Consider the following 72,089-nt stretch of genomic DNA (forward strand, 5'->3'; position numbering starts at 1 on the left):
TCAAGGGATTTTGAGATTCTTGAGAGGAGGTACTACGGGTTCTATACCCTATACGTCCATTGTGACGAATTTGGGCATGGAAGTTGATGTTCATTAGCCCGCACATGAGCAGCTACAACTTCCCAGTGCTCTTATTGATAGTTCTACACTGTTGAGTATGTAGGAGTGGTATGGAGGGAAGCTCGATCCTAAGGGGCTTGGTTATTTATATGATCATCTGCCAGGTGGTGTGCCAGCAGATCAGACTTTTGCGGAAGGTTCTTCGCAGGCCCGTCGAGCAGCTTGGAGAGCTCAGTTAGGAGAGGAGGCTGGTTTGTCACAGCAGCAGCAGCAGAGGATGGAGCTAGTTTGAGTTCGACGCAGTATAGGCGTCTAGCGAGGAGGATGGATGCGATGCACGACATCCATAGTCGGTTTGCACATGATCTCACCCAGGCACTTGGGACAGCATTTAGAGCCATCGGTGTTGACATCTAGTGGCCAGTATTTGGTGAGGACTCTGTGTATCCGCCTCCAGACACGCCTGATACTCCACCCGTTGAGGGTGATGCTTCTGATTCGGAGTAGGTATGCCTGATTCCTTACTATTACCTTCATTGAGGACAATGAATATTTTAAGTTTGGGGGTAGTGGTTGAAGGAATATATTTTGTGTGAGTCGCATATAGTTGCATATTCATGATAGTTTAGTGCATATAGTTGCATATTTTGCCATGTAGTAGTTTTTTTATTTTTGGTAGTTTTTATGTTAGTTTGTCATATAGTTCATGCATTTGCATTATAAAATGATCCCTTAGATGATTTTTCCGATTAATTTATGATATTGATGTTAGTGTAGTGATGTCGTATTTAGTGATGTTAAGTCTTATCGAATTGATTTGCATGCTAGAGACATCTGTATTTCACTAAGTCTTATAGGTTTCTAGAGTACTAGATCATGGTCATGGTTTGTTTGTTTGTCGAGGTTTAATCGCTTGTTTATATTTAGAATTTAGGATGTTCTCCTAATAATAAATTCGCATGGATGTTTAAAAAAAAGTGGAGAAAATTGGATTTCATTGCTAGTTATGTGGCTAGGTGTCAAATGGCTAGTAGCCGGCTCATATTTATATGAGTAGTCATATTCATGATAGTTTAGTGCATATAGTTGCATATTTTTCCATGTAGTAGTTTTTTTATTTTTGGTAGTTTTTATGTTAGTTTATCATATAGTTCATGCATTTGCATTATAACATGATCCCTTAGATGATTTTTCCGATTAATTTGTGATATTGATGCTAGTGTAGTGATGTCGTATTTAGTGATGTTAAGTCTTATCGAATTGATTTGCATGCTAGAACCATCTGTATTTTACTAAGTCTTATAGGTTGCTAGAGTGCTAGATCATGGTCAAGGTTTGTTTGTTTGTCGAGGTTTAATCGCTTGTTTATAATTAGAATTTAGGATATTCACTTAATAATAAATTAGCATGGATATTTAAAAAAAAATGGAGAAAATTGGATTTCATTGCTAGTTGTGTGGCTATGTGTCAAATGGCTAGTAGCCTGCTCATATTTATATGAGTAGTCTAGGGTTGAGCGAGATGGAGCGAAACGCACTCGTTCAGAAATTTGAAAAAAAAGGAAAAAAAAAGATTAAGAGAAAAAAAAAGAGTGTTATGTATAATTGATCACGAGTGGGCTCTTTAGTACTCGAGTTATTAAGTTCTTAGGGGATTTTGTGCCTAGTGACCTAAGGCTTTTATAGTCTGGGATCCGCTAACCTAACGCTCGCTACATCGGTACTATTGTATAAGTCTTTTGTGGACCTCACTCATTGCACGGTCAAATAAGCATATTTGTGTTGTCTTGTTGTGAATAAAAGCGTGAATCCATTTAAAACTCTGATATAAGAATTGAATTGTTATAAGTTATTTTGAGTTTAGCTTTTATTCTATTTATAAACTTGCGATTGCTTTGATAAGTAGTGAGTCATGATTGTTGATCTAGTTGCGAAAGTATATCTGTAAGCAGTTGCACACACGCACGTCTTTGGTTTGTAGATTGATTTGTGAGGTTTAGTTGATCTTTATGCAAATAACTGAATTTACTGAGGTGTTGCTTGTTGATTGGTTTAGTTATTCTATGGGGATCGTTGCATTCATTTAGTTGCATTCATGCATTTTTATTTCTTGTTCTTTAAGTCTGTTTATGCTTGAGGACAAGCATCGATTCAAGTTTGGGGGTATGTTGAGCGGCATTTATGACACTTTATTACGCTCCGTAAAGCTTTAAATTGGTGTATTTGTACTCAAGTTATTGGTGTTTTAATGTGTTTTAATGTGTTTTCTAGTGTTTTTGCATTTTCAGGCATTCTCCAGGTAATCAGGTGAATTAGCATTATTTTGGTGCTAATTTGGTGTGAGGAAGGTGTTGGAATAAAGCTAGTGGAAGACCAACTCAAATCAAGAAGGAAAAAGAATAAGTCAAAGTTTTGAACAGTGAGCCAGCGCTCCCGCGCTGTCAAAGCGTGCGCCCACGCTGATCAAGCGCACGGCCGCGCCATGTCGGGATAGCAGAATCCTGTTTCTATTTGGCTTTTGAGAGAAAGACTTCTACTTTGCATGGGGCTGCTATATGAACAATTTAAAGCTCGTTTTTCATAACATATCAAGCCAGAGACATATCAGAGCTAAGGAGAAGACGGCAAGAGACCTATAGAACAATTCAACACAGGCGAAAATTACTAGTTTATTCTTGTGAATCTTTGTTTTGAGTTGTAATCTTGGATGCTCGTTTCTTATTTTTTTGAACCTATACTCTTGTGTTAACCTTGTTTTATTATTCGTTATAAGGACTACATTTATTATACCATGCTTTCATCGGAACCCACATTGATGATGAGTCCAATTATGGGCTAATCGTTATCGTGGGGTTCTAGCAGATTTATTTATGGATTTCTTTAGTTGATTTGTTTCAATGCCTTAGTGTGTGGTGATTGTATGATAACCTAGTATTGGTTGTGCTTATTCTTCTTATGAGTGTCGCGAACTTATAAGATAGTGTGTTAATCTTTTATGAAGCGAAAGTGAATTTAAGGGTTTAGAACTTGTCATGCTAGCATAGGTCATGTATTTGTTATGCATGATTCGGGGGATTAAAAAGTAACACATAGTTTTTTACTTATATAGGATTATACTTAACATATCATTACAACTATTATACAATACTCATAACGTATGCATCACCGAATGCTTTTAATATGAATGCTTGTAACACGCATAATTAAACAATCATAATTTCAGGTTTATCTTATTGTTCCATAGCGCATTGCATGTAACTGGATGAGACCACAGGGTTAAAATCTACTAGGAACAATCATAAAATCATCCACGGTTATGATCATATGGGCCAATGAAACATTAAACTTTGCCATTCCTTTAGCCTTGTCTGGGTATAATATCTCTAACTGCTCGAGATGCTTCTCCATTTGCTGTTTTCCAGTCCCCTGAGTAATGCCATAAAAAACCACCAGTAAAGAACAATATAGCTAATACGGTTCAGCTCAAATACTTCAAAATATACTAAAACCCATACTCGAGTGCCACTAGCCATTAACTCTTTTAGCTGGGGAATACTTGTTGAGGAGTAGTCTACCCAATTTGTTAAACCACTGCTCATGTGATAAAGCAGCTTTAACTCAGTCAAGTACTTAACTATATGCATATGTACATGAATAAAAAGAAGTGTGTATGCTGGTATGCATGATAAACAATATTATACATACCTGCATCTTTGCCACACATGATCAAGTTTTGTCACATTAGTATGCAGAGCCTTCTGAACATCAGGCCGATTTAAATAAGCGTCTACATAATAGTCGATGCATGGGTCAGTCGCATACTGCATAAATACAGATTATGTTAGTCTTTATTACAGAACCTAATTCTTTACTTCTTTAAGCACAAGAACTGAATTCATGTTATAAGTTCTAAATACAGGAGTTGAAAGGAAGTTGGACATTATGTTACCGAAACTCTCTTTGGTCTTGAAGTAAGATTACGATTGGTGCAAACTGGAGCATAGATATTGTAGATATCCATATGTTGATTCAAGGTCGATGTAGCTGTTATTGTTGCGTTATAACACTTCAAATCTGAAGTAGCATTCAGAGAGAAGCAATATTTGTGAATTTCATTCAAACTTTGATTAGAAATGACGATCATGTATATGCAGGGCCTGCAATAGGAAACTTGTGTGACCCAATGTTGAGTGGCATTTATGACACTTTATTATACTCCATAAAGCTTTAAATTGGTGTATTTGTACTCAAGTTATTGGTATTTTAATATATTTTCTAGTGTTTTTGCATTTTCAGGCATTCTCCGGGTAATCAGGTGAATTAACATTGTTTTGGTGCTAATTTGGTGTCAGGAAGGTGTTGGAATAAAGCTAGTGGAAGACCAGCTCAAATCAAGAAGGAAAATGAAGAAGTCAAAGTTTTGAAGAGTGAGCCAGCGCGCCCGCGCTGTCAAAGCGCGCGCCCGCGCCGTGTCGGGATAGCACAATCTTGTTTCCACTTGGCTTTTGAGAGAAAGACTTCTACTTTGTATGGGGCTGCTATATAAACAATTTTAAGCTCATTTTTCATAACATATCAAGCCAGAGACATATCAGAGCTAAGGAGAAGACGACAAGAGATCTATAGCATAATTCAACAAAGGCTAAAATTACTAGTTTATTCTTGTGAATCTTTGTTTTGAGTTGTAATCTTGGATGCTCGTTTCTTGTTTTGTTGAACCTATACTCTTGTGTTAACCTTGTTTTATAATTCATTTTAAGGACTGCGTTTATTATACCATGCTTTCATCGGAACCCACGTTGATGATGAGTCCGATTATGGGCTAATCGTTATCGTGGGGTTCTAGCGGATTTATTTATGGATTTCTTTAGTTGATTTGTTTCGATGCCTTAGTGTGTGGTGATTGTATGATAACCTAGTATTGGTTGTGCTTATTCGTCTTATGAGTGTCGCGAACTTATAAGATAGTGTGTTAATCTTTAATGAAGCAAAAGTGAATTTAAGGGTTTAGAACTTGCCATACTAGCATAGGTTCATGTATTTGTTATGCATGATTCATGGGTAATTTTAACCGTCTTACTTGCCCTATGTAATCAAGAAAGATAACTTGTGCTTAAACCGTTATGTTGTCAAATTCTATAGACATATAGGGTCTCAATATAATTGGTGTCTATTCAGTTTCTATCTCTTTTATAGATATCTGGCAGTATGGTATTCGTGCAATGAAAGTTGGCGTTTATCAGTTTCCTGTTATCTGATTAGTGTCATCACCATTACATGCTAAGGTTAAGAATGAAAAGGCTATTGAATGAAGTACTTAATGAAGTTAGAATCCCATGTTTGTCATATATATTAATTCAATCATTCTTATTTTCTTAGTTAAAATTGTTAGTTTAATTCTTAGTATAAACAACCTCAAATTGTTATCTGTCTTAGCATTGAATAATAACTATACATTATTGCTTAGGTACATAAATTATAAAGTTAACCTAAACCAGTCCATGTGGGAACGAATCTGATTTATATCTTATACTACTTGCGAACGCGTATACTTGCGTGTAATTTTAGCGCGTGTTTAGCAACTAACACCCAAGCATCTTTATATTGGTCATAACGTGGGGATACTGTTATGACGCGATGCCCATTAGCCTAGGGAAGGGACAGAGAGAACAGTTGGTTATTTTATAGATATTGATTGATAATATAAACGAATCAAAGGATAATAATGGAGAGAGAGAGAGAGAGTAGCCACTAATAACCTAGAGAACCCGCCTGTGACCAGCTCCATCATAGTAGATGTAAGTGATTTGAAGAAGTTCATCTAAAAATCATGAGAAAACTCAGAGTTGAAGAGAAAGAGACATGTCTGGAAAAAAAACTAGTTTCTACAGTGGGATCTTTGCCAAAACCCCTGTGTCCAAAGTTTTTTAGTTCTTTATTTTCTGCAGGGACTTGATATTAATTGGTTTGTTAGCACAGGATGAGATAATACTAACAAATGATACAAGTAAACGTCACATAACAAGCCTCTTCTATAATAAATAAAAGCCTAGGTATTATTTTCAGTCTTCATTCATTTTTTGAGATACCAATTAGTTAATTATCACATACTAAAGATTAACAAAATTTTAGTTGATGGGAGGTCCCAACCAAGCAATGTCTGATACATAAACTTCTCCCCTTAAGTTTAAGTATCCAAATGTTGATTGTGATCTATATCAAGCCCTACTGGGATATAGAGTGACACTCTTAGCACTTCCAAAAAATCTAGCTACAAAATTCAACCTCGTATATTTCTGAAATCTGAATAAAGAAGTCAAGCAATGTCTGATACAGAAACTTATCCCCTTAAGTTTAAGCATCCAAATGTTGATTGTGATCTATATCAAGCACTACTGAAATGTATAGTGACCTTCTTACCACTTCCAAAAAATCTAGCTACAAAACTCAACCACATATATTTCTAAAATCTGAATCAGAAAAAATTAATAGTATACGAACATATTAAAGGAGTTAAACTAGAGAACTAGTAATATCAAATGTAATGACTGAAACTTTCAGTTAATATAATACACTTACCGTTTTCCCCGTGTTCTTCTTCACATCCATTCTCAAGATCATCAGAAAAAGATAATCAAGGATTTGCCCTTATTTTTTGCTTTTTCAATTTCTGCATTTGAAGCTCTTCCTCCCTGCATTTAAGTAAAAGAAAATATATAATAAATATAAATCAGAAGAACTATGTGAAACGTCACAAATTATCACATTTCACCAAAAAAATACTCACTCTTGTTGAATCTTTTGAAGTTGTTCCTTTTCTTCTTCTTCAATTTTGATACGGATATTAACTCTCTACATAGAATTAAATAATTGTCAGCAAGAAATTATTTACTAAAATTCAAGAATTAAATCAATAACTAACTAGCAATAGAGATATACCTTCTCAACATACTGCTCTCTGGTAACCAGGCCCACTGTTTCCTTCTTAAATGCAGTCTCAAGAATCTGATGAATCGATAAACCAAAGTTGTAAGTTACAAAACAATTAAATATACATGTACTAAGAACAAACAAGTACATCATTAAAATTCTACTAGTTCCATCTAAGTCACTCACTCTGTATAAATATGTATATAGATGTCCATTGATTATGAAGTACAAAAGGATCAGACAAGGTAATTTGCAGTACTTTTTGTTACTTGAACTATCTTAACCGGTGATTTATGATTTGTTTATAAAATTTGTCCGCCAAAATAGTTTGCAACAAAACATGACCTTAAGTATACATAACCCCCGATCCTCATACACAGGAGGATCACATATAAATTTGTTCATATAAATTTGCAATATATACAATTTGTTTCATAATTAAACACAGAAAACCCAACTTATATATACACATGCATCTATTAAAGTAATAAAATATACACATGCATGTACAATTTTAGTGAAATATTACCTAATCGAGCAAACCCAACTTCAAGATTAACAAAACTCCTAAAACTGACCTGTAAACAAACTTCTTTAAAGCCCGTAAGGGTTGGCTCAGTTGGTTAAAGAGAGGAAAATTATCCTCTTGGTCACAGGTTCGAATCCCACGGGAGGAGAATTTATGATTATGCCTCGTGAGCCAGAGTCTGTCGCTTAAATGCGATTTACCTTGGTTCACGTGGTTTGCAGGCTATTACATGAGCCCATAGGGTTTACCCAGTGCGCACCCGAAGGGTAGCGGCTGCGGGTTACCTACGATAAAAAAAACTCGATTAAAATCAAAACATAATATTTGAAATTAAATTCATAAGAAACATATTTTTCTCACACTAATCGAGTAGTCCAGACTTCTTTCAAGGCTCTTCAGCACCAATCGAGCTCGATTTATGAATTAATAGAATTTAATTAATATAAACAGGTTTGTACAGAATAGGGGTTTTAGGTTAGAGAGAGTGAGTGAGAAGAGAGATGGTGAGAGATGAGAGAGAAGAAAGAAGAGAGACGATACAGTGAGAGAGAAGAGAGAATGAGAGAGAGAGAGAGAATGAGAGAGGGGAGAAACAGTTTTGGTTAAGGGGGGGAAAAGTGAGAATAACATTTTGGCTAGGGGATTTTTTGGTGTATTAACGGGGGAAATAAAGAAGCGGGCCTTTTTTATTTTTTTTAAAAATGATTATAGATATCGGTTGGTTAAGATACTGATATCTTACAACACCTTTAATATCGGTTTTGAAGCGACCGATGTTAGAACTGCGTTTAACATCGCTGACATTTCTAACCGATGATAAAGGATTGATGTCGTAGCCACTATTTCTAGTAGTGATTTGACTTAATCTTAATATGTATAAAATTCTTTTCATCTAAAAATCAAGCACCAACAATTATCATATTATTATTTTCATGAATTTCTTTACCCTTAAATTATTTTCTTAAACTTTATTTGTAAAGAGTTAGTTACTTTATCTTTTTAAACTCATTCTTTAATCGAAGTTACCATGTTATACAGTTCTTCTGAAATTTCTCCCATATTATTATTTCATAACCTTAATTTTCAAGTAAAAAATTAATTGGTTCTTTTCTCTTAAACTTTCTTGTTAACTTGAATTACTAGTTTATAAATTTACTAAAATTTCCCTATCATTTTAATATCACATAAAACTTTTTTTAAAGTCAAAATTAACATTTTATTTGTTATGGATAAAAAACTAAGATTATTATTTGCTGTATTTATTGCTAAGGTTCGGGAGCTCAAGGCCTTTAATGGCTGCTCTCGTGTTTCGTAGCTTAACTCTGCCTTTACGAGATGCCTACGTATATCTGTGAATTAGAGAATCAAGCCAAAAAATGTAGTTCTAATTTATGGGGTGAGACCCATTATATAGATGTTGGTGGTCTTAGAATTGGACTTGGTATAGGAGACTTGGTGATCAAGTCTCTGAATTAGAATGGACTTTGGAGTCCTAAATAGTAGGAAACTGATTCCTTATCCTTCTAGGTCCCTTAGAGGCTAATCTGCAAGGATTTATGTCCTCATTGGGACTCTTTTCAATAGCTGATTTTTCCCTTATTAATTAATTATGAAATTAATTAATATTCAGGGTTTTTGGGCCTTCTTTGTTCCATCAGGCCTAATCTGGTCCATCAAGCCTGATCAATGTGTTAACCTTTTTTGGTCTGAATGTCATACATCTTCTTATTGGGCCTAGCAGCCCAAATCATGTATAATTACTGTAATATTTAATTACATAATTAGGATTTATTTATCCCTATCATTTGCCCCCCAACTTTAGGGAAACCGTATAAGATTTCGTAAAAGTTAAGTTCGTTCATTCCCTTTCAGGGCATCGTTTTGCGTAAAGTGTGGAGCGACCTACACGTTTACAACGATTTACCTTGTACGCGGCTTCAGGGTCGTTTAAAAACTTCCCTTTCTGTTTTCTTGTATTCTCCCTATTTTTAGGAATTTTCTGGTATTTTTCAGGAATTTTCCCTTTTTCCGATATTTTTCCAAATTTTCTGGAATTTTTCACAAATATTTCTCAAATTTTCAGCCCTTTTTCGACCATGATCCTAGTCGAAATTTCGACCTAGATCCTAGTCGAATTTTGGGCCAACTTTCCAATCCTGGTCGAAGGATTTCGACTAGGATCCACGACCTGGATTTCGACCAGGATCCTAGTCGAACCTTCGACCTGGATTTTGGTCGAAAACTTATGTCTTTATTTGCTTCCTGGTCGTTAGGTTTCAACTAGGATTCACAACCTGGGTTTCGACCAGAATCCTAGTCGATTCTTTGACCTGGATTTTAATCGAAAACTTGTGTCTTTCTTTGCTTCCTGGTCGTTAGGTTTAGACTAGGATTCATGACCTGGGTTTCGACCAGGATCCTAGTCGATTCTTCGACCTGGATTTTAGTCAAAAACTTGTGTCTTTCTTTGCTTCTTGGTCGTTAGGTTTCGACTAGGATTCACGACCTGGGTTTCAACCAAGATCCTAGTCGATTCTTCGACCTGGATTTTAGTTTAGGTTTCTACACTTATTCTTGAAAAATATTGTGCTTGATTCAGGAATTCGACCTCAATCCTGGTCTGGCCTTCGACCTCAATTCTGTTATATTATACCCGTAATTTTCGGGTGTCTTTTCGAAAGAATTCGAACAGAATTCACGACCTGGAATTCGACCTCAATCATGGTCTATTACACTTGTAATTTTCGCGTGTCTGTTCGAACCTGGAATTCGACCTCAATCCTGGTCTTATTGGGCCTCCTTCTCATTTAATTTGGATTGGGCTTTGTTTGGGCCTTTTCTTTTTTTAGGGCTTTGATTTGGGCCTGTATCTTTCTAAATCCTAATTGGATTTGGGCCTTCTATTTTTCCAAATCTTAATTGGATTTGGGCCTTCTATTTTTCCAAATCTTAATTGGATTTGGGCCTTCTATTTTTCCAAATCTTAATTGGATTTGGGCCTCCTATTGGGCCTCTTTCATATTAATCTGGGCTTTAATATATTAAAACACCTTCTTTAGAATTCTCGGGAATTTTTATTTATTTTCTTTGGAATTCCTTGGAATATTCTGGAACGTTCCATTTCTGGGCTTTCTTCTTTGGGCCTTTATCTTTACCGGGCTTTTTGTCCCTTCAACTTCACTTTTTCTCTTATATAAAGGAGTGAGTAGAGTCTATTGCTCCTCACTTTCTCATTTCCAAATTCTCCTTATTTTTCTTCTGTTAAGAATCTCAGAGAAATAACGGTAGGTCGGAGTATTTTGAGCCCCAAAGCCTTTTTTAGGAGCATTACTTCAGGTAACACTTCTCCCTTTTTGTTCTTGTGCTTGTTTTTGCATAGTTTGCGTTTAAAATTGTCTCCTTATGTGCCCTTTTTTCAGATGGCTGATAAGAAAATGACTCGTTTGGCCAAGATGAATGTGGCCAGAAAGTCCAATGAATTCCCCATTCGATCAAGGTACACTTCCTTGATTGATATGATCAACACCCGAGGGGACGAGTACCCGTCAGATGCACATCTAGACGCGCACGACCATATCAGTGCCTTGCGGGATCCAAATGAGCTGGACAAATTGAGTGGTTGTTTCACAATCAAGGATCCTTTAAGCTAGTTCTTGCAGGTCCGGCCGACAGGACCTGTCAGTGGAGGAAGGACGCACTATGCATCTACAGGGATACTCTAAGGGCAGGTATCAAACTCCCCTTTCACTCATTTATCCCTGTTTTACTAGCTGATGTGGGCATCAGCCCTTGCCAACTCCCTCATAACTCTTGGAGGTTGATTCTGTGCTATCTGTCGCAATGTGCCAAGCACAATGTCCCTACCTCTGTTGTTGTTTTCAGAAAAATTTTCCAGTTCAAGAACAGTCCTGACAAGAATCTGGGGTGGGTTTCTTTAAACCAGCGCCCAACCGTTCCCCACATAGTGAACGGGAAGTCCATCCCTGACAACAATTCGGGGTGGAAGAAAGATTTTATGTTCGTCATTTGGGAGGGTGGAGATTGGGGCACCCTATTTCGCTCGTCTTTTGGGCTAGCCGTAGATGGAAGCCCTAATGATATAGTTTTGTCTGAGGAGGAGGACAGAGCTTTCAACCTCCTTACTCAAGATAATGGGACTTCCCATTCTTGGGATCTTATCAGGGAGACTGTTCTTGTAGAACGCGGCCTTTCTCCCGTTCCTAAAAAGAGTATGTTTCCTTCTTTCTCTAGTTGTCTTTGTTTCTTCCATTTTCTACTTTGCTAATTTCTCAACTCACTTATCTTATTTATTGCAGTGGCTGAGAAAATTGAGGAGGCTACAAAGCCTAAAGACCTGGAAATGACCAGGATGAATCGTGTTGGAAAGGTCTTCAAAGACCCACGCCTTGGGGATTGTTTCCCGGAGTTCCTACTCCAGGAAAAGGAACCAGGTGAGGAAGGCCCCAGCCAAGTTTTACGTACCAAACAAAAACCAGGGTCTTTCTTCCAACCTGCTTGGGGAATCCGGGGCAAGGATTCGATTGTTAGCAACACGACGCTTTCCAAGGAATGGTCTATACATTCCATTTCCCCGGTTGACTATCAAGACTTTGTCCTTCAACAGGACTTGGAGGCTAATGAGCTTTTCGGAGCTCAGGCTTTGGCGACGGTACGTCTTTTTTCTTTGCCATTAATAGTTTTTTGCCTTTTTAATTTTTCTTATTTCTTACTTTTGCTGTGTATCTTGTACACGAACGCCCATTTTCAAGGGGCGATTCACCAAGCCAAGGCTTGGAAAGTTGGCCTCGAGGATGCGAACAAAAAGCTGGAGGAGGCCAACCAAAGAATAGAGGCCCTTGAAGCCCAACTCACCTCATCAACTTCTGACTTGGAAACGGCCCGGGCTGAGAATGTTATCCTCAAGGCTCAAAAGGACAAGGCCTTTGACGGCTGGATGGATACTCAGGAGTTCAAGGATTTAATGGTGGAGCATGATGCCCTCCTTCATCCAGTCAGCTACAAGGAAGGCTGGGACACCGCTGTGGAGGCTATTCAGGACGAGTTTCCAAAAGTCCTTGAACAGTCTTCCTTCCCTTGTCCTGTGCGAGTTCCAACACCTAGGGGCGTTGCAGATAAGCTCGCCGATTTGATCAAGGACGGCCCATCGGGGAGTCAAGGCAAAGGCCAAAAGAGGAAGGAGCTCGAATCCAGCTCTGAAGAGGAGGAATCTTCTTCTGAGGAGGAGCCTGGGCCCGTTATAAAGAAGGCCAAGGTAGAAGATCCTCCAAAGCCAGCGTCTCCTAAACCAACGTCTCCTCAGTATCCAAAGCGCCCGAAGATAGTTCCGAGGGAACCTCTGCGGAGACTTCCGAGGAAACTTCCATGGGACCGACTGAAGAGACATCCGAGGAGACTTCGGATAGTGGTTCCAAAGAATCCCAGCCTTCCAAGGCCTAAGTTTTTATGTATTTCTTCTTTCTTAGACAATATTGAACTTTGTAATTGACTTTTATTATTTTCAGTCGTATTTTACCCAAGAATCGTCGTATTTTTTCTTTCGATTTTCCAAACTCAAGTTTATAACTTGGTTTTATCCTACACAATGCATCAATATAATAAACTAAGATTAAGTCGAAGGCTTTATATTATAACTTGGTATTCTTGATACCTTACATGAAATGGGTTCAACCCTGATAAAATCTAAACATATCTTCTATATAGAAAAATCCTAAGCAAGCAAAGCTTCAAGGTGCTTTTAAACCTACTTGTCACACTGACAAGTGAGAATCGTACTTTAACTGTTCTACACATAGTAAACCTTCAGGTTTTGGGCATGCCAAGTTCTCGGGACTTCAAAACCATCCATAGTCTCCAGCTTGTAGGTTCCTCTACCCTGAACGCTCTTAACTTTGTACGGCCCTTCCCAATTTGGGGCAAGTTTACCTTTCTGCCCTACGCCAGAAGCTTTCACTTTCCTCAAGACTAAGTCAACTTGTTTGAAGAACCTTTCTTTAACCCTTAGGTTGTAGTAGAACGAAGCTTTTTTTATGATATTCCACTATCTTCGCATGTGCTTCATCTCGTACTTCATCAATTAAATCCAGGGCTAACCTTTGCCCTTCTTCATTTTCCTCAGCATTGAAAGCTTGAATCTTGGGGGATGAATGTGATATCTCTACAGGAACAACTGCTTCTGCACCATATGCTAACATGAAGGGAGTTGCTCCAGTCGTGACTCTACAGGTAATCCTATAGGCCCATAGTATGGGGAGTATTTCATCTACCCAGTTATTCCTTGACTTCTCGATCCTCTTCTTTAGTCCATCCAGGATTATTCGATTTGCCACTTCCGCTTGCCCATTGGCTTGCGGGTGAGCCGCAGAGGTGAATCGCAACTCAATTTCATTTTCCTCACAATACTTCTTGAATTCCTCGTTGTTGAACTGTGTTTCATTGTCAGTGACTAGGATGCGGGGAATTCCATATCGGCACATAATACTTTTCCACAGGAATTGTGCAACCTGTTTGGTTGTGATCTTGGCCAAGGGTTTGGCTTCAATCCACTTGGTGAAATAATCAATGGCTAGAATCAGAAACTTCCTTTGTGCCATGGCCATGGGGAAAGGCCCTAGTATATCCATTCCCCACATAGCAAAGGGGATGGGCGAGTTGATAGAGGTAAGCATCTCGGGGGGTTGTCTAACAACTGGTGCGTGCTTCTGACAGCGGTCATATTTTTTCACATATTCTTTGGCATCAGCCATCATTTCTGGCCAATAGAAGCCTAAACGGGTTACCTTATGAGCCAAGGCCCTACCCCCAAAATATTGCCCATATATGCCTTCATGTACTTCTTCAAGAGCCAAGCGAGCCTCATCGGGCCTGAGACACCTTAAGTAGGGAACCACGAAAGTTCTTTTATACAGAATTCCATCTATCAAAGAGTATCTTAGTGCTCGAACAACCAATTTTCGTGCTTCATTAGCATCGTTTGGTAACCAACCGGTTTGAATGTGAGCCTTAATGGGATCAATCCATGATGTCCCCAGGCCTATAGAAGCCACAAGCTTAACATCAATGCTCCGTGTTTTCAAAACGCGATAGTAATACACTTCCAGAACTTTCTTCCATCTCAGATGAAGCAAACTTTGACAATGCATCTGCCTTAGCATTTTCCTCCCTTGGAATGTGCTCAACATGGCATTCATCGAATTGGGTCATCACGACCCTTACTAGGCGGACATACTTAGCCATCGTATCATCCCTTGCCTCAAACTCCCCCTTCACCTGGGATATGACCAACTTCGAGTCTCCACAGACTTTTAAGTTCTTGACTCTAAGTGTCCCTAATAAGCCAAGACCAGCTATCAGAGCTTCATATTCTGCCTTATTGTTTGTGGTTGGGAAGTCAAACTTTATGGCATACTCAATTAAGAACCCATCAGGGCTTTGTAAAACCAAACCTGCTCCTCTTGAATTCATTTTTGATGCTCCATCAAAATAGAGAACCCAGTATTCTTTTTCCTTATTAACCTTCTCTTTATCCCCCTTATCAACTTCTTTGTCTTGAGGTATGTTATCTTCCTGCCCCCCGACTTCTTGGTTGGGTATGGTACATTCCACCACGAAATCAGCTAATGCCTGGGATTTTATTGTCGTTCGTGGCTTATACTTAATGTCGAACTCTCCCAGCTCTATTGCCCACTTGATCAATCTCCCACTAGCCTTGGGACTATGAATGATATTTCTCAGGGGCTGATTCGTTAACACCTCAATTTGATGAGCCTGAAAGTAAGGTCGTAACTTTCTTAAAGCCATTACCAAGGCTAGAGCAAATTTCTCAATAGTTGAATAATTCAACTCAGCACCATGCAGAATTTTGCTGACATAGTATACGGGTTTCTGGATTTTCAGTTCCTCCTTAACCAATACAGCGCTCAAGGCACTCTCTGAAACAGCTAAGTACAAGAATAAAACTTCATTTAAAGCTGGCTTGGCCAACAACGGGGCCTGGGCCATATATTTCTTTAATTCCTCGAATGCCTTCTGGTTTTCCTCATTCCATACAAAGTCCTTAATGTTCTTTAGTGACTTGAAGAATGACAAGCACTTGTCTCCTGACTTGGAGATGAATCGTCCCAGCGCAGCAACCCTTCCAGTGAGCTTCTGAACATCCTTGACAGTTTTTGGTGATTCCATGTCCAGGATTGCCTTTATTTTATCGGGGTTAGCCTCGATCACTCTCTTGGAGATCATCAATCCCAAAAATTTTCTAGACCCTAGTCCGAAAGCACACTTTGTAGGATTTAACATCATCTTGTGGTACCTGAGGACCTCAAAAGCTTCCCTCAAATGGGTTATATGATCAGTCTTTACTAGACTCTTGACTAATATGTCATCGACATAAACTTCCATAGTCTTGCCAATAAGATTCTTAAAAATTTTATTTACCAACCTTTGATAGGTGGCTCCTGCATTCTTAAGACCAAATGTCATAACTAGATAACAATAAATACCAAAGTCAGTGATGAATGATACCTTTGGAATGTCATCCTTGTGCATCTTGATCTGATTGTATCCACTAAATCCATCCATGAAGCTCAGCATTTCATGCCCAGCAGTGGCATCTATCAAAGTATCGATCCTTGGTAACGGGAAACAGTCCTTAGGACAGACATCATTTAGATCAGTGAAGTCCACACACATCCTCCATTTTTCATTGGCCTTCTTCACCATTACAGGGTTTGCTAACCACTCTGGAAATTGAATCTCCTCAATGAAACCAGCCTCCAAGAGCTTCTCCACTTCCTGTTTTATAGCTTCTTGCCTTTCTGGAGCAAAACTTCTTTTCTTTGGTTTCACTGTCTTCCGATTTGGGTCCACATTCAGCTTGTGAGTAATCAGTTCCGGGTCTATGCCTGGCATATCAGCTGCTGACCATGCAAAAATGTCACTATTTTCTTACAAAAATTTCACCAACTTCCCTCTAAGGGGCTCCTCGAGCGTTGCTCCAATAAAAGTCACCTTCCTAGGATCTTCGGGGGCTAAAGGAATTGAAACCAAGTCTTCTGCTGGCTTTCCTCTTTTCTCATCATTCTCTCGGATATCCAGATCTTCAATAGGAAGAACCTGCCCCTCAACTCCATCTGCCCTCAAAGAGGCCACATAACAGCTTCTAGCCATTTTTTGGTCTCCTCTCTCTTCTCCGATCCCTTCCTGGGTAGGAAACTTCATAACTGAATGGTAGGAGGAAGGGACTGCCTTGAAGACGTGTATACCTGTTCTTCCCATGATAGCGTTGTAAGTCGAACTAGCCTTCACCACCACGAAATCCAACATCTGAGCTGCTTGCCTTGGTTCATGTCCTATGGTTGTTGGCAACTTGATTATCCCTTCTACGGGGCACTCCACTCCCGCAAACCCATATATTGGCATGTCGGTTGAGGTCAATTGGGAGTCATTCTATCTCATCCTCAAAAAGGTGTCATGGAGCAAGATATTCACTGAAGCACCATTATTCACAAGGACCCTTCTCACTGGGCTGTTCCCTATAATCGGGGTTATGACCAACGGGTCGTCATGGGGAAATTTCACACCCTCCAGATCGGCATCATCAAAAGACATTGTTACTCCTGTCCTGGCCCTCTTCGGGGCTTCCCCAACAATATGCATAACTTCTCGAGCATATGCTTTCCTGGAGTTCTTGGATAACCCAGCAGCAGTTGGTCCTCCAAAAATTGTGTTGATCATAGGTCCTCGGGGGCGCGGTCCTCTGAAGATTGTATTTATCACCGGTCCCCCAGGTTGGGGATTTCGCCCCTGATCTTCTTGATCTCTCCTTCGGTCATCAAAGTTTCTTCTCACGTTGCTGCTTCTATCCCCTCCTTCTCCAGTGTATTTGTTCAATCTTCCTTTTCGAATGAGGAACTCAATTTCATCTTTCAGCTGTCTACACTCATCGGTATCATGACCAACATCTTTGTGAAATCTGATATACTTGCTTTTATCTAGCTTTGCAGGATCAGCCTTCAAGGGCTTAGGCCAACAAATATCTCTATCTTTCTCGATATCCATCAAGATCTGGCTTCTAGGAGCATTCAACTTAGCGTATTCAGTGAACTTTTGCCCAGGTCCTCCCTTCTTGGGGTTTGAATCAGTATTTTGCTCGGTTCTAGGATACTTGTCCTTAGCGATATACTCCAAATCAGTTTTCCGCTTCTTGCCTCCAGTGGGCTCATTACTCACTACAGTCTTCTTCATGCTCTCTTTCACCTTGATGTACTTCTCTGACCCTATCCTGGAGCTGCAATATGCTTTTAGGGGGGCGTTTGGCCAAGGACATCTTGAAAAATTCATCCCTGGTTCCTTATTGCAGTGCTATCATGGCTACCTTATCATCAAGGTCTGGGACTTTTAAAGCCTCCTTTGTGAAACGATTCAGATAGTCTCTCAAGGATTCCATTGTTCCCTGCACAATGCTCATAAGAGATGCTGAACTTTTCTCATGTACTCTCCCGCTGATGAATTGCTTAATAAAAGCCTGACTTAATTCTCTGAACGACCCAATAGAGTTTGGGGGCAAACGACTATACCACCTTTGAGCCATACCCGACAGGGTTTGAGGGAAGGCCCGACACTTAATAGCATCATTCATGGGCTGCAACAGCAGTGCATTAGAGAATGTCCTAACATGATTAGCGAGATCTCCCGTGCCATCATAAGCTTTGATAGTTGGCATCTTGAACTTCCTTGAGATATGGACATTCATTATTTCCTCAGTGAAGGGTGGAGTAGGATCATCAGGATCTCCAAGGGGAAGAAGATTTCTTGGATCAGCCCTTGGGACAACAACCCTCCTCTGTACTGGACCATCCAGGTCTATGATAGGAGGAGGATTTCTCCCCCTAGGAGGTACTGGGGGTCTGGTGGTCTGGTGCGCCTCCAAGTCACGCCTCAGCCTTTGAATCTCAGCCTCGTGAGCCCTGATCCTTTCCTGCACTTCTTGGGGATTCATCCTTTATTGGCTACCATCAGCCATCGGCTCTTTGCCAGCACGTCTCCTTCTTGGGGCTACTTCATCATCCGAAGATTCAGAGTCTCTCTCAGTGTAAGGACCAGAAAATTCTTGATCCTCAGGGATAGGAGCCAAACCTCGTATGTATGAGGGCGAACGCCCTCGTGCTTCACTCCGTCCAGCATGTCCACTTCCTCCAATCTCGGGGTAAAGGGGCATCCCATAAGGGTGGTTAGTAGTAACAATAGTTGAATATTCGTACCCGATGGGTCGAGAATTCACAGATGCATGTACTTGTTGAACTTAGGGATTCGTACCTTGAGTAGCCGAGGGAATCATCCCTTGTGGCTGAAGTTCAGTTGCCCCTATCTGGGCTTCTCCATGCGTGGTTGCATAGGTTGAATGAGGAGGTACCTCCACGGTTGACGAAATCACTTGAGTTGTCCCTGTTGGTGTTCTTCCTTCAAGGGCTCTAACTGTTCTCCGTGTTCTGGCCATGATTGTTGTTGTGCTTTCCCACAGACGGCGCCAAATGTTATGGATAAAAAACTAAGGTTATTATTTGTTGTATTTATTGCTAAGGTTCAGGAGTTCAAGGCCTTTAATGGCTGCTCTCGTGTTTCGTAGCTTAACTCTGCCTTTACGAGATGCCTACGTATCTCTGTGAATTAGAAAATCAAGCCAAAAAACGTAGTTCTGATTTGTGGGGTGAGACCCCTTATATAGATGTTGGTGGTCCTAGAATTGGACTTGGTATAGGAGACTTGGTGATCAAGTCTCTGAATTAGAATGGACTTTGGAGTCATAAATAGTAGGAAATCGATTCCTTATCCTTCTAGGTCCCTTAGAGGCTAATCTGCAAAGATTTATGTCCTCATTGAGATTCTTTTCAATAGTTGATTTTTTCCTTATTAATTAATTACGAAATTAATTAATATTCAGGGTTTTTGGGCCTTCTTTGTTCCATCAGGCCTGATCTGGTCCATCGGGCCTGATCAATGTGTTAACCTTTTTGGTCTGAATGTCATACATCTTCTTATTGGGCCTAACAGCCCAAATCATGTATAATTACTCTAATATTTAATTACACAATCAGGATTTATTTATCCCTATCATTAATTTTCTCCTAAGTTTTAAATTTAAAAATATATTTTAAACTCGTTCGACTATTTTAAATTTATTTTAACCATTATTCGCAAGTCAATCTTAATATTTTAATATTTTTCTAACCTTATAATAAATTTTGAACAATAGATATTATATATTTTAAATTTTAATTTAAAGAATTAGTCATAACTGTATAAAAGTTAGATATTAATTATAGATATTTCTTATTATAAAATAATAATAATTTTCATAATAATAATAATAATAATAATAATAATAATAATAATAATAATAGTCATAATGATGATAATGATGATAATGATGATAAGATGTCATAAATTAAGTAACTAAAGTTTTTTCAAAAATATTTAAACTAAATTTCATGATATTATAAATTTGATTATTGATTAATAAATAAAAAAAAATAAAATTATATTTTTAAATCATGAGAGTGCGACTTAATAAAATAAACATATTGATGTTTTTACCAACTGTTTTATCAAAATATTCATTTTTTCCCCACAAAACTTAAAATACAAAGAAGCATCGACATATGTCATGAATATTGAATATATATGAATATTGAATACGAATACGCATTTTAGGTTTACGTATTTTGAATACACATTTCTTAGATGTGTATTTTTTTTTTGAATTCTATTGATACTTTAGGAAAAAAAAGAATACAAATGTGTGCGAATTGTAGATGACGCTTACCGAGAAAAGATAATTTGGATAGATGGATCCGAAAGTGAGATATTTTGAGTAATTTCTCTTTTTTAAATTTATGTATTTATTTTATTTATTTGAAATGATCAAGATAAAATAGGAAATAAAATAACATTAAATATTATTTAAAAACAACGGCTAATTAGTAAACTAGTTAACAAAATAAATTCTAATCATAAGGGATCTTTTTTAGATATGTAACTAAAAACACATAATTAATCATGACAAAAAATACACATAATTAAGTAAACAAATGAATAATATTACATATCAAATATTTTTACTACAAAATAGAATTCATAACACCTACTTAAGAAAAAAAAAGAATTCATAACTATTAAAACAAATAAATTTTTTTTATTAAACGATTATAATTACATAGTGACTTATTCTTACAAAAAAATTATGATGTCTGTGATCACCGTACAGTAATAATAACATTTTATTTTTAACTATGCTTTATTACCATAAAAAGTTAAATTCGGGTTAAAAACGAAATCATTTAAATTTAAATTAGCAGAAAAATATAATATTAAGGATAAAACATAGCGCGAGGTGGGAGACTATTGGTTGGAATTTGTGTTAGTAATGGCGGCCTCTACTGCTACTTACCTTCACTCCTCTTCATCGTCTTTTCCATTTCTCTTTCGCCGGCATATTCTTCTCCGGCGTCACTTCCGACAACTTCACCGTTTCACTTCAACTTCCGGTAACTCCATATTTCCTTCAAAACAGTTCAAACTTCCCGGCGCGTCGGTCTACGCTCAGGCCAAACGCTCTTTATCCACAAAAGACGTCGAAGTCGCTTCTGGTTAGCATTTACAATTAAATTTTTTATATAATATATTAATATATACTATGCTCCTTTTTTATGAATTTTGTATCTGTTTAACATTAATTTTGTAGAGTTGTGGTGAATTAAGATTAGGTAATGGATGTTTGTTGATGTTATTGTTTGTTTTGTGTTTTAATTAGCTGATGACCTTTATTTCGAGTCGCCTCTCGAAATTGTGGAATATCCGGATCCTATACTAAGAGCGAAAAATAAGAGAATTGATACTTTTGATGATAACTTGAAGAATTTAGTAGATGAAATGTTCGACATAATGTACAAGTGAGTTTCCGTTTCCGTCTCGTTTTACCATAGTGCTTTTGATAATGCCGGATGTTGGGATTATAGTTGATGTGATGATTAGTTTTATGCATGTGATGGTAGACTTGGGTAGTAATTGAGATATGTAGATATGTAGCCACATGGAAGTATATGCCATTTTTAGGCATTTTAAAAAAACATGTGAATGAGGTGCTTAGTGTTACATTCTATTTTTAACTTGTGATTTTCTCATAATCGTTTAACATGTTATAGAAGTAGCTCTGTGTCATACCCCTGCATAGAATAGAGACTATTGATAAAATCACATCATTCTCTTTGCAATATCTATGTCATTCACTTTGCAAAAAGTCTTTAGCTGGTAAAATATTTGATTATATGACTTTTTAAATGTAACTATTTGGCACACTTTCTAAAGCGCAGACTGTAATCTATAGCATGTGTATTGTTGGTTGTGGGATTAAATGTATTAATATAAACATATGCTACTATACAAGTGCAAAAATGAGGGATTCTTCTCTAGTAATACATGCAAAGTAATGGTTGTGCTTACTTAAACAGCAATGCTACGTTTGGCTGGAAGGGCTGAATGAGATAGTAGTGGGGAGTATAAGCTTCCCATTTCGTTTAGATTTGTGCATCATATGATTCACATTGCATGAACTTTGCTATATTTAAGCCATTTCATCCTATTCTCTTATGCAACATTTAGTCACAAAGGAATGGAACAAGCTTAACAATGGAACTAATTAAAATGTACGAACAAAATACTTTGTAGAAGAGAAGGATGATAGAGAGAGGAGCAAACATATTTCATTTCTAACAACCAAACAAATCGTTAAAGTATACCCTTCACAAACTTCAAGTTATTCTTATTTTTAAGAATATTCTCTACTTTCATCTTATCTTCATTGTCCTTACATTAATATCTAATTTAACGTCTCTATTTTTTCCAATCTACTTCAATGAGTATTGGAGAAACTTCTGATTAATAACACAAAATATTGACTAATACATCCTTCAGTATTATTTTCATTTATACACCCTTAATAATCACTAGTATTAACCTAAGTTATCCGGACTCGGGTACGGGTGTGTAAGGTGCGGATCCAAGTGTAAGACTCTTAGTTTTTAAAAATTTAGGATTCGTAGATGTGGATCCAAAATCGGACACAGGTGCGAGAATTTGGCATATAATCTTCACATACGAGAAATTACACCTACTTTTTATACATTATATTTGTATATTCGTGTCTTCTACCACATAAAGTAAACAAATACATAACTTTTTATGTCATATGGATAACATGAAATTAGTAATCTATAGACATCCCTTTCTAGAATTAAGAGTATTAAGTTGCTGTGAGGCATTGTAAATCATTTTGAGCTAGATTCTTAAGGTCAAAGTGTCCGGTTTCCACCTGAAGGATCCAATCCCATACCCACACCCATGTCATGTCCGATGGACACGGATATGAGGGCATACTTAAAGAGTCCGGGTAACTTAGGTATTAACCCTTAATGAAATACCGGGTATTACTTTGTGTTGCAAATACAACCACCATCCACTTCAGCTAATCGAGCAGTCTCATAATTTAGTTAAAAAAATTGAAGTAAATCTCAAAAGAGTTGTGACATGAAGTCACAAATTAAGATACACCACACAATTACAAACAAAATAGAAAGACACGAGTTTATTGCAAGTTTGTTAGCACTTGTATAACAAGCTGAAGATCCATGGGATTGAATGACGGTAGCTCAACAACCAAAGTAGTAATGAAAAAAGATTGAATAGAGGCTCTGTTGGCATTCCTTTTTCTAATCCTACAAATAGTTTTTCCAAGCCTCACCCCCATTGCTTTTTTTTCAATTTGGTGTGGTAGTCAACCATACTAGGTCTTTCTAACTACTTGATTTATATGGAGCGTTAATGTATGACGGTGTTGAGAAAAAGGTTTAAAGAATAACTAAAAAGGATACAAATTGTTATCTTATTTAACTGCTATATAGTATATTCCTTTTAATTTACTTAATATAACTAAAATTCTAATTAATTGCAATTAGTATGTCCTTGACTGGTGATATTTATACCAAAAAAATTAATTTATTCATTTTTTGTCCGCATCAAGTGTAGATTTGTGGCTATTATATTAAATCTGGGTAGTTTCGTAAACATAGCTACTGAGCAAAATGGACAAATTGATAGCCAACTTTAAAACAATCTTACACCAGTCACCAGTAATGTGTTTACGTTGCTACTAGTTAGTTACCAACTTACCATGATTCCTAATGTCCAGCCTCTAAGAACCTTTTGGTTTTATATCTCAGCCTTTGCATTTTCCCACCCACATTCAAAATATAGTTGGTCGAGATAGGTAACTGAATTTAATAACAACGATTTGCTGTATTGCGAATTTTTCAAATTTTCTGATAACTGAACTGTCTACTTTCTATGCTTATTTAAATTGCTACTATCTACAGGAGTGTGAACAAATCTTGTTGGCTTCCTTTTTCACAGAACTGATGGCATTGGTCTATCAGCACCCCAAGTTGGTCTGAATGTTCAACTCATGGTGTTTAATCCAGTGGGAGAACGTGGTGAAGGAGAAGAGATTGTTCTAGTAAATCCACGAGTCACCAAATATTCAAAGAAGATGGTTTTGTTTGACGAGGGCTGCTTGTCATTTCCAGGAATTTATGCAGAAGTTAAGGTAGTAGATAACATATTATTCATTTATAAATTCATATATCTTTGGTTTTAAGTTGTGTACAAGTTGACTCTAATTTCGGGATTTCATTGATCTTACGACGGTGTTGGCCTTTGTTGTTGTTATTGAGATACTGACTAAATGCAATTGCTTGGGCTAAATAGTATCTACACTAGCAGATGCATCGGGGTTCCTGGTTTCCCTTAAAATTTTAATCATTAAAGTTGGTATGAATATAATTTTGACAAGTTTTAAATCGAAAAAATGAGTACAGATATATTTAAATATTATTAGAATCTAAAAAATTATGGACAATCAAATCAATAGTATATATAATCTTGGTGCCTACTTGTGACGTCATAAGTCTGTAGTTACAAACCTAACTCAAATGTTCTGTCTTAAAAATCACATCACATACCACAACCTAAATAAACAAATCGTGAAACCTTGGGTTTAAAAAAAAAATCCTATATTGACAAACAAAATCTAACAGATACATCTACCAACTAAAATTTTTACTCCCTGAACACATATTTAGAGGCATGTATTTGGTATTTATTGTGATTTAAGTGATTTAAATGATACCCTATTGATATCCATAAACTAAGTGATATTTGGTATGTACTTCCCCCAATTTGATAACTAACCCTATCCCTTTGGTTAGGTGAGGTGATGCTATTTGTAGCATAGAACAGTGATTGAATTCTCTTTGCTTAAATATTAAATCTTTACTTGAACTGTGAATCATCATGTTTTCTTATTTTATCTTTGTTACTACAATATATGTTCTTATTACTTGGACAAGTTTTTTAATAATTCTTTGTTAGTATTTAAATATTTCTTTGAGCATTTAAATAATTTTAACTAATATAATAATAGGAATCTTCTGACAAATGTGTGTGTGTGTGTATATACATATATACATATACATATATATATATATATTAATTAAGTACCAAATACAAATTATTTAAGTAACATTATTATGTTGATTACATAAATTGCCTATTATTACGAGCTAGACTCAATTTTGCTGTAAAATTAAATAAATTTTGCTGTGAAATTAAAATGTACTATTTACTTGGATAATTCGTCTCTGCCTCTTGTTGAAATCGAGAAATAAGAAACGAAATATAGTAATTCAACACAGTATTTAATAATAAATGATAAATTACTGAAGGTGACATGATATTATATATCTATACATTTAATAGTAACTTGTTATAAGTTTGAAAACAAGATTCGAGATCCAGGATGATGCAAATTCAAGGAAGTATGGAAAAACATATTCAAGAAGACATAAGAAGGTTCCGGAAAATTATTAAGAAGGTTCCAGAAAATAATTGAGTATTTAAGGAGTCTTAAAGTCTAAGTAAATTAGTCAAACAAGTCTAGAAGTCTCTTAGGAGTTTGAAGGTCCCTTGAACTTAATATTTTGAATGTTATTCAGCTAGAATGTTCCAAAGAGGGCTATAAATTCTTGTACTCAGATTTGTTGAGGCAGATTCGAAGGAATTTAGTTTTATTACGTTTCTTGGGTGTGAGACCTAAGTAATCTAGGTGTGAGGCCTAGCTTATTCTCTTTTTCTTATATTAAATCAGTTCATCTTCACTCATTGTTCCATTATTTACTTTTAAGTTGTTCTGCATAAAAGTTCAAAGCGCCGAACTTAAGATCCTGCATAAAAAATGATGCAAATTCAAGGAAGTATGGAAAAACATATTCAAGAAGACAGAAGAAGGTTCCGGAAAATAAATAAGAAGGTTCCAGAAAACAATTAAGTAATTAAGGAGTCTTGAAGTCTAAGTAAATTAGTCAAACAAGTCTAGAAGTCTCTTAGGAGTTTAAAGGTCCCTTGAACTTAGTATTTTGAATGTTCTTCGGCTATAAATTCTTGTACTTAAATTTGTTTGAGGCAGATTGGAATGAATTAAGTTTTATTATTTTTTTTTGATGTGAGACCTAAGTAATCTAGGTGTGAGGCCTAGCCTATTCTCTTTTTCTTTCATTAAATCAATTCATCTTCACTCATTGTTCCATTATTTGCTTTTAAGTAGTTCTGCATAAAAGTTCAAAGTGCTGAACTTAAGATCCTGCATCAGAAATGATGCAAATTCAAGGAAGTATGGAAAAACATATTCAAGAAGACAGAAGAAGGTTCCGGAAAGTAATTAAGAACGTTCAAGAAATTAATTAAGTAATTAAGGAGTCTTAAAGTCTAAGTAAATTAGTCAAACAAGTCTAGAAGCCTCTTAGGAGTTTGAAGGTCCCTTGAACTTAATATTTTGAATGTTATTCAGCTAGAATAGTTCCAAAAAGGGCTAGAAATTCTTGTACTAAGATTGGAATGAATTAAGTTTTATTACTTTTCTTGGCCGTGAGACCTAAGTAATCTAGGTGTGAGGCCCAGCTTATTCTCTTTTTCTTCCATTAAATCAGTTCATCTTCACTTATTATTCTATTATTTGTTTTTAAGTTCTGCATAAAAGTTCAAAGTGCTGAACTTAAGATTCTGCATTAGATTGGTATCAAAGAAAGGCAGCTTCTATGATGATACGCACGGGACGTTCATTCGGAGACCGACTTACAGATGCTAAACGAGATCAGGTGCTGATTCAAATGATGGGAAGCCTTAATGTTTTAAATCAACGGATTGAAAACATTGATGCCAGAGTTAAGCAGATTGAAACAAAGACAAATCCAATCGTGGAAACTCCTGAAGGAGAGTCCTGTGGTGCAAACAATGGCGGTAACAAACAGCCAAATGAAGAAGAAAATGCGAGGCGTGAATCGCTGAATAATGGGCTCCCATAGATGCAGCAGCCACAACCTCGAAACTTCAACAGAGGCCCATATGCACCTTATGACACAGCCGGGGATATCACAAAGGTGAGAATTGATGAACTGGACTTTGACAGAAGATTTAACGCCACCAACTTTGTCGATTAGGTTTTTGCAATTGAAGAATACTTTGACTGGTATGACATGTCTAATGAGTGATGTGTGACGTTCGCCAAAATGAAGTTGTTTAATCTTGCAAAGGTCTGATGGAATGGTGTTGAAGTAGACATGTTGAGATTGGGGCTACCTCCAATAGCGACATGGCAGGATATGAAGGCGAGGTTACGGGAAAAGTACATGCCACAAAACTATGAAGATAGGCTATGTGAACAACTTGTTAATTTGAAGCAAGGAACGACGACGGTAGCCGAGTACATGCAAAAGTTCGATGAACTAAAAACACGAAGTCAGATTGTTGAAGATCCATGCCATAGCTAGGCAAGATTTACATCTGGTCTCAGATTTGAAATCAGAAAAGAAATGTTGAGATATACTCATTACAGTGTGGAAAATCATTTCCAGACTGCACTTGATTTGGAGGAATATATAAATATGACAACTTTTAAATGTTCTGCTCAGATGAAAGAGCCGGTAGCAAGAAAGTTTAATGTCACCAATCTTGTATCGAAGCCACAGTACACAACAAATAAGAAATGAGGGAGAGGAAAGGGTGTGGACAATAGTGATCGTTGTTTCAGATGTGAAGGCAAGGGACATAAGGCTTATCAATGTCCCACCGGGAACAATCTGCATATAGTTGTTTCAGAAGAAGAGCCAAAAGAAAACGAAATGGCTGAAAATGAAAATGGTGAAGAAACTCCCCAATTTCAATGCCGATGACTTGGCTGATTCTGACGAAAAAAACCGTTTGAAAATGGTTGTTCGGCGCATACTTGCTGCTCCAAAAGTTGAGGCAGATTGAAGGACAACAATATTTCAAACGCTAGTAACTTGTAAAAATGAGTTATTTAAGCTAGTGATTGATAGCGGAAGCTGCATGAATGTGATTTCAGTATCGGTTGTGGAACGACTAGAACTTCCTACAGAGCCACATCCTCAGCCCTATCATGTTGCTTGGATCGATAATACATCTATTCAGGTAAGTAAACGCTGCCTATTTCCAATAATTTGTGGTTATAAAGATTCTATTCATTGTGATGTTGTACTCATGAATGTGATGCACATTTTACTTGGACGTCCATGGCTATTTGATTATGATGTATATCATTGTGGCAAGGTGAATACCTTTCATTTTTATGGGAAAGTAATAAAATTACACTTTATCCTAAAAGCTCCGAGAAACTGAAGAAAATAAATCAAATTCTGCAGTTAATAAATCAAATCAGCGATCTAAAAGGGAGAAGAAGGTCCTTCAATTGCTAACAAAGAAGAAGTTCTTGCACGAAAGCAACGAGAGTTATTTATGGAATGGTGATACAGTGAGTAAATCAGGATGAAGATTCAACAGCCAAGAAATGACCAAGTGAAATAAAAACATTGTTGGAAGACTTTTCTGATATTGCTCCCTACGAACTACTTGATGTTTACCTCCGATGCGCGGTATACAACATGCAATTGATCTTGTCCTGGCGTGCAACTTCCAAATCTTCCGGCCTACCGAATGAATCCTTCTGAACATGCCGAACTAAAGAAACAGGTGGAAGGCCTCTTGTCAAATGTCAAAAGGATTCATTAGAGAAAGCCTAAGTCCATGTGCGGTCCCGGCTCTTTTAACACCAAAGAAAGATGAAAGTCGGCGCATGTGTGTAGATAGCCGTGCAATAAACAAAATTACCTATTAAGTATCACTTTCCAATACCGTAGCTCGATGATTTGCTTGATATGATTGCAGGTGCTACTATATTTACAAAAGTGGATTTAAGGAGTGGCTACCATCAAATCCAGATATGGCCCGGAGATGAATTGAAGACTGCATTTAAAACCAAAAATCGGCTTTATGAATGATTGGTCTTGCCATTTGGGTTATGCAATGCCTCTCGCACATTTATGAGGATAATGACACAAATACTTCAACCTTTTATTGGTAAATTTCTGGTCGTGTATTTTGACAATATTTTAATATATAGCAAGACCAAAGTGGAGCATCTCTCTCATCTAAGACGAGTTTTACGTGTTTTACGACAAGAGAAACTCTACATCGACATGAAAAGGTGTTCTTTTATGACAATCATTGTTGTATTTTTGGGATTTATTGTATCTTCTGAAGGCGTGGCACTAGATCCAAAGAAAGTGGCAGCCATTGTCAATTGGCCAGTTGCACAATCATTACATGAGACAAGGAGTTTTCATGGTTTAGTAACCTTTTATCGGCTTTTTATTAAAAAATTCAGCACTATAATGGCTCCAATTACAGATTATATGAAGAAAGGGAAATTTAAGTGAACATTGGTAGCTTCCAACGCATTTACGAAGATTAAGGACTGCATGACTCAAGCTCCGATTCTAAGGCTGCCAGATTTTTCAATGGTGTTCGAAGTTGCATGTGATGCTTCACATGTAGGAGGAATTGGAGGAATACTCAGCTAAGGACATTCGGTAGCATTTTTTAATGAAAAGCTTAATCAAGCTAAGCTAAAATACACTAACTACGAGAAAGAATTTTATGCATTAGTACAAGCACTTCGATATTGGCGTCACTATCTTATCCATAAGGAGTTTGTGCTATACTCTGATCATGAAGCTCTTAAACATCTTAACAGTCAAAAGAAGATGAACCAGAAGCATGGGAAGTGGATATAGTTCTTGCGAGAATATGCTTTTGTCATAAACATAAAGCTGGGGTGGAGAATAAGGCGACCGATACTTTTAGTCGGGTAATTTATATCATATGAATACATTATCTATCAAGGTAGTAAGCTTTGGAAGGCTTCAGGAGGACTATCTGTCATGTAAAGATTTTCAAGTTGTTTATTCCAGCATGACTACCGCACAACGGGTTCACTCTACTTTCTCTTTACGAGATAGTTATTTATTCAAAGGGCATCGTCTTGGTTTACCATCTACTTCAGTTCGTGAACAAATTATTTGGGAGTTACATGGTCGGGGTCATTTTGGAAGGGACAAAACAGTTGCCATGGTTGAAAGATTTTTTTGGCCACGATTAAAAGATGATGTCGCTGCTGTTGTTTCTCAATGTCGCATTTGTCAAATGGCCAAAGGGAAAAAGAATAATTCAGGATTATACATGCCTCTTCGTACTCCTCACAAGCCTTGGCAAGACTTAAGCATGGATTTCATACTTGGCTTACCTAAAACAACTCGAGGACATGACTCAATCTTTGTGGTTGTAGACCGATTCTCAAAGATGGCGCATTTCATTCCATGTTCAAAGACACTAGACGCGGTTCACATTGCAAAGTTATTTTTTAAGGAGATTGTTTGACTACACAGTCTGCCAAAGATTGTAGTATTAGACCGGGATGTGAAATTTACAAGCTATTTTTGGCGAACATTGTGGAGATTGATGAATACACAATTGAAATTTTCTTCTGCCTCACCCTCAAACAAATGGGCAGACAGAAGTTGTCAATAGGAGTTTGGGGAATCTACTACGTTGCTTGGTTGAAAATAGATTTGGCAATGGCTGAGTTCGGGTACAATAGTGACAAGAATATTGGTAGGGAAAAAGTATCTCTCCCATTGTTGGAGAGTCCTCATTATATAACAATATACAAGCTGAATTATCTCCTGAAATGCAGCTAATTTGCAGATTTCAGCCTTTACAACAGTTCTATACTCTAAATATGGAAGGTAACCAAATATGTTAATACACCTAATATATCTCAATCTAATTAGGGACAACTAATACAACTAACATACAGCTAATACATTTGACACCCTCCCTCAAATTGATGCTGCTGGTAAATCTTCAAGCATCAATTTGCTAACAAGAAAGTTGTGGCGCTGACGTGACATCGATTTGGTAAAAATATCAGCAATCTGTAGAGTGGTGGAGATATGTGGGAGAGTAATAACCAGGTGGTTATAAGCCTCACGAATAGAATGACAGTCAACCTCAATGTGTTTTGTACGTTCGTGGTAAACAGGGTTGGCTGCAATCTGAATGGCGCTAGTGTTATCAGCATGTAATGGAGTTGGCTGGGCTTGAGAGAATCCAAGTTCTGCAAGGAGCCCACGTAGCCAAATAATTTCAGAACAAGCGGCAGACATGGTACGATATTCTGCTTCTGTAGACGACTTCGATACACGATTCTGCTTTTTGCATTTCCATGAAATAAGAGCATCTCCAAGAAACATACACCAACCAGTAATAGACTTTCTAGTATCAGGGCATCCAGCCCAATCTGCATCACTGTACGCTTGAAGTTTGAGTGAAGAACCAACGGGGAAGAACAGGCCACGACTAGGAGTTCCAAGGATATACCGGATGATTCGTTTGACAGCTGATAGGTGGAAGTGCCGAGGACATTGCATGAACTTACTTACTATATGTACAGCGTAAGAGATATCCGGTCGAGTAATGGTAAGATATATAAGGCTGCCAACTAGCTTCCGGTAAAAAGTAGGATCAGAAAGTAGCTCTCCTTCTTCTCTGCTATATTTGACATTAATTTCCATTGGGGTTTCAACAGAAATAGAGCCCTTGAGTCCGGCTAATTCAACCAAATCTTGAACATACTTGTGTTGATTCAAGAAGATACCTCGTGGTCGATAATGTACCTCTAATCCCAAGAAATAATGGAGCTGACCAAGATCTTTCATTTGGAAAGTGGAACGTAGCAGATTTTTAAGACAATCAATGGCTTGTATATCAGAACCAGTGACAAGGATATCATCCACGTAGACAAGAAGCATAACTATCCCCGCACTTGTCTTTTTCAGGAAAAGGGAGGAGTCATATTTACTTTGCGTATATGAAAAACTCAGTAGAGTGGATTTGAACTTTTCAAACCAGATTCTAGGTGCCTGCTTTAAACCATATAAAGAGCGCTTCAGTTTGCAAACATGATTAGGTGAGATAGGCATACCGTTGGGAAGTGTTATATAAACTTCTTCCTTGAGGTCACCGTGTAAGAAAGCGTTCTTCACATCCTTTTGAGACAATTTCCATGATTGAGACGCAGCAAGGGCTAGTATGGTTCGCACGGTGGTCATTTTAGCTACCGGTGCAAACGTCTCTTCGTAATCTATGCCGTACTCTTGTCTATTTCCAAGCACTACTAGTCGAGCCTTATACCTCTCAACGGAACCATCTGGATGAAGTTTTACTGAGAACACAAACTTGCTGCCCAGAGGTTTCACGGATTTGGGACGCGCTACAACATCCCATGTTTGGTTTTCTTCAAGTGCAAGAAGCTCAGTTTCAATAGCTTCCCTCCAACATTCATGCTTCATTGCCTGTTTATATGATTTGGGAATAGGGATGGTTGATACAGTAGCTGTTAATGATACAGGATTAGTAAAACCATACCTATCTGGAGGCTGGCTCACTCGTGTGCTATGTCTACGAGTGGCAGGTGCAGCAGCTTGAACGGGATCAGTAGTAAGGGAATCATTTTGAGGGGGTGGAGAAGCTTGAACATGATCAGCCGCAAAGGAATCAGTGTGTGGAGGTGGATTGGCTTGAATTGGATTTGAAGTTGGAGTTTCTAGTATAGTATTCTGGTTTGGCATGACTTTAGTGCGCCGTTGATACACCAAAAGTGGTTTAGGAGATGGATGTTCAGATTCAAATGACACTGGAATGGATAAAGAATCTGCAGAAGAGTTAGTAAATAGAGGTACAACTGAAGATAACGGAGAATGATGATCAGAATGATGATCATTGTAGGTAGAGAAAAAAGGTTGGTTTTCCAGAAAAACTACATTTCTCGAAACTCGAGTTCGTCGTAAATTAGGATCATAACAGAGAAATCCTTTCTGGTGTAGAGCATATCCTAAGAAAGCACATTTTGTTGACTGGGCTGTGAGTTTTGTGCGTTCATGTGGAGGAAGGTGAACATAACATACACATCCAAAATTACGAAGACCTGAATAATCTGGAGTGCGACCAAACAACCGAGTGAAAGGTGAAACGTGATTTAAGGATGGTGAGGGTAATCTATTTATGAGGTACACTGCAGTGGAGAGAGCTTCACACCAGAACCTAGAGGGCACAAATGATTCCAACAAAAGAGTACGAACAACATCGAGAAGATGGCGGTTTTTTCTTTCAGCTATCCCATTTTGTTGGGGAGTTGAAGGACAAGACCTTTGAGAGATTATACCATTGGCTTGTAAATACTCTTGAAACAAATGAGCCGTATATTCACCCCCATTATCTGAGCGAAGAATTTTGATTTTTGTATCGAATTGAGTTTGAATATATGCATGAAAGATCTTGAAGGCTGAGAGCACTTCAGATTTAGAACGAAGCAAATATATCCAAGTAAAACGACTATAATCGTCAATAAATGTGACAAAGTACTTATACTTAGCATGAGAAACAACCGGTGACATACCCCAAACATCACTATGTATTAAATCAAAACGTTGAGTTACATCAGAAATATGAATGGGAAATGGTAAAGTTTTGCTTTTTCCAAGTTTACAAGAATTGCAATCAAACTGGACAGAACTAAGAGAAGATATTTTTTTATTCCCAAGTACACCAGATTTCAGCAAACCACGAAGAACGTTATTATTGGGGTGTCCTAGACGCTTATGCCATGCATGGTAATCAATACAGGCAGAATTACAAGAAACAATAGGAAACGAGCGACATGGTGAAGGAAATTGTATAGGAAAGAGACGCTCAACTTTAGGCCCCCTCGTGATCACCCTCCCTGACTGCTGATCCTGCACAATACAACCAGATTTTGAAAATGTTACTTTGCAATTATTTTCTACCAATTGACCGACAGAAATAAGGTTAATGGTAAGGGCAGGAGAGACAAAGACATCGGTTAGAGAGGAAGAAATATCACCAATTGCTGTGATAGGTAAATGATTTCCATCTGCAGTACTGATTTCAAGATTTCCGCAATATTTACTTATATTTGTAAGAAAATCAGCATTATTGGTCATATGATTAGAAGCTGCAGAATCAAAGTACCAAGTAGGTGATTTGAGAGTAGATTTACCAGAAATTCCTAGAGTAGAAAATGCTGAAATGATCATTTGCTGAATCATTTCAGGTGTCACGGGTTGGACAGGAGCTATATCATTCCGTGTCGTATGTCCAGTATTCAACATACCTCCGGTACTCGAGGATCCAACCATAGCTGTGTAGGCGGTCTCAGATTTCTTTGGTGGACGAATAGGACATTCCTTGATTATATGTCCATCTTTCTTACAATAATTGCAAAATTTTTTGGAACAGTTTGAAGCATAATGTCCAAAACCTTTGCAAGAGAAACACTGAACATTACGCATATCCCTGCCTCTTAGTTTACCTTGTGTTGCATATGCCAGATGAACTAACTCAGATTTCTGTTTTTTCAAGGTGTCTTGAGTGAGAAGACGTTGTTCCTCCCGCAGCAGATCATTAAGACATGTATCCAGAGAAGGAAGAGGATCTCGATTCATAAGGTTTGACCTAGTAGCTTCAAACTCAGACCGTAATTTCATAAGAAACTGATCTCTTTTAGTAGTTTCATGTACATCTTGAACCGACTTAAGACCTTCAGCCGATACAGAAGCATAGACAATATCCGTGTATTCAACCCATAGGTTCATGAATGAAGAATAAAAATCAGAAATTGACAGACCATCTTGTTGAAGTTTGCCTATGTCATGTTCTAGTTGAAAGCGACGAGCAGTGTTCTGCTGACTATATATCTTCTTGAGATAAGCCCACATCTCAGCTGAAGTTTTAAAAGGCCGTAAGTTCAATATAATGTTGGGATCGACAGATCCTAGCAGCCAACCCATGATCTGTGCATCTTTAGTTTCCCACTTAGCATATCCAGCCTTGTCTTTTTCTTTGTCAGGAGCAAGAGTGGTGCCACTAACATAACCCCATAAATCCTTACCTTTGACAAAGATCTGAAAGTGAAATGCCCATGCTGAATAATTTTTGCCATTAAGGCGAACCAAGAGAGTGTCATACTTGTCTAAAGACATGATTCTGAGAGAATGATGAAGAGTAACCAGGAACAAGAAACTTTATCAAGATACAAGAACGAAGAGAAAGAATTGATCAGAAACAAGAGGAAATCAGAATTGTAGCTCTGATACCATGACAAGAATATTGGTAGGGAAAAAGTATCTCTCCCATTGTTGGAGAGTCCTCATTATATAACAATATACAAGCTGAATTATCTCCTGAAATGCAGCTAATTTGCAAATTTCAGCCTTTACAACAGTTCTATACTCTAAATATGGAAGGTAACCAAATATGTTAATACACCTAATATATCTCAATCTAATTAGGGACAACTAATACAACTAACATACAGCTAATACATTTGACAAATAGTCCTGTCATGTCAGCCGAACTACAGGCCGCAGTCCTTTTGAGACTGTGCTAGGTATGCAACCTAAACACCAATTGATCTGGCCCCTTTACCTCTATCGGGCCGACGCAGTGCGGATGCAAAAGCTTTTGCTGCACATATTTAGCAAATTCATGCAGATGTTCTTAACAAAATTCTACCAGTAATGCTAAGTACAAAACTCAAGCAAATTTGCATCGTAAAAATTCTGAATTTAAGGTTGGAGATCAGGTTATGGTGCGCATTCGGCCCAAACACTTTTCAGATAGCAAATTTAGAAAGCTGCAATCCAGACGCGTTGGACCATATACAATCATAATTCAAATGCTTACGTTCTAGATCTTCCAGCTGTCATGGGAATTAGCAACATCTTCAATGTTGAAGACTTGGCTATTTACCACGGACATAGTGACTCTTCAAAATTTATTCTGCCACTTCGTCTGCCTCCTGCTTCAAATGTTCGTGATGAAATTGAAGATATAGTGGATACAACTGTTTTTTTTACTCGGAATAGCGGCTATCAAAAATATTTGGTCAAATGGAGGGAGAAACCATGGTCTTGCTGTACTTGGATCTTTGATGAAGATTTTCAACATCTAGATCCTGATCTTTAGGAGCTGAGTTTTTCCAAGCCGGGGAGAAATGATGCAAATTCAAGGAAGTATGGAAAAACATATTCAAGAAGACAAAAGAAGGTTCCGAAAAATAATTAAGAAGGTTCCAGGAAATAATTAAGTAGTTAAGGAGTCTTAAAGTCTAAGTAAATTAGTCAAACAAGTCTAGAAGTCTCTTAGGAGTCTGAAGGTCCCTTGAACTTAATATTTTGAATGTTATTCAGCTAGAATAGTTCCAAAGAGGGCTATAAATTCTTGTACTCAGATTTGTTTGAGGCATATTAGAATGAATTAAGTTTTATTACATTTCTTGGGTGTGAGACCTAAGTAATCTAGTTGTGTGGCCTAGCTTATTCTCTTTTTCTTCCATTAAATCAGTTCATCTTCACTCATTGTTCCATTATTCGCTTTTAAGTTGTTCTGCATAAAAGTTCAAAGCGCTGAACTTAAGATCCTGCATCACACGACTGCGTTTATGTTATGTGATTCCCAAGTACATCACCGTGTATTTGCCACATGTTTGGTGAATATATATGATAAACTCATATATGTTTAATGGACGTGCTATTCGGTAATACCAGTTCTAACTACATTATATGCAAATATTTCATATGCATAATTAGCAAAGTGGTGCTGAAGGGTAAAAGGACAGAAGATTTGACTAGTATTGCTGCAGGTCAAATCAACGTCTTCTAAGTCGATATGTTATACTTATACCAAACCCAGTATCTTAATTTAACTTTGAGGTTGTAATTTACTTCAAAATTTGTAACTATACTTGGGAACATGAAGTATATAATTTTTCATTTACATTTAGTTGATTTGGCCTCTTAAAAGAGAGTTGTTACTGTTATTGCTATTAACATGTTTGACATTGCTTCTTACTCTCTTTTATTCTGTTATTACTTTTCTTTGTCCTCCTTTATCTATTTTCAAGTTAAATGTAACCATAGACGCGTGTCGAGAGCACTTGTGACCAGAACACTAGTCACTAATCTCTAGGTCAAGGACAGGACCTTATATCGTTTTCTTAGTTTGACGCTAGTGTTAACTGTTAACGGTTTTAGTTTTCATCATGTTAATCCCATTGTGCAGTAGTACCACAGTCCATCTTTACTAATGATTATGTTAGTCTTATAACTTTATTTATAATTTGTTTGCCCATTTGTGCTTTGTATATTGATTCACTCTTCCAGTTGTCATGGTAGTACAAATGTTTGATTTAAGCACATAACCAAAGGAGACTATTTAAGCTGAGGTCGAACATCTCATCAAAAAATTGCATAAATACACCTAATCATTGTTAAACTTTTTGAAGTTCTCTTGTCCTCTTTGCAAGTAATCCCTGAATTATCATCGTTTATGTTCAACTCCAAGTCAAAAAACAAAAACAGAAAAAAAAAATTACCATAGGCCACATTATTTTCCTCTTCTCTGGCCAAGTTGCGGAATCCCTACAACCTATACACGAAAAGGTGTAATCTACATGTCTGCAACACTGCAGCTCATCAGAGCTATTATTAACGTACTATCAAGTTCAATTGTAACTAGAAAGTAAGTTTATGTTAGCTTTTATCAGAAGCTTTGTTTATGAATGTTTGATTTGATTTTAACCTTGCAGAGACCAGAATCTGTAAAAATCGATGCACGAGATGTTACTGGGGTCAGGTTTTCTTTTAGCCTGTCAGAGCTTCCTGCCAGAGTCTTCCAGCATGAGTTTGACCATTTGCAGGTTTTTCTTTCCCTCTTAACTCTGTAGTTATCAATGAATCAATATATTGCATACCGGAACTTAGGCTGAGTAGCAGTATTGCATCAGATATCAAGGACTTAAAACATAGCACCAAAGGCAAGAAGAAGAACATAAGTATGGTTAATGCAATATATTCTATCTTGCAAGCACATATGAACGTAGTCCCATCAGTTTCCATATGGGGGTTGTAAGCTTTGAATGAGAGAATATTACTAATAACTAAATAGTTCCTCGATGGGTAAAATATCAAATTGATCACGGAAGTGAAAACCAGATCACTTTGTTAACTTATCTCAACGGGTATCATTTGAATCACTAAATTGGTCCAAAAATCAATTGGTAAGCTTTAAATTTAAAAAATACGTATAAATATATTTAATAATTACTAAATTCCGATGAATATGGACAATCAAATTATATGTAAAATTATCTTCCCGGGTGGTATCGTTCCAAAAAACAAAAGCTTTACCATTTTTTATATATATTTTAAATTGAATCAAATAAAAATTACAATAACATTAAAAATAAATGACAAACAAATTTCTTAAAATCCAAATATATTATCTCAAATGCTAGAATTTACAACTTTTCATTTGGTTGGTAGCATTTAAAAATAATAAGTAAAACTCAACAAAAGACTATTTTTACTTCCCGAGCACATATTTAGGCATACATGTTTGATATTTATTATGATTTTGGTGATTCAAATGATACCTGTTGAGATCAGTGAACAAAGCGAAATCTAGTCACCGATTCAGCCACCAATTTGATATTAAACCTTATTCTTGACTAGTTTAACTCCTTATAAATAGAAATTGCGTGTCTATTTTATGGATTGTGTTGTCTCAACCTTTAATGAGAAATTGTTTGATTGTCAATACACTAGAGACCAATATACTTTACGATCAATTAAATTTATGATATATCACTTATTAAATCTCTCCCAAATTCGTAGGGAGTACTTTTCTTTGACAGAATGACGAATGAAGTACTTGACCGTGTGCGCCCACAGTTACAGGTGATAAACTTACTGTCGTTACATGTACCCTTATGTCATGTTTTTGAATGTGCAGGAATGATAGTCCCATGTAAAATTGCTAAAATAAACACGAATTAACACGTACAACCGAAAGCTTTCTTTAATTCGAACAAAAAATTTGTTCTTTAAGACTTTAACAAGTAGTCCATGATCATAAATAAGGACATGCATACGCAGAAGCTAAAGATGGAATTTAAACTATTCAGAAAAATACACGGTAACAAACACATATTATATACACTTTTTACGTAATATTGAATATTCACACCATTCATTAGGAAAAAAATTCTACGACTAACAAGTTCTAGTAAGATGTACTAGGTAGGCAAGAATACACAGCATATTTCCATACAAAAAAATACATAAATCGGCAATTTTGTTAGTTGTTGGCTGTCAATGAATTGCTTCGTGCCAACTGCCAACCTCTATTGTGACATGGTTTGGTACGTTTTAATTTATGTTGACTAGAATTAACAACCCTGACTTCGAAGGTAAGCTAAATCTGGTCAATCCCTTCTCAAAAGCTCATTAAAGGTGCTCGGTGCTTCCCTTCTTTTATCTCTTATCTCTTGAGCATCACTTCCTAAAAGTGGCATGACTTTTTCAAATTAAAGAGACTCGGTACTTGGTACTCTCTCTTTCCATATGAGTCACTTTAACTTTTTGTACACACTTTATGTGATATTATCTAGTATTTATTTTAATTGGTTCTATTTTCTTGAAGAATTATACTTAAATATTATCATTAGCATGAGAAATGTCATAGCAATCTATCTATTAATATATATTAAGCCAACATAGAAGGGCAAAAAGTACCATTTTAATAGTGGTCAAATTACCAATATACCCTTATTTACCCAATAGTTACAAAAAACCACAAAAAGTTTAATTTAGAAAAATATTAGTTGGTTTTGGGAATCGAACTCAACACCTCGAACTATAACGTGAAACTCTCAACCACTTATGCTAGACATTCACTGTGAACACAAATGAAATTAATTATCAATATTCACAAGTACCCCACATTCGATTAATTTCCCATTTAATTTTCTTATAATTTATTTTGTAAGGCATAAAATTTGTTTACTCAAGTACCTCAAAATCATTTTTTTAACGGTTTTTTTCTCAAATTTAACCATATTGAAGAACACCTCGAAAAATAAGCAGATACAGATAATATTATAAAATGACTAAGATTATATCAATATCTTTTATAATAAAGATGTATTTAATTACATTAAGTATATAATGACGCAAAAATTATATCCTACTAAATAACAAATTGTTAAGGTGCTCGGTGAATATTCAACATAGATCTACAAGTTCTTTTTTGATAAAAAATAGTGTGAATTAAGGTTGTTTGGGTTGAAAATATTTTATAATCAGATTAACCGAGATGAAATTTGTGTTTTTGACTATATATTAAATATACCTTAAATAATTAGATAAATTTATATGCATAATCAAAATAATATAATATAGTCAAGTTAAAATTATGATAATGTATAAAAATAATTGGATCAAAACGTATAGTTAAAATAACATATATTTGCATGAATAAGACTATACACACTTATACAATACAATTAAAATGTACAGTGCCCGGTGAAGAAGTTTTGTATCATGTTAAAGGAAACCTTGATTAGGGATCGATTATTGGATCACATGTTCAATCTAATTCATAAATATTCAATTACAAAATCATTTCAAATATATGAAAAAAAATATAGACCTGTTAAGATCATTTCAAATTTCGAGTAATTAATATATATAATATTAAAATTGGTATAATTAAAATTGAGTTGTATTTTTTGAATGTTGATGTAATTAGAGTCGGCAATATCGTACACAACACGATAACACGACACGAAAACAACACGAAAATATCGGGTTTGATTTTATTTTTTCGGTATACGAACACGAAAATACACGAACACGAAATTACACGAATCATTATAGTGTTGGTTTTGGTTTTACCCACGGGTGACACGATGCGAAATGAAAGTACACAAAAAAAAAATAATAAATAAATATACATATATACATATATATCATACAAAAATAAATCAAAACTAATTTCCAATTTACTTTTACAAAAGTATGGAACACACTCGTTACTTGTTGACCAAATTGAGACTGTATTTTAAAACACGTATATAGCTTTTTAGGGTTTTTGTTTCTTCACTTTTTCTCCCCTCTTTGAGTCTGCCGCTTTTTTTCTTTCTTGCTTGCCGACTTCTTCACTTTCAAACTAATCTACTTTGGAATCTATTGCAAATAGCAACTCGATAATCATTCATGAATCTACTTTCAGGTCTACTATATTATGGTTAGCTGAATGGCTTTAATCATTAAACTTTAGCTGTTTTGGTAAATAGAAATCACAATAGTCCCCACCTGAGTCCTAACATAATTGTGTTCACGGTGAACATTGTAAACTGGTGGTGGTTTGAAAATATAGTACTCCTTCAAAGAGACAGAGAACCATCTTTTAAATATGGGTACAGTTTCGTTTCGTTTTCGTGTACTTACACGAAAAGTACACGAAATTTTTCGTGTTTTTCGTTTCGTTTCGCTTCGACATGAAAAGTTCGTTTCGTGTTTCGTTTCACGGTTTTGGTACACGAATTTTTTTTCACTTCGTTCAAAAATTACTATGTATGTACACGAAATACGAAGGTACACGAAATAAGAGTACACGACACGACACGAATTGCCGGTCTAGATGTAATCATACTGACTTTTTAATTATTGTTACAAGTTAAAAATTATTTTTTTAAAAAGAATATGAAATTATTTATTATAACAAGCTGATAAAAATAAATCTGTAACAAAAAATTTAAACTAAAAATTTAATCACAATTAATAATATAAAATAAAATAAATTAAAATTTTAGGGCAAAGAAAGTCACCAAAATGGCTATGAAGTTACCTTTTAACCCTTGTATATTTAAAAATTACAAAGGTATCATTTTTTATGCAAAATGAGCTTTAAAAATCTTAATATTTAAATCACAATTTCCCTTTGATCCAATTTTTATATTAACTTTTATGTAAATAAAATATTAGTTTATATTATTATATGACTCAATTTTGTTTATGTTTTGTAATATTATGTATAACTATCTATAATTATATGTTTACTATGTATAACTATGTATTTAGTTACGATCTCGGTCGAATGAACAAACCCGACCCTCTTTTGGTAGATTAAACGGCTTAAAAAGTAAATACGTGGTTGGATTAAAATAAATTAAATTAAATTAAAAGGACTGGTTAGGCTTTTATGTTTTTTCAACCAACCTAACTCGATTAATATTTCAAATTTTGTTCGATTATTTAATATGTATTTATATTTTATATCTAATAATAAACTGCACATTATATTATACTTTTATTTGTAGTTTTATAATTACATATTATATTATGCGTACACATATTACTTACAATGTAATCTACATTACTAAAATTATATTGTTACACAAAAATATTAGAAATTATATTATAAATTGTAAGTCTTTTAATTTGTCATGCTTACAATAATATTTAAATTTTGTAAACTTATTGAACTCATTCAAGCCAGGCCAACACAAACCGAAAAACGATGAATAGTGTTCGGTTATTAGTTTATATTTCATTGGTTGGTTTGAAAATTTTCAAATTATATCAATTAGGTCTGAATTTAAGAATGCTTTCGATCTGGACAGGCCAAACTCATCAGTGGACAGTTGATACATATTTACGCAATTATAAATTAATCAATCACACACTACATTTACAAAACATTTATAATTTTAACTTTTTTAGACTACGTGATATCGTAGAAAGCGGGAATCGGAGTTAATCGGTGCGAACACTGTTTAAGGATTAATTAGATTATTGGAAATTGATTGGAATAATTAAGCGGATACTAACCTAAATTTTTAGCTAATGAAGTATTATGAAAACAAGTATCTATAAATACATATTCTCAATATTTTTTAAAATTATTATATCATTATATTATATTATATTTATGTAAAACAGAAGACGATGGCGGTGAGATAGCGCCTCTCATATCATTTCAATCTATTTTTAGAATTTTCTCAAATTTTTATATTATTATATAGTAAAAATATTAAATTCATTATTAACTAATAAATTAATAATTTTAAGATATTAGATTTGTGAATAACAAAAGAGCGACTCATTGGAATAAACATGTTTAACGAGAGAACGGTTTTCTAAACTTCTTGATTTATTATATTTATTTATTATTCAATATTTTAGAATGACCAAGATCATATAAGAAGTACAAAAAGAACGAAATATTATTTAAGAACGCCGCTGCGAAGCTTGGCTTATTAAACTAGTTTTATATCTTAAAATGAGTAACTTATAACTTAAAATGAATAAGTGGCTTATAAGCAATAAGTTGATTAATATTTATGAGTTATACAAGTGTACAAGTGTTTGGATAATTTTAATTATAAGTCGGAATTTTTTTAATGAACTAAATAAATAATTTTTAAATACAATTATCTTAATTCGTGAATTTTAAATTAGAAAAATATTTAAAAACATATATTTTAAAGTAAAGTTAATAAAAAAATGAAATATCTAAATAAGTCGAAAAAATATGTCATTACTAACATAATATTTAACTTATTAGCTTATAAGTTGTAAACTCAACTTATAAGTTGAGTCGACAAACACTCGTCGATAAGTTGTTACGGGCTTATTAGTCAATAAGGCACTTAAATTATGTTGCCAAACAGGCCCACTGTTATTTCGTTAAAATCACGCAAGTTCACATACTTCCATGTTCTTATCAAATAAAATATTGTGTCGAAAATTACTATAAAAATTTAAGAGAAATTTGAAATATTGTCCTTTACCGTGTTTCTAATTACGAAATTATTTTAATGTACGTATAGGTTCGTTCGAGAAAATATTTTAGTTATAAACAAACTCGTGCCTCACACGGGATTTTACGCTAGTTATCATTAGTAAAGGAGGGAGCAAGGACAAGGAGCAAGTTTTTATTAAATTCCTTGCACCTATGTTTAAGATAAAAAAATATGGTCCAGTGTACAATATGATTTCAGGCCCTAACAAAGACTTATTATAGGTTTTGAAATGCAAAAGAAGTTGGAATCTCTTTATCTGAAACAACATCTCTAGTCAAGTACGTAATGTGTGTGAACATAATTTTAAAGTGTTGGATGACCTTGTTTTACAGTTGCAAGAAAAGAGTCTAGTTTATTGGTATAAGATAACAGCAAACAGGAATAGACGTTTCAGATGGCTTATTTTAAATCATGTTAAAGTGATGGAGCATTTGGTGAAGCTCCACTGCATACAAGGCACTGTGCACTCCCTTTTACCAGAAGATACATAGCTGCATGTTCAAGTTCTCATAAAATGACCCCCTTGATGTCCAACCTTAAGACATAGTTTTTCAAGTATTACTGGGATTGTTTGAGGTTTTGATACATATTGGAGGTTTTTTTTAAAGAGGCTTAAATATATATAAATTTTCTCTTGAAATAATTTAATTTCATTGAAGTGTTTCTTACACAAACACAGTTATGAAACAAAATAGTTGACTTCTTGCTGCCTAATTGATGACAGGCATTGGAAAAGAAGTATGAGGATAAGACAGGACAACCAAGCCCTGAAAGGATAGATACTTTCAAAGTAGAAAAGGTGCCTGTCGGATTTGGAACTCGTTAGGCGTCTTCCATAAAGTATCAGGTGAAAAAGTGCTTCATCCGAAGTTTTGCAAAGAACACAATGCTAGCTGAAGTTTGTGGGGACCGTGCTGCCTTTATATTGCTTGTAAGATTTTGCTTGACAACATTATTTGTATGATGGAACTGCAGACTCTGTAGATGGTTAATTGCTGTCTGTCAATGATATGTAACATTCTATATATTAGAGTTCAAACTATAGGATATAGGTTTCTTCTTTGCAAAATATTTAATGCATTTCACACTTCTCAGTTCTGATAGATTGGTATAGTTCTGTAGCATTGTATTTGGCTTGTGAAAACTTTTTTTTTTTTTATTTGAAAGGGGCATCATTTACTGAAACTGTCAATTTTGGTTTATATATGCCATTTTTATTTCTCATTTGATCAGCTTCAGATCCTCATTGTCATGTCAAGTTTTACCAGACATCCCTATGAATGCGTTGTTGGAAATTGGATTCAGCTTAAATAGCTCATTATCTTTATTCTTTTACTTGCCAAAGGATGTGCCATAAGTTTTCTAACATTCTTATACATATTATGGCTAAATAGCTCATTATCTTTTACATGCCAAAGGATGTGCCATAAGTTTACTAACATTTTTATAAATATTAATTTTTTTCCATAAAGGCATGGGTGTAGTTTATATTTAACATGCATACACCCAATTGTTTTCATTACTATGTTAAATAGCTCATTATCTTTTACTTGCTAAAGGATGTGCCATAAGTTTTTTAACATTTTTAAACATATTATGTCTTTTACATATTATGTCTTTTACCATAAAGGCATGGGTGTAATTTATATTTACCATACATACACCCAATTGCTTTCATTACTATGGCACAATTCAAAACTTCCATTTCCTGCTTCTGCAAAGGAAGGAACAGGACAAACATGATGCATTTGTGATCTATAAACTATTGCAGAAAATGAGTGCTGTTGTACAGTTCTACGATAGCAACTCTTACATGCCTAGGGCAAATTCTAAATATGATAACTAAAGTGAGAGCCACTAAGTGCAGTGGCTTTCTTTCCAACCTGGCTTTTTACAGGTGTCTCACTTCAGCAACGGTCATAGTTTGATTTGTTGCCTGCCTTCAGGCATTTAACAGGAGGGATGGTCTCTGTTTGCAGTTTTCCGTAAGTCTGCCAACAAAAAGGTTCAGTTTCTTGTTTAGCTGTTAGCTCGATGGTGGTCAAAGTAACACCTGTGCATGGCATGGTGTCACTACAAGCAAAGTGCACTGGACTTTTTGTATATGTCCCTTTTATATTCTGAAAGGATACTGCTGATATGCCGACTGCTGAAGTATGATTGCTGCATTTACCCCCGTCACAGTAAAACTGGTCGATAATAATAGGATGTTGAACTTCGGAGACCTGAATATTTGCAAACATGACTCCTTGCACTGACCCTGATCCACCCTGCAGTTAAATACAGATGCACACTTTACGCTAGAATAAACTGATTGAACTCTGTGAGTTGTTTCAAGTAAAAGTGTAGTATAATCTATCGGTGAAGCTAGATGGATGTTCACCTGCCACGTCTTTATTCTTACGCCATTCGTTGTGTCATGCATTTTGACATCTCGAACAGTAACGTTTGAAACACAGGCTCTGGTGTTGTCTTTTCCAAGGCTGCCAATGCTGATTCCATGTCCAGGTCCACAAATCACATCATGTATGAATATGCCCGAACACCCGGTTTGAATAGAGATGCAATCGTCTCCTGCGTACAGGTACATGTCAAAAATATTAGTGTTCTGAGACCAACTTTTTCCTGAATTTTCTTTTTTAATTCTCTGTCTAGCTCTGAGAATTCAGTAATAGTATAATATATTGAATCTGTGACATTTATGCTGTTGTTTCAAATTTTTATGCATTAAGGATTAACATCTGTTTTTTAGCAATAAGTTGGGTGATTCCAGTTGATAATTAGCTCAAGCAAAGGAAGGTCTTTTTTTTCTTTTTGTTGCTAATTTGAAGGAGGGTCTTGCTTTAATAGCAAAGGGACAAGTCCAGTCTAATTTTTAGAGTATTAGGTTTTCCTACCGCAAGCAAGATTGACGTTGTGGATTAACACATTTTGGGAGTTCTGAAGGTGGATTCCGTCTGTATTCGGGCTGTCACCTGGAGATGAGACACTGATGCCAAAAACCTGGACAACTGTGCAGTCATCGAATTTGAGGTGAGTTTGTTGGCTGTTTTGGATTGTTATTCCAGTCACTGTCACGCCTGAACTTCCGTAGAATCTAAGTGCCTGCATATAACAATACCCCCCTGTTACTTAAATTTCCAAATAGTTGTACTCTAATTCTGTTGGACTGGCATAAGGTACTTACAGTTGGCTTGGTGTGTGGCAATTTTTTTGTGGCCTCAGTACTTACCTGCCATACATGAGATGCATCAATACGAGATGTATGAAAAGCTAATTGATTGTGTTTTTACACTAATCTCCAAAGATGACAATAGCATGGAAAAATATTTGAACTAGGCACTTACTGTATCTGGTAAGGTACCGTTGTTTGAAACAAATCTGGTTGAGTTAATAGTAAGTTTAATTTCTTCATTTGGATCAGATGTGGGCGATATTTTTGTCCACCAGACTGAGCCTTGTCCATCAATGATGCCTTTCCCTCTGATTGTTATCCCTTTGAGTTTTGAAAAGTTAAGCCACTGCAAGAGGCCTGATCCCCAAGCTTGTGCATTTGTTGGTGCAATTATCTTTCCATCCAGCTGCAAGAAAGTACAAGTCAATTTTTCTTTGCAAAACAAATAGAAGTCTTCTTGATTCAGGACAAGAAGGGAATAACAGATAGAAGTCATCTTAGCAATAATACATCAATATTTTAGTTTTGAAGGTGATGAAGAAATTAACCTGAAATACAATGTTCGGTTCACAGTTTGGCCCAGAGAAAGAGATAGGTTTAACAAAAAACACATATCCTGACGGTACCATCATTGTTGAGGCCTCCACTTTACATGCATCAACCCATGCCGCTTCAAATGCCTGCATTGTGCATATGATCAGTCTTGCCTTATATATTACATAAATCAAAGTTTTCTGTCCTTGAAATTATATTATAATCACCTTGCTGTCATCTGTAGCTCCATCACCTTTGGCTCCATAATCTAGCACGTTGAAAACGGTATTAGCCTGATAAACCTCCCTCATCAACCTCGGGATCCGTTGGCCTGAGAAGTAGCCATTCCTATCTTTGCGGAGAAGAGATGTTGGTGTATCAGTGTTTTGTTGTTGTCTCAGAAACTGCTTGCCCTGTCTTGCACTGCTAACTCTTTGTTGTATTGACAGGACAATCAGCAAAGCAGTGAGAATCAGGAAATTGGGACCTCCTCTGGTAAACCCTATCATCTTATAATAAGTACTATTTGCTTAATGAATGTATTGCAGAGAGATGCTTGGTTCCATTGCTGATGAGGGTAGGCTTTTATAGAGGTGCATGTAATATAAGTATCAATAATCACTATGCACTCACAAGTCAAATGCATAATACACAAACAAAAACAAGAGGTAATGTGTATTAATTAAATACATTGTATTGTGTTTTACATGACTTTAACAAATCTACAAGATTCATTTTGGCATTTCATTCATAATTATTGGTTATGCCGTACTGAACATTTCAGTAAGAATTGAGTTCATCTGTGTACGTAACTACGGTCAGCTATCAACTTTAAAAATACTTTCTTTTACCTGTTTTCTTCTTAATATAAGCTAAAATATATATATATATATATATATATATATAATCTTCTGTTGGAAAAGCTTGTATTGGCAAGGTGAATCAGAAAACACGAGAATGTGTTAAAGAAGATTGATGATACAGTACCTTTAATCATCACTAGACCTAATTTCTATGTTTTCTTTATGTCCTGCAAGTCATCAGTAAATTCAATGTTAACTTTCTAGACCTAAAATTCTTCCGTTGATTAAGTTGTTCCAACCAGACCTTGTAAGCCATTACTGTTCTTTATGTGCAGCACAGCTGACGTCTAACATGCAATAATAGATCGGATTTAATCGGCTGTTATGTTACTCCTTTCCTAACAAGAATTCGATACTCAAAGTTCAGTAGAATCTTGTGTGTGTTTTAAAAATTGTAGTCGTCGTCCAAATTCAAACTTGACAAGTTCAGACATGTCATTAAATTTGAGTCTGAACTTCATTTTCTGTTTGATAACTTTAAACGGAGAAAACTGTTCGTTAATTCAAATTTGAGGTCTATATTTTTTCCAACTCCAGTTTAAACTGCACTTTTTGTTTAATGACTTCAACAAATATTGTCTGATTTTTTTTAATAACTTCAACAAATACAATCACACATGGGCAGTACAATTAATGTAAACATCAGTAATCTCGTCAGGCTTTAAAAAACCACATACAAACAAATGGTGCAACATTATTTAATTGTACTTGAAAAAGAAGTAAAAATCAAAACATAATTAATGTGTACACAGATAGTATTAGATACATTTAATTAAGTTCGCATGACCATGTTACGTAAAACCAGCAAGTTCTTAAAGGTCAACCAAAATATATATTGTCACGTTCACCTCATGCTTCTGTAATAATGATTTTTAATCGTATCTTAATTACTCGGGGAATATTAAGAAGATAAATATATAAGTTTGACTTAATTAAGTAAGTGCTAGAGTGCTATCACCCTAGTCTACAATAGTAATCACGTGATTACTGGCTTTTAGGAGTCTAAGTATTTCAAAGAGCTATTAACTAAAAAACTCAACAAAGTTTTTATTTCTGCAATTTAACCGACTAGCTTATTTTGTTTCTCTCATAAACCCAACTAACTTTATAAAATTATGAAAATTTTAATTATAGCTAAATGCATTTCTCAAAATATACGTCTTCATATATAATATATGTTCGCACATATCAACATTTTAATATAAAAAATAATTTAATCTAAACTTATTAATTAAAATATATTTTATAAAAATTTGATATGATACATGGACGGTGGACCTACAAAAATATATTCAAGTTTTTATATATTCGGGACTCATTCTTACATGTTTGTGTATAACTAAAATAATTAAAATCGTAGATCCAACAAGTATAAATGATAAACTTATTTTGTCATTTGTAAATATAGGTTTTTGGGTCCGAGGAAAATTCAGTAATATTTTATGTACATGCATATGCATATCTGTAAAGATGATTGGTTTAAAGCGTAAAAAAATAATAGGTTTATTGATTTTCTGCTAAAAACTCTTTTTGATAGTTTGAAGATGAAACTTCCACATAATAATTTTCATAATAAATTTCATGTACATGCTGCGTGCATATGCAAAATAAATACAAATTTGCAGATAAAGAATTGTAGATGTACAAATATCAAAATATCATGACCTTAAAATAAAATTATATGTAACGTCCCGATTTTTTATAATTATTTTTAGTTGAATTATTTGATTTAATTATTTATTAATGTCAGTGTGCTGTAGTTAAAATAGTTTTTATAAATTTATTTTTATTCTTATATTGAGAATATTGTTTTACGAGTTTTAGTTTTAAAAAAATAGTAAGGCTTTTATTAAAAAAGAGTGAGGGTTATAATAAAAAAGGGAGAAAGAAGGAAGAGAAGAGTTAGGGTTTGTTAAAAAAAAGGGGGGTTTGCGTTACTTTGATCGGAGAAGAGAGGAGAGAGGGAGAGAGAAGAGAGAAAGAGAAAATAGATGGAGATTGAGATGAATATCAAGAACTTTTTAGAGGGTTATGAATTTGGCGTTTGTGGAATTAGGGATCTTGTGATTTGTGGTTCTGAAATCGTTATTAGCATTCTCAGTTACTAAGATCTCGAGGTATAGACATCTTTTTTGGTACTCTTTCTTTTCGTATTCGAATTCGTGTGTACGAATATTTTCGTTATACTATCATTCTTGTTGTACTTCATCGGATTCGTGTGCCTCGATTCTAGTAATCTGAATTCTTATAAATTTCATATTTAATTCTCTGTTTATTGGATTGTTGTGATTCTATACTCGTTGGAAAGCTAATTTGATTATCTTCGTTTTTCGTTCTTTGCATTTTCTTTCTGCTTGTAAATATGTCAAAATTTGTTGTTTGAGTAATCTATTGTTGAAATTTCTGTTTGTGCGGCCTAACTTCGTAAATTCATTATAAATTGAATATTTATTCAAATATTATGAGCAATACCATTCTGGAAAGCTCTTTTCGATATCTGCAATTTGCGTTTATATTATGCTGCTAAATTCTGTGATTTTGATGTCTTAAACATCAAAATACAATTGTAATCAGGGGCTGATTCTATTCCGCAGTCCGCATTTATTTGTTTTCTGAATTCGTTACTTGTTCGTTTTTGACGAGCCTTACCATTCTGGAAAGGTCTCGGAATTTCCCACGACTTTCGTGTTTCGTACTTTTTCAGTTGACTTCATCTTTATGCAGTAATTTGATATTATTTGAAACTGATCAGATTTGAGCTTATCAATAATTAGTGGTTTGTTATGTTATTTTCTTTCATGATGTTGGGTTATAGTGTTTTGAGGTTATTTTGATAAATTTATATATAATTTTGGAGATGTAAGATATTTGAGTGTGTGATCTTTGAGTATTTATTTTGAGTTATTTTAGTTATTTGTATGACTTGGGAGTTTGTAAGACATCCGTCGCGAGTTGATAATCTCGTGCTTGGCACCTTCTATGCGGTGTACTTAAATTGTATGGGCGTGTCGCCGAAGTTGTGGGACAAGTATAGCCATGGCTAGTATTTGTATGATTTGTCATTTTGGGTAGCACGTGCTTATTGTCGTGCAAGCCCCTCTAAGATTTGGGTAGCATTTGCTTTGTGTTGTGCAAGCCCCTGTAAGTTTTGATGACTACATATTTCTGGATTACCGAAAATGTAGGACATCCTGTAAGTGTAAGATTATCTCCCGTGTTCGTATGTAAGCTATTTTATGTAATTTTTTGTAAGCGTGAGAATATGTGTAAGAGTATGTGTAAGGGTATGATTTCATTTTATCATTATTCTTTCGATTATATTATTTGTGATTATTTTGTAAAATTGATAAGGATATGTGTAAGAATATGATAAGTTTTGGGTGGTAAGCATTTTGTTTTGTTTTGTGAGTTGAGTATCCATTTTTTTATAATGTCTCATTCATGTATTTAGCCGATCATATTATCGTTACATTCTTGTTCACAACTTTTTGTACTTTTCTCATAAATTAAATTGTATTATAAGTAAAAAAATTAAATATACTAAAAAATAAACAATATAAAGTTATGCTAATGTTTAATTATCCTTATATTTAAGAATTATTTAACTTTCTCAATCCAAATATTTTCACACTTATAGTTATTATATGACGTAGGGTGATCGTTGTTGAGTGACATTTATAACACTTTATTACGCTCCGTAAAACTTTGAATTGGTGCGTTTATACTCAAGTTGTTAAGTGTTTTAACTTGTTTTCTAGTGTTTTTGCATTTCAGACGTTATCTAGGTTATCAGGTGAATTAGCATTATTTTGGTGCTAATCTGATGTCAAGGTGGCGTTGGAATAAAAGCTCGTAGAAAACCGGCTCAAATCTGCAAGAAAAATGAAGAAGTTAATTTCTGGCAGAAGCCCAGCGCGGCCGCGCGCTTGATCAGCGCGCGGCCGCGCCCGAAGTTCAGAAAACTAGCGTGCTTGCGCTGATCAAGCGCGCCCACGCTAGGTCGGGGTGCAGAATTCTGATTCTATTCTAATTCGAATTAGAAGACTTCTATGCTGATTAGGGCTGCTATATAAGCAACTTTAGGTCGTTTTAAATAAGATATCAAGCCAGAGACATATCAAGGAGAGCCGTAAGAAGACCGTGTTAGCACGATTCAACGAAGACGAAGAAAATCTTGTTTTTACTTGTGAATCTTTGTTCTAAGTTGTAACTTGGATGCTAATTTTCTTATTTGTGAACCTTAATCTTGTTTTGCACTTTATTTTATTTATTTGTTATAAAAACTACGTTTGTTATACCATGTTTTCATCGGAACCCATGTTGATGATGAGTCCGATTATGGGTTAATCGTTATCATGGGGTTCTAGCGGATTTATTTATGGATTTCTTTAGTTAATTTGTTTCGATACCTTAGTGTGTGGTGATTGTATGATAACCTAGTACTGGTTGTGCGTATTCGTCTTATAAGCGTCGCAAACTTATAATATAGTGTGTTAATTTTTAATGAAGCGAAAGTGAATTTAAGAATTTAGAACTTGTCATGCCAGCATAGGTTCATGTATTTGTTATGCATGATTCGTGGGTAATTTTAACCATTTTACTTGCCCTATGTAATCAAGATAGATAACTTGTGCTTTAACCGTTATGTTGTCAAATTCTACAGACATATAGGGTCTCAATATAATTGGTATCTATTCAGCTTCTATCTCTTTTGTGGATGTCTGGTAGTATGGTATTCGTGCAACGAAAGTTGGCATTTATCAGTTTCGTGTTATCTGATTAGTGTCATCACTATTGCATGCTAAGTTTGAGAACAATAAGGCTATTGAATGAAGTATTTAATGAAGTTAGAATCCCATGTTTGTCATATATATTAATTCAGTCAATTTTATTTTCTTAGTTATAATTGTTAGTTTAATTCTTAGTTATAACAACCTCAATTTCTTATCGTCTTAGCATTGAATAATAATCATACATTGTTGTTTAAGTGCATTAATTAATTAGTTAACCAAGCCAGTCTATGTGGGAATGAACTAGAAAAGATTCTATACTACTTGCAAACTCGTATATTATTAGCGCGTGTTTAGCGACTAACAAGTTTTTGGCGCCGCTGCCGGGGACTGTAGTGTTAATTTATAGTTTATGCGCTTTCCATCAGTGGTCGTTAAAGTTCATTGACTCGGACATTGTTACTTATCTGTTTTCTTGTCTTATTTCAGGTACTCTAGCGAGGTTGTATGCATACGCGTTCGCGTACTCTTAAGAGAACTCTGGATAAAGCCGAGAAAGAACTTGTGGTGGTCCGAAGGGAAGTTTTCGAGGAAGAAAAAAAGGTAGAAGAAGAAGAAGAAGAAGAGAAAGTCGAGGAACCAACTTTAGTAGATATGGGTGATCAAGAAGAAAATCCTAAGGCTTTGATGAACTATTCTCAGCCTAAGATTAATGACATTCAGTCAAGCATCATTGGGCCAGCCATCAGGGCTAACACTTTTGAGATCAAGTCAAGCACGATTCAGATGATACATAACTCAGTTCAGTTTGGGGGTTCTCCTACTGAAGACCCCAACATGTACATCAGGGATTTCATCGAGATCTGCGATACTTTCAAGTTCAATGATGTTAGATATATTTGATAATATCATGTGTAATATGATTTGTGTTTAGTTTTCAGATCTTACCTAACAGGATAAATCAGTACTTAACTGGAAATCAACACTTATACTGAAGACAAAACTTAAGATATCAGAACTTAAGTTATCAGAACTTAAGTTATCTGAAGATATTTATCAGGAGATAATATCAGGACTTAAGGAGACTTTCAGATAAGGCAGGCGGCTGATTGAAAGGAAAGAAGATCGAGACTAAGACAGGAAGAAATATGCATGAAGAAGGAATTCTATGAAGAATAGAATACTTGGAAGAAAATATAACTAGTTGATATATTTTAGGAAGCAGAATTATATTCCATATCAATTAGAACATTATCTTGTAACTGTGTAGTATATAAACACAGGCATAGGGTTTACACTATAAGTGTTATCATTATCGAAGTTATTATTCATTGTAACCCTAGCAGCTCTCATGATAATTTGTTCATCACTGAGAGAGGACAGTTCCATATTGTAACAGAGTTTATTGTGTTGAATAAAATCTGTTTTCTCTTACTTGAGTTCTTATATTCGATTTGATTGTACTAAACACTGTATTCAACCCCCTTCTACAGTGTTTGTGTGACCTAACAAATGATGTGACTGAAGAGGCTATCAAGCTACGACTCTTCCCATTCTCTCTGAGGGACAAAGCTAAGTGCTGGCTACATTCTCTACCAGCAGGGTCTATCACCACTTGGGAAGATCTTGCTCAAAAGTTTCTCACTAAATTTTTTCCTATGGTGAAAACTGCTGCAATCAGGAATGCTCTTACTCAGTTTGCTCAGCAAACTGGAGAATCTCTGTGTGAGGCTTGGGATCGATATAAGGAAATGCTAAGGAACTTCCCATATCATGGCATGCCTGATTGGATGATTATTAACTGTTTCTACAATGGATTGGGTGCTACTTCTAGACCCATGCTTGATGGAGCATCAGGAGGAGCCTTGTGGGCTAAAAGCTACGATAAAGCTTATGAACTTATTGAACCGATGGCTGCTAATGAGTACCAGAATCCTTCCCAGAGACTAACTCAGGAAAAAGTAGCAGGATTTCTGGAGTTGGATGCAGCAACTGCTATAGCTGCCCAACTTAAGGCTTTGACGATGAAGGTGGACACTTTGGCAAATTATGGAGTTAATCAAATCACTAGTATCTGTGAGCTTTGCGTTGGTGCCCATGAGACTGATCAGTGCGTAATTTCTAGTGAATTATCTCAGTTCGTGAGCAACTTTCAGCATTCGCGGCAACCTGTGCCTGCCACTTATCATCCCAACAACCACAATCATCTTAATTTCAGTTGGAGCAACACTCAGAATGCGGTTCAACAGCCTTATCAGCAGTTTCTAGCTAAGTAGTACAACCCCCTGATTTTCAGCAACCGTAATATGCACCAAGACAACAACTCCAGCTGCAACAAGCCAATGAAAAATCTGAATTAGAGGAGTTGAAGCTTATGTGCATGAGTCAAGCTATTTCTATCAAGACCTTGGAAAATCAAATTGGGCAAATTGACAATGCCTTGCTAAATCATCAGCCTGGTACACTACCTAGTGACACTGAAGTTCCAGGAAAGAGGGAAGCTAAGGAGCAGGTAAAGGCAATCACTTTGAGGTCTGTAAAGATTGCGAATCCCGAACAAACTCAAGCGTTGACTGAAGAAGCTGGGGCTGAGAAAGAAGTAGAGTAGCAGGAAGTAGAAGTGGAACCCAGGAAGACTACTATTGAGCACACTCCTCCTGAGGGTAATATAGGGGAGAAACATATCTATCCTCTACCGTCTTTTCCTAAGCGGCTGCAGAAGAAAAAGCTGGACAAGCAATTTGAGAAGTTTCTAGAGGTGTTCAAGAAACTTCATATCAACATACCTTTCGCTGAGGCTCTTGAGCAGATGCCTAGTTATGCAAAGTTTATGAAAGGTATTCTCTCTCGGAAAGTGAAACTAGATAATTTAGAGACTGTCGCTCTCACGGAGGAATGCAGTGATGTGCTGCAACAGAAGTTACCTCCCAAGCTTAAGGATCCAGGGAGCTTCACTATTCCGCGTACTATTGGAAAAGTGTCTTTTAAAATATGCTTATGTGACTTGGGAGCTAGCATCAATCTGATGCCCTTGTCAATCTTCAAGCAATTGGACTTACCTGATCCAAAACTGACTTATATGACCTTGCAATTGGCCGACCGTTCTATTACATATCCGCGAGATATTGTGGAGGTTGTCTTGGTCAAGGTTAATAAACTCATCTTCCCTGCGGATTTTGTAATTCTTGATTTCGAGGAGGATAAGAAAATTCCATAATCTTGGGAAGACCTTTCTTGGCAACTGGTCGAACCTTGATAGATGTGCAGAAGGGTGAGCTCATAATGCGAGTGCTGGATCAGGATGTAACTTTTAATTTGTTCAATGTTATGAAGTTTTCTACGGAAAATGAGGAGTGCCTAAAGGTGGAGTTGGTTAATTCTGTGGTTACTTCATAACTTGATCAATTACTAAGGTCTGATGCCTTAGAGAAAGCCTTATTGGGAAATTCAGATAGTGAAGATGAAGAAGGTGAAGAACAATTGCAATATTTGAATGCTTCTCCCTGGAAGAGGAAGATTGATATGCCTTTTGAATCTCTTGGAATGGAGGAATTGAACAAAGCTCCTAAACGCCTCAAGCCATCTATTGAGGAAGCTCCCACTCTTAAGCTTAAGCCTTTACCTGAGCATTTGAGGTATGCATTTTTAGGTGATGCATCTACTTTGCATGTTATTATTGCATCTGACCTTTCAGGTAGTGACGAGGAAAAGCTTCTGAGGATTTTGAGAGAGGTCAAAACGGTAATTGGCTGGACTATAGCAGATATTAAGGGAATCATCCCTTTTTATTGCATGCATAAAATTCTGCTAGAGGAAGGTAGCAAGCCTACGGTCGAGCAGCAAAGATAACTTAATCCAATCATAAAGAAAGTAGTGAAGAAGAAAATTCTTAAGTGGCAAGATGCAGGGATCATCTATCCTATTTCTGACAGTTCATGGGTAAGCCCGGTTCAATGTGTGCCAAAGAAAGATGGAATTACTGTGGTAGCAAATGAGAAGAATGAGCTTATTCCTACACGAACAGTCACGGGGTGGAGAGTCTGCATGGACTATAGAAAGCTGAACAAAGCCACTAGGAAGGATCATTTCCCTCTTCTTTGATCAGATGTTTGACAGATTGGCCGGTCATGAGTATTATTGTCTTCTGGATGGTTATTCGGGCTATAATTAGATTTGTATCGCTCCTGAAGATCAGGAGAAAACTACCTTCACTTGTCAATTTGGTACTTTCTCCTTCAGACGAGTTTCTTTTGGTCTGTGTGGTGCACCAGCCACATTTCAGAGATGCATGATGACCATCATTTTTTCTGATATGATTGGCCATAATGTGGAGGTGTTCATGGATGACTTCTCTGTATTTGGCGATTCTTTTGTTGAATGCTTATAAAATCTTGGACACATTCTCAAGAGGTGTGTTGAGACCAATCTGGTTCTCAATTGGAAGAAATGTCACTTTATGGTGTGTCAGGGCATTATTCTCGGGCACAAGGTTTCTAGTAAGGGTCTTGAGGTGGACAAAGCCAAGGTGGGGGTCATTGAGAATCTTCCTCCACCTATTTCTGTTAAGGGAATTCACAGTTTTCTTGATCATGCGGGTTTCTATAGGCGTTTCATCAAAGACTTCTCTAAGATTTCAAAGCCATTGTGCAGTTTGCTAGAGAAAGATGTTCCTTTCAAGTTTGATGACGAGTGTCTTGCAGCTTTTGAGACTTTGAATAAGAGTTTAATCACGGCACCGGTCATAACTGCACCTGATTGGAATGAACCTTTTGAGATGAAGTGTGATACAAATGACTATGCAGTTGGAGCAGTTCTTGGGCAAAGGAAGAACAACATATTTCATGTGGTCTACTACGCTAGTAAGACCCTAAATGGTGCTCAACTGAATTATACTACTACGGAGAAAGAACTTTTTGCTATTGTCTATGGTTTTGAGAAATTTCGATCTTATCTACTTGGGACTAAGGTGACAGCTTTTACTAATCACGCTGCAATTCGTTATCTCGTCTCAAAGAAAGACTCGAAGCCTAGATTGATTAGATGGGTTCTTTTGCTTCAAGAATTTGAACTAGAGATCAAGGACATAAAGGGAACTGAAAATCAAGTCGCTGATCATCTCTCACATTTAGAGAATCCTAATGCTACTTTATTGGATAAGACATTGATAAATGAGTCTTTTCCCGATGAGCAGCTGTTTGGAGTGCAAGAAGAAGAACCGTGGTTTACAGACATTGTGAACTATCTCGTGTATCATGCCTCTCGACTTATCTTATGCTCAAAAGAATAAATTTTTACATGAAGTGAAGTGGTATATGTGGGATGAGCCATTTCTTTTTCGACAAGGAGCTGATCAAATCATCAGGAGATGTATTCCTTACAGCGAAACGGGTGGGTCTTGCGAGATTGCCACTCAACGGCTTATGGAGGACATTATGGCGGAGAAAAAACAGCAGCTCGCATTCTTCAAGCAGGTTTCTTTTGGCCAACCTTATTCAAAGATGCTCACCGGTTCGTTTTGAAATGTGATCGATGTCAACGTGTAGGTAATATGTCTAAAGGGGATGAGATGACTCTTAATGTGCTTCTCGAGGTTGAGGTCTTCGATTTTTGGGGAATTGACTTCATGGGGCCATTTGTCTCATCTTGTAACAATCAGTATATCTTGTTGGCGGTTGATTACGTGTCGAAATAGGTTGAAGTTAAGGTGTTACCGATGAACGATGCGAAAGTGGTGCTTAATTTTCTTCACAGGCAATATTCACAAGGTTTGGAACTCCAGGAGTCATAATCAGTTATGAGGGGTCGTATTTTTGCAATCGCAAGTTCTCTGCTATGATGAAAAGGTATAATGTAAATCATTGCATTACAACGGCTTATCATCCTCATACAAATGGTCAAGCTGAGGTGTCTAACATAGAGATCAAGCGTATTTTAGAGAAAGTTGTGTGTCCATCGAGGAAAGATTGGTCTTTGAAGCTTGATGAAGCTGTTTGGGCGTATCGAACAACATATAAGACTCTATTAAGAATGTCGCCAGTTGGTTTATGGTAAGGGGTGTCATTTGCCTGTGGAGCTCGAGCATAAGGCATATTGGGCTTTGAAGAAATTGAATCTTGACTTGGATGCGGCTTGAAAGAAGAGGATGCTTCAATTGAATAAACTCGTCGAGTTTCGACTTCAAGTTTATGAAAACAACAAAATGTACAAGGAAAAAGTCAAGAGGTGGCACGATCGGGGTCTAGTGCTCAAATCATTTGTGCCAGGGCAACAAGTTCTTTTGTTCAACTCTCGTCTCCGTCTTTTTCCTGGAAAGTTGAAGTCCAGATGGTCAGAGCCCTTCATAATCAAAATGGTGTTTCCATATGGAGCGGTGGAAATTTTTTAGAATGATCCGGGCCAATCATTCAAGGTAAACGGTCAGAGGTTGAAGCATTATTATGGTGACACGACAACCCACGAGGTGGTTAGTACCGTTCTATTGTCCATTTGAGCTCAAGGTTCTACGTCGAGCTAGACGTAAAAGAAGTGCTTCTTGGGAGGCAACCCAAGTTTGTTGTACATTAGTAGGTAGAGGAAGCAAGAAGAAAGGAGAAAAACACAAAAAAATCAGAAAGAAAAAAATTCAGGGCCAACTCCAGTGACCAAGCACGCCCGCGCTGATCTAGCACGCAGCCGTGCAGTTTTTCCAGAAGGTAAGCGCGCCCGCGCTGATCTAGCGCGCGGCCGCGCCGATTTTCCAGAGAGTGAGCGCGCCCGCGTTGTCCAAGCGCGCGCCCGCGCTGTCCAAGCGCGCGCCCGCGCCGGGTTCTGTTCGAAAAAAATAATTAAAACAGTATTTTTTAAGGGAATTTTGGGATTTTTGTTATAAAATCAATTTCAAACCGAAATTTACTCTTCCACATCCCAAATTTCCCTCTCCCAATCAAACCCTTTATTCCCACGATTCCCACAATCAATTCCCACTTTTATTCCTTATTGAATTCTCACCTCTCCACCTATAAATACACACACTTATACACAAACTTCTCCACCACTTCATAAATTCTCAAACACAAATCTCTCTCAAACACTTAACTTTTATTCTCTCTCATTAATCCCAATGGCACCCAAGAGGCAAAGAACGAAAGTTAGCAACAGCACCACCGATTCTTCATCTGCAGGTGGTGTGAGGGCAAGGTTTTCTACTCCTGAGGCTGAAGAGGAGTACACGAGGCTTCTCTCGAAGCCTATTGCTAAGGAGCGAGGTTTTCTGCCATCAGGGAAGGATGGTAAGCTATTTGAGATGATTCTTGAGATGGGCTGGGTTTCTTTCTGTGAGGCTCCCGCTGCTGTGCCCATGAGTGTTGTGCGGGAGTTCTATGTTAGTGCTAATGCGGAGAAGAATGGCTTCACGGTGGTTCGAGGGAGGACTGTGAAGTATACTGTAGAGGCTATCAGGACGGTAATTGAGCAGTCCGCGAGGAAGGTGATTCAGGACATTTGGAACGATAAGACTCCTGAGGACTTCAACTTGGATCTGATCGTTGTGACTCTGTGTGTGCTTGAGACTCATTGAAAGTTCAAGAGGGGCACTGCTGATTACTCCACGTTCCCTGCGTCGTGCATGAACAGGTTTACACGGGCTTGGAACTCGTTTATTTGTGCTAACATCATGCCATCTTCGCATGTGCTTGAGATTACTGTGGAGCGTGCTCGTTTGCTATGGGGTATTCTTCAGGGCGATTACATTGATTGGGGATGGTGATTTATCAGGGGATTTTGAGATTCTTGATAGGAGGTACTACAAGTGCTATTCTGTATGCGTCCATTGTGACGAAGCTGTGCGTGGCAGTTGGTGTTCATTGGCCCATACATGAGCAGCTTGAGCTTCCCAGTGCTCCTATCGACAGTTCTACACTGTTGAGCATGCAGGAGTGGGGAGGAGGTAAGCCTGATTTGAAGGGGCTTGGTTACTCTTTTGATCATCTACTAGGTGGAAGGCCTCGGGATCAAATGTATGCGGGTGGAACACAGCAAGCAAGTAAGGCAACTTGGAGGGCTCAGTTAGGAGAGGAGGCTAGTTCGTCGCAGCAGCAGGAGCAGATGTTGGAGCTGATTTGAGTTCGACGCAGTATAGGCGTCTAGCGCGGAGGATGGATGCGATGCACGACATCCATAGTCGGTTTGCACATGATCTCACCAAAGCACTTGGGACAGCATTTAGAGCCACCGGAGTTGACATTCAGTGGCCAGTATTTGGTGAGAATTATGTGTATCCGCCTCCTGATACACCTGACACTCCACCCGTTGAGGGTGAGGATTCTGATTCGTAGTAGGTATGTCATAATTCCTTACTATTACCTGAAAGAGATATGTCCTAAGTCCAATCATGTATGAGGATTTAGGAATAACTTTTATATAATCTATTTTGATTTCATTGATATTAATAAAAGGCTTGTTTTGTTTTTATTGAGGGCTCTATCTATTTAAATGTTTAAATAAGATATACCACAGTTTAGAGTAAAGCTTTTTATGGATTGTGATGAGATCATAATAATGAGACCTAAAAGATGATAACTCTAAACTTAAATAGTTTCTGGTCGTAGGATTACTAACCGGTAATTAATAATCCACAAAGATCGGTACATACTATGCTTGCTTCATTATGAAGGATGTCTGTTCTCATAGACATTTGTGTGGTGACACTATAGCTAGTATGTAGGTGCTTATTATAGAATAAGTTCACTGAACATGACTCACACAGCTGAACAACTGATGAAGTTCACTCACGTGTCAGCAGTTGTTCACATAGTGATAGTTGTACAAGTATCCTTAGACTTGAGGTCATCATAGTCATCTTGTGTACACTGAACTATGCTTTGGTTTAGTTCTTAGTCTCCAGGGACAATTATAAGGGCTCTACTGGGTATAGGAATTTGTACACGAAGATAGTGTATGATCAATAAAGGATCTACCCCTTCCAGTGAAGGAAGAGAATGTTCAATGCTGATCCACTTATGCTAGTTCAGGAATCTCTGGCCAGAGTGAATGAAATTAGAAATGAGTTTCTAATTTACATTAAATAGAACTAAGCTTAGTGAATGGAAAATCAAATGATTAAATAAGATAGGCTTCACACAAGTTTCATGCCTTGTATTTAATCGTGACATTGCAGGGTAGAAGGAATTAATTGTACGGTAACTACTCACTGAATAGGTTCTTGGTATTCTAAGCAGTGAATTCGTATTATCCGGATAGTTGCGATATGCTGAGAAGTATCCCTCACGATGTAGAATAAATATGATTAATTAATTAATCATATTTAATGAATTAGAGAATTTATATAAATAATGATAAAATAGTTTTATTATTATTTATTTCTACTACCGGCTTAATATTGAACCTACAGGGTCACACCATAAAAGAGAATGATTTAATGGTGGAGAAATTAATTAATAATGGCTGATAATTATTTATTTATGAAATAAATAATTAATTGGCAAATTTAATAATTGATTAAATGAGATTTAATTTATTATAAATTAATAAAGAAAAAGTTCTTAATATTATTAATTAAGAATTTAATTTTTAGAAATTAAATCAAGTGAGAGAATTATTTCTAAAGTGTTTAGAAAAAGGAATAATAATTAAAAGGTGTTTTAATTATTAGTGAGAATAATAAAGGGTTAATAATAATAATATTTTATGGGAAAATTTTCAGCTGAAAATTTTGCCTATAAATATACTATTATAGACCCTATTTTTGCCTCAACCAAAAAGATTTACAAAACCCTAATTCTCTCCATCTCCTCCTCCTTCATTACATCGTTTTCTTGGTGGATACCGGTGGAGTGCTTCACACTTGAGGAGCAGCTGCTAAGGATCTCCGTTCATCATTTTTGGATCGCCATTAAAGACCTCCATCTTTCCATTAACGTAAAGTTTCTTAAGGTAAACATACTGAACTACGAATTAAATATTATTTTTCGCATGGATCCTGCGGAGGGTTTCAGTTTTTTTTAAGATTTAAATTTACGTTTTCGCTGCGTTTATGTGCTAAAAACCCTTCAATGGCATCAGAGCTACTTGCGAAAGTTTTTAATTCGTTTATGTGTTTAACTGTTTTTGATATATGAGCATGTACGTGATTCGCCATGATTTGATGTTGATATAATATGTTTATATATGTATGGTTTTGAATATATGATATCCATATGAGTTGTATAATCATAAGATGATTATGTAATCTGTATATATACTGATATATACATGATTTATGTTTGTTCTAATTATGAGAATCATATTAGATACGGATTTTGAATTGGCTGCTGCAGATTTGCTGAAATCTGGGTCTGGTGTCCGATTTACGCAAACGAATACCCTATTCCATAGGTAAACGAGCGCATGAACAAAAATGATAGCTAATGCTATCTACGACTCGTCTGTAAGGCGTTTGACGTCGTTTACTGCCCGTAAACAGTGATCCTTGTTTTTCTGATTTGATTCTGATTTTTCTGATTTTGGTCATATTTTCTTTTTATGATTAGATCATGGATAATATGATATGTTAAGATCATATTATGTGTTTTAACATGCTTTTATGTGTTGTATGAGCATGGTGGATGGTTATGGCCTTTCGACCTTAGTGTAATGGTTTTGTTTTTGGTTTTAAATACGACTTGCATGTCGTCAATCTTTGTAATCATAAATCTCGAATGTAACTCGAGTTATTCTTGTAAGTTTATTAGATTAGTTTTACATTCAATCATGTAATGTAATTGAAGACTCAAGAAGGCTATCCAATGGAGGTGATACAAAGAAGAAGACGAGGCATACAAGAAGTCTAAACAAAGAAGAAGACTTATGTAATAAGTAGTTGTATTTATTTCCATCACCATATTAGATTGACCTTGATCTTTATCATGAGCTTGATAAAGATCACATAGGATGGGGCCATAACCAAACACATTTACTTTATTGCACTTTACATTTACTTGTTTATTTAATTTTATATATGAGATATATGCCTATGTTTACCATGCGATGATAGATTTAGGTGAACTTAAATCAATATAAGGCGTGCTCTAGAAAATCTAGAATAGGAATCGTTTCTTGCCTTAACAATAAATATTATGAATACGATCATGAGATTCTTGTGTTTATGAAACACGTAATTGAATATGAATTTTCAATATTGAGAGAAAGGATGATTCTGTCAACAACAAATTTCTATCTGTAAGAAAGGGTTATTAAGTGACGCCTCTTGACAATGCTCCACCCGATATGGGAATCATCTGATTATCGATTATTGATTTGAAATATTTAATTTAAAAGGAAGAATCTCTTTATAATATGATTATGATTGTAACGTAATATAATCCCTCTAAAATTAAATAATATCAAGTAGTAATTGGCCAATGAAACAACGGGCTTGTGTCGGTCATAGCCTTCCAATATGGTAGAAAGTGGTTCTTATTTTTAAATCATTGTCGTTTCGTGCTACAGCCGAGGGCTTTGATTTCGAAATAAGAAATACTTGTCTATTACATAGAGATGTGTACATTGAATTAGAATCTAAAGGTTGGTACGTGCTACAGCCGTGGGCCGTTGGAGACTGATTCAATTGTACGAAATGTTGGGTTAGACTTGACTTAGAATATTGAGTTTGTGTTGTGCATATGTTGTGTACTTGATGATTTCATAAACAAAACATCTAGGTAGATTTTACTTAGTGAAATTATGTAGCACTCGACGGATAAGAATTATAGTCCCGACGGATAACTCATTATAGTCCCGACGGATGATTAACTTATTATCCATCGAGTGAGTAGCTTATGTAATAATAAGTCTGTAGCACAGTTATGTATGCACCTTTGTATAGAATATGTAGTAACATATAAGTCATGTTGACTTTAACTAGATATGCAGAATAGGTTGATTAATTGTACATAAATGATGTCTTGTAATTCTGCATAAGTGAAATAGAGTCAAGTGCCAAAATAGCTACCGACGGATGATTAACAAAGCCATCGACGGATGATCAAATGACTATCAACGGATGTTTAATATAGTAGTCGACGGATGATCAATTAAACCATCAACGGATGTTCTGAAAGTCGACGGAAGATCATATGAAGAATTCAAACAGCAGTTGAATAGTGAAAGCTGACACACAGCCGTCGAGATGTATACAAACACACTGTGGAAGCCCATTAACTGGGTAATAGAGGACGAAAAGCAGCAAAGCTTAAGACTGATAGTTTTTATATTTGTTCAGTCTTTTTGACTTTGTAATCTTGGTATTATATAAACCAAGAGAGTAGCAAATAAAAAAAACTGAGATAGCTGAGAAACACAAAAAAAATAGAGAAATCTTTGTAAGCAGAATCTTTAGCATTTCCTGTATTCTCAGTACTTCCATTTGTAAGCAGCTGTGAGCATTCCTGCACACAGAGTCCTCTCGATATATTATATATATCTCTGGTGGAATTGTTTAAATCCACCAGAAAGTTTTCAAAGACTCTTGTTTTTAATTACTTATGTTTTGATTCAATTAAGTTTCTATTCCGCATTATGCTAATCAAAACATTATATCTATATTCGAGTTGAACATTTTTATTTCGAGAAAAAGTTTCAAGAATTCCATTCAACCCCCCTTCTGTAATTCTTGCTACATTGTTAAGGGACTGACAATTGGTATCAGAGCAAGCTCTTAATCTATAAAGAGTTTAAAGATCAAAACAATTCAGCAAGATGAACAAGAAAGATATTGGAGTCAAGATTCCTTTTCTTGATAAAGATAATTACCATCATTGGAAGGTAAAGATGCATCTTCATATGCTTTCTCAAGATGAGGCCTATGTGGACTGCATAGAAAGAGGCCCTCATATTCCAATGAGAGCTGCAACAAGAAATGAGCCATCTATTCCAAAGCCAAGGCATGAATGGTCTGATCCTGACATTGAACAAGTCAGGAAAGATAAAAAGGCCATGAACATTATGTTCAATGGAGTTGATACAGACATGTTTGATAACATTATCAACTGCAAAACTGCCAAGGAAGTTTGGGACACAATACAGATAATTTGTGATGGCACTGAGCAAGTAAGAGAAAATAAAATGCAGCTCCTGATTCAACAATATGAGCATTTTCACAATGAAGAAAGTGAGTCACTCACTGACATTTTTAGTAGATTCCAAAAACTACTAAATGCTCTTAAGTTGCATGGAAGAGTCTATCAGACTAAAGACTCTAATCTGAAATTTCTCAGATCTCTTCTAAAGGAATGGAAACCAATGACAGTCTCATTGAGAAACTCACAAGATTATAAGGAGTTTACTTTGGAGAGAATGTATGGCATTCTGAAGACCTATGAGCTTGAAATAGAGCAGGATTAAAGAATGGAGAGAGGAAAGAAGAAAAGAGGATCCATTGCACTAGTTGCTGATCTGGAAAAGGAGAAGGAAGTGAAGATGGAAGCTGTAGAATCAACTTCAAAGGTCTGTGAGAATAAGGGTAAGGGGCTAGCTGTAGAAAGTGAAGAATAATTGAGCCAAGATGACATGGAGGACATTGATGAGCACCTAGCATTTCTTTCAAGGAGATTTGCCAAGCTCAAGTTCAAGAAGAACTTTGGAGCAGCCAAGCCAAATAGAAACATGGTGGATAAGTCAAAATTCAAATGTTTCAAATGTGGCTTGGCAGGGCATTTTGCAAATGAGTGTAGAAAGTCAGATTCCAGTAAGAAAAGGTTTGAGTCTGTGGATTATAAGCAAAAATACTTTGATCTACTCAAACAAAAGGAAAGGACTTTTATTACACAAGAAAATGACTGGGCAGCAGATGGTTTGGATGAAGATGAAGATGTCAGCTATGTCAATCTAGCCTTAATGGCCAAGTCTGATGAAACAGAGACAAATTCCTCAAGCAATCAGTTAATCACTACAAACCTTGTACATTCATCTAAAGCTGAGTGTAATGATGCCATAAATGACATGTCTACAGAATTGTATCATTTGCGTGTTATACTTAAGTCTCTCACTAAAGAAAATGCTAAAATCAAAGAAAACAACTTGTTTTTAAGTGAGAGGAATAATGTGCTTGAGTCTCAGTTTGTTGAGTTTGAGAAACTAAAAATTGAGTGTAAGATTGCCAAGGAGGAATTAACTGAGTCCTTGAAAAAGGAAGAAATTTTGAAGAAGCAGCTTGAGCGTGAACAAGAGGTGATTAAAGCATGGAAAACATCCAGGGATGTTCATGCTCAAATCACCAAAGTTCAAGGAATTGAGTCTTTTTGTGATGAAGCCTGGAAGAAGAATAAAGAGAAACTAAAACCTATTTTGGTAGATGGATTGTTGACAGATGTAGACTCGATGGATGATGAGGACTATCCGTCGGATAACAAAAAGTGTTATCCGTCGAATGATGAAAATCCTCATCCGTCGGCTGTAAGCAAACCATTAGCAAAGCCAAATTAATCAAGCTAAATGAAAAGTATGGGTCTATTTCCAAGAACTTTGTTTCAGGAGAGTCAAGTCAAGCTAAGAAAGGGAAAAAGGCTAATATTGGTCACATTACTGTCAAACAGTTAAGTGACAGACTTGAGAAAATTGAGGTAAAAACAGAGACTAAAAGGAAAAACAATAGGAATGGTAAAGTAGGGATTAATAAACACAATAACTACACACCTGATAAATATTCTCCTAGAAAAATCTGTGTCAAGTGTGGAAGTGTAAATCATTTGTCTGTTAATTGCAAATCTGCCATGCCTACTCCCATGTTTGTTCAGTCTCAATTTCCCAACATAAATGTCATGCCTCCCATGCCTGTTAATGCTATGCCTACACAGAATATGAATGCACAGTTTGCTAATATGCCATTTGCACCTAATCCATATTATGCTGCATACAATATGCCTCAAATGCCATTTAGCATGCCTTACTGGAATAACATGTTTGCACCAAGCATGTCATTTCCTGTTAGCCATAATATGCATAATAATTCTGTTACATTAAATGGTTTCAAAGGCCCAACCCAAATGACTAAGGAAGAATCTGAAATTCCTAAGTCAAATGAGTTAAGACCTAAGAAACAGAAGAAGAAAGCTAACAAGGCAGGACCCAAGGAAACTTGGGTACCAAAATCAACTTGATTTGATTTTGATGTGTGCAGGGAAACAGAAGGAATCTTTGGTACTTGGATAGTGGTTGTTCAAGACACATGACGGGTGATTCTACCCTGCTCACAGAGTTTAAGGAGAGAGCTGGCCCAAGTATTACTTTTGGAGATGACAGCAAGGGTTATACTGTGGGATATGGCTTGATTTCAAAGGATAATGTCATCATTGAAGAGGTTGCCTTAGTGAATGGTCTCAAACACAATCTGTTGAGTATCAGCCAGCTTTGTGATAAAGGCAACTCGATAACCTTCAATAAAGAAGCCTGTGTTGTCACTAATAATCAAAACAACAAAGTGGTTCTCACTGGTGTGAGAAGAGGAAATGTGTACCTAGCTGACTTCAACTCAACTAAAGCAGAATCTGTAACTTGTCTTCTCAGTAAAGCAAGTCAAGATGAAAGTTGGCTATGGCACAAGAAGCTATCCCATTTAAACTTCAAGACCATGAATGAGTTGGTAAAGAAAGAACTAGTAAGAGGCATTCCTCTAGTGGAGTTTACAAAGGATGGACTGTGTAATGCCTGCCAAAAGGGGAAGCGGATCAAAGCATCATTCAGGAAGAAACTTGATTCAACAATTGAAGAGCCTCTGCAATTGCTTCACATGGATTTGTTTGGACCAGTCAATGTATTGTCAATTTCAAAGAAAAGATTTTGCCTAGTAATTGTAGATGATTTTTCAAAGTTCTCTTGGACATATTTCCTAAAGTCTAAAGATGAGGCTAGTGAAATCATCATCAATCACATAAGGAAAGTTAACAATCATCCTGATTTCAAAATTAGAAGAATCAGGAGTGACAATGGAACTGAGTTCAAGAACCATGTCATGAGAGCATTTTGTGAGGAAAATGGAATCTTACATGAGTTCTCAGCAGCAAGGACTCCACAACAGAATGGAGTAGTGAAAAGGAAGAACAGATCACTTATTAAAGCTGCAAGGACAATGCTTGAAGAATCAAAATTACCAACATATTTCTGGGCTGAAGCTGTAAACACTGCATGCTACACTCAGAACATCTCTCTGATTAATCAAGCAAGATGCATGACTCCTTATCAATTGTTCAAGAACAAGAAGCCAACTCTAAACTTTTTTCATGTATTTGGCTGTAAATGTTATATTCTGAGAAATCAAACAGATCAAAATGGGAAGTTTGATGCTAAAGCAGATGAAGGAATTTTTGTTGGATATGCTGTTGGTAAAGCATATAGAGTCTACAATCTAAGAACCAACATTGTTGTGGAATCTATACATGTTGTGTTTGATGATAAAAAGATTGAAGGACTGAAAGATGGAGATTACCATGAGAACCTCAAATTCGACAATATTGAGATGGTCAGTGATGATGAGAGTGATCAAGAAACAGTGTCTAAGGATAATGCAGATAAATCTACCACCAATGAAGCTCAAAACTCAACATCCGTCGAGTTGCATAATGCTTCATCCGTCGGAAGGCAATCTGTGTTATCCGTCGGAAGACAACCTGCCTCATCCGTTGGTACTCAAAATTCACTACCGTCGGGTTATCAAAAGGAGCAGGAAGTCTAGGTAGATCACCCATAGAAAGTACCCCTTTCTCAAATCAAAGATCCACAAACTCAGGGGGAGTTTCTAGCAATCAAAACTCAATCACACATCAAGACAACATTGAGGTCTCTTCATCTAGAGCTAATCTACCTCAACCAAGGAAATGGACAAAAGATCACCCCTTGAACTGATTATTGGTGATGTTTCTTCTACAGTTCAAACAAGGAGAGCAACTTAGGAAGAATGTCTATACATCAGCTTTCTGTCAAAGGAAGAACCAAAGAAGGTAGAAGAAGCCTTGTTAGATCCTGATTGGATTTTAGCTATGCAGGAGGAGCTAAAACAATTTGAAAGGAATAAAGTATGGAAGCTGGTACCCAAGCCTAAAGGAAAGAATCCAATAGACACCAAATGGGTATTCAGAAACAAGATGGATGAAAATGGCATAGTAGTAAGGAATAAAGCCAGATTGGTTGCTAAAGGCTATTTCCAGCAAGAAGGAATAGATTTTGATGAAACATTTGCTCCCGTTGCAAACTTGAAGCCATCAGAATCTTCTTAGCATATGCAGCCCATGCCAATTTCAAGGTCTATCAAATGGATGTCAAAAGTGCCTTTCTGAATGGAGATTTGGAGGAAGAAGTGTATGTTAGTCAACCTCCTGGCTTTGAAGATCCAAATTTTCCAGAGTATGTCTATTATCTACTGAAAGCACTTTATGGACTGAAGCAAGCACCTAGAGCCTGGTATGACACTTTATCAAAGTTCCTTTTGGAAAATCACTTCACAAGAGGTACTGTAGATAAAACTTTATTTTTCAGAAATGTTAATGGCTCTAGCATACTTGTTCAAATTTATGTAGATGATATTATTTTTGGCTCTACAGATGAGAAACTTTGTAAAAAGTTTGCCAAACTGATGCAAAGTAAGTATGAAATGAGTATGATGGGAGAACTAACTTACTTTCTTGTTTACAAGTTAAACAAGTTAGTGATGGAATATTCATTAGTCAAACTAAATATATTTTTGATCTTTTAAAGAAGTTTGATCTAATGGATTGCACATCTGCAAAAACTCACATGGCCACTGCAACTAAGCTTGAATTAAACACTACTGAAAAGTCTGTGGATATTTCAAGCTATAGAGGCATGGTTGGCTCACTTCTGTACTTAACAGCTAGTAGGCCAGATATAATGTTTGCTACATGTTTATGTGCTAGATTTCAGGCTGATCCTAGAGAATCTCACTTGATAGCTATTAAGAGAATTTTCAGATATCTCAAGGGAACACCAAAACTTGGCATTTGGTATCCTAGAGATTCTGGTTTTGATCTAACTGGTTATTCAGATGCAGATTATGCAGGTTGCAGAATTGACAGAAAGAGCACAACATGAACTTGTCAATTTCTAGGAAGCAAGCTTGTGTCCTGGTTCAGTAAAAAGCAAAATTCAGTTTCTACTTCTACAGCTGAAGCTGAATATATTGCTGCTGGCAGTTGCTGTGCACATATTTTATGGATGAAAAATCAATTGCTAGACTATGGTTTGCAAGTTGAGATGATTCCTATTTTCTGTGATAACACAAGTGCAATTGCCATCACTGAAAATCCAGTGCAACATTCAAGGACAAAGCACATAGACATTAAGTACCATTTCATAAGGGAACATGTAATGAATGGTACTGTAGAGTTACATTTTGTTCCAAGTGAGAAGCAACTTGCAGATATCTTTACCAAGCCACTGGATGAATCCACCTTTTCAAGGTTGGTAAGTGAGTTAGGTATGCTTAATTACTCTTGAATTTATCTGAGTTATCAGAAATTTAGCTGATTTTTAGTCATGGATGAAATTTTGGCTAAGTCAAAATTTGCATCTCGACGGATGACCATTATCCATCGAGTTGAGTCATCCGTCGATATACTATTTGCAAATAAAAATTAATTACTTTTCTGGAACTTTTTAAAACTCGACGGATAACAGTTTATCCTCATCCGTCGAATTGTCTAAATCTTAACCGTTAATTCCCTGAACATTATCCATCGAGTATACTTACAGTTTGTAAGCATTACACGACGTATAATGGGTGGAATTTTTACAGTTTATTTTTAAAACGGCTATTTTAGGCAATTTCTATTGATTAATTTACTCTTATTTATTATTTTTATCCGTTGTTTTTGAGAAAGTATAAAAGCTTATTTCATTTCAATTATTTTCTTTTATCATTCTCAAATTCAACTGCTTTTATTTCATTCTCTCTCAAACAAATATTCTCTTTCTCTTCAAGCTTTCATTCTCTAACAATGGCACCTGTAGTAAAGATTATGTCT

The 72,089-nt window shown here is 36.2% G+C and overlaps 2 protein-coding genes and 1 non-coding gene across 3 annotated transcripts; 1 reads left to right on the forward strand and 2 right to left on the reverse strand.

The window, feature by feature from the left end:
* The first annotated feature begins 20,905 nt into the window (after positions 1-20,905).
* LOC141718054 (peptide deformylase 1B, chloroplastic/mitochondrial) lies at positions 20,906-44,971 on the forward strand. The gene is made up of 6 exons (XM_074520403.1): positions 20,906-21,179; positions 21,344-21,482; positions 23,998-24,190; positions 37,721-37,831; positions 38,808-38,870; positions 44,505-44,971. Exons 1-6 carry the CDS (start codon positions 20,957-20,959, stop codon positions 44,604-44,606), a joined length of 831 nt encoding a protein of 276 aa, XP_074376504.1. The 5' UTR covers positions 20,906-20,956; the 3' UTR covers positions 44,607-44,971.
* Positions 44,972-45,447: 476 nt separating this feature from the next.
* On the reverse strand, positions 45,448-48,152 carry LOC141716775 (polygalacturonase At1g48100). The gene is made up of 7 exons (XM_074518956.1): positions 47,717-48,152; positions 47,504-47,635; positions 47,128-47,361; positions 46,968-47,012; positions 46,678-46,885; positions 46,164-46,354; positions 45,448-46,050 (listed from the first exon to the last, which is right to left on the reverse strand). Exons 1-7 carry the CDS (start codon positions 47,996-47,998, stop codon positions 45,688-45,690), a joined length of 1,455 nt encoding a protein of 484 aa, XP_074375057.1. The 5' UTR covers positions 47,999-48,152; the 3' UTR covers positions 45,448-45,687.
* Positions 48,153-54,755: 6,603 nt separating this feature from the next.
* On the reverse strand, positions 54,756-54,862 carry LOC141722996 (small nucleolar RNA R71). The gene has a single exon (XR_012575991.1). It is a non-coding gene; the product is annotated as a small nucleolar RNA R71 (small nucleolar RNA).
* Between the last annotated feature and the right edge of the window lie 17,227 nt (positions 54,863-72,089).

Source organism: Apium graveolens, chromosome 4 (assembly GCF_009905375.1).
Source record: "Apium graveolens cultivar Ventura chromosome 4, ASM990537v1, whole genome shotgun sequence".
NCBI lineage: Eukaryota > Viridiplantae > Streptophyta > Magnoliopsida > Apiales > Apiaceae > Apium > Apium graveolens.

Excerpts from the sequence above, each read along its gene's own strand:
- LOC141718054 (XM_074520403.1), top strand. The coding sequence starts at position 20,957 with ATGGCGGCCTCTACTGCTACTTACCTTCACTCCTCTTCATCGTCTTTT. Across the intron at positions 21,483-23,997 it reads ATGTTCGACATAATGTACAA|AACTGATGGCATTGGTCTAT; the intron begins GTGAGTTTCCGT and ends CCTTTTTCACAG. Across the intron at positions 37,832-38,807 it reads ATGAGTTTGACCATTTGCAG|GGAGTACTTTTCTTTGACAG; the intron begins GTTTTTCTTTCC and ends CCAAATTCGTAG.
- LOC141716775 (XM_074518956.1), bottom strand. The coding sequence starts at position 47,998 with ATGATAGGGTTTACCAGAGGAGGTCCCAATTTCCTGATTCTCACTGCT. Across the intron at positions 47,362-47,503 it reads AACCGAACATTGTATTTCAG|CTGGATGGAAAGATAATTGC; the intron begins GTTAATTTCTTC and ends ACTTTCTTGCAG. Across the intron at positions 47,013-47,127 it reads ACGGTACCTTACCAGATACA|GTAAGTACTGAGGCCACAAA; the intron begins GTAAGTGCCTAG and ends CATGTATGGCAG.